At 40.6% G+C, this 51,955-nt stretch overlaps 3 protein-coding genes across 8 annotated transcripts; 1 reads left to right on the top strand and 2 right to left on the bottom strand.

Moving 5' to 3' along the window:
- The first annotated feature begins 4,903 nt into the window (after positions 1–4,903).
- fn1b (fibronectin 1b) lies at positions 4,904–28,989 on the top strand. 6 transcript variants are annotated; one of them, XM_044192843.1, is made up of 46 exons: positions 4,904–5,226; positions 5,514–5,639; positions 5,966–6,103; positions 6,464–6,595; positions 7,018–7,155; positions 7,242–7,388; positions 7,514–7,702; positions 8,031–8,213; positions 8,353–8,529; positions 9,973–10,128; positions 10,277–10,405; positions 10,510–10,653; positions 12,230–12,351; positions 13,334–13,502; positions 13,590–13,766; positions 14,291–14,419; positions 14,532–14,621; positions 14,731–14,925; positions 16,003–16,281; positions 16,395–16,658; positions 16,756–16,850; positions 17,321–17,489; positions 17,712–17,798; positions 18,009–18,200; positions 19,180–19,458; positions 19,712–19,903; positions 20,043–20,132; positions 20,817–21,083; positions 21,206–21,322; positions 21,413–21,574; positions 21,660–21,815; positions 21,915–22,031; positions 22,435–22,704; positions 22,796–22,983; positions 23,067–23,154; positions 23,251–23,430; positions 23,549–23,638; positions 24,554–24,742; positions 25,017–25,106; positions 25,351–25,790; positions 25,917–26,055; positions 27,026–27,187; positions 27,288–27,413; positions 27,512–27,618; positions 27,747–27,842; positions 28,193–28,989. In XM_044192843.1, the coding sequence occupies exons 1-46, from the start codon at positions 5,085–5,087 to the stop codon at positions 28,268–28,270; spliced, it is 7,392 nt and encodes a 2,463-aa protein (XP_044048778.1). In that variant the 5' UTR covers positions 4,904–5,084; the 3' UTR covers positions 28,271–28,989. The 6 variants fall into 6 exon arrangements, with proteins under 6 accessions (XP_044048778.1, XP_044048812.1, XP_044048770.1 ...); XM_044192877.1 differs by lacking the exon at positions 5,514–5,639; XM_044192835.1 differs by having other exon boundaries at positions 27,512–27,842.
- A 534-nt stretch (positions 28,990–29,523) lies between these two features.
- On the bottom strand, positions 29,524–37,848 carry atic (5-aminoimidazole-4-carboxamide ribonucleotide formyltransferase/IMP cyclohydrolase). Its single transcript, XM_044192890.1, has 15 exons — positions 37,658–37,848; positions 37,330–37,456; positions 37,065–37,208; positions 35,170–35,258; positions 34,743–34,894; positions 33,359–33,515; positions 32,421–32,546; positions 32,226–32,333; positions 32,054–32,139; positions 31,874–31,963; positions 31,625–31,750; positions 31,391–31,483; positions 31,120–31,302; positions 30,079–30,234; positions 29,524–29,853 (listed from the first exon to the last, which is right to left on the bottom strand). Exons 1-15 carry the CDS (start codon positions 37,680–37,682, stop codon positions 29,734–29,736), a joined length of 1,782 nt encoding a protein of 593 aa, XP_044048825.1. The 5' UTR covers positions 37,683–37,848; the 3' UTR covers positions 29,524–29,733.
- A 5,876-nt stretch (positions 37,849–43,724) lies between these two features.
- Positions 43,725–48,732, bottom strand: mnx2b (motor neuron and pancreas homeobox 2b). Its single transcript, XM_044192810.1, has 3 exons — positions 47,993–48,732; positions 46,382–46,539; positions 43,725–44,953 (listed from the first exon to the last, which is right to left on the bottom strand). The coding sequence occupies exons 1-3, from the start codon at positions 48,408–48,410 to the stop codon at positions 44,534–44,536; spliced, it is 996 nt and encodes a 331-aa protein (XP_044048745.1). The 5' UTR covers positions 48,411–48,732; the 3' UTR covers positions 43,725–44,533.
- Positions 48,733–51,955: the final 3,223 nt, after the last annotated feature.

Here is a 51,955-nt window from a genome sequence, read left to right as displayed (position 1 = left end):
AAACCCTGCTGTCACTCTCCAAATGGCCCCACCCAATCTGGTTTCCACGGTAACTCTGTATTGTAGCACTGTGTTGTGGAATCTCGGGAAGTGCTTCGTCAGAATGTTCGTCTCCGCATGGGTCGCCTGCTTTCAGTGACCTCTGGCATTTGTCGTCAGCAGACAAACAGATGTTCTTCACATCCTGTGCAGAAAATTCAGACTGATTCAGACTTGAGCGATGACGAGGAGCAGTGAGAATGCTGACAACCGCAAATTATGTTGCTCAACTGTTTTCTATTCACCCCATAGCTGTTTGGGGTATGAACTTCTGCATAACTGCATGTCATGTTTTTAGGCCTTCAAATGCACGGTGCACTCTTCTGTTCATCTTTTAACTGCAAAGCTTCAAATTCAAAAATCCTACCACTTTCACTCCTCCAGGCAGGGAGCTGGAGGCAAACAGCAGGAGAACTGCCAGACATGGGTGTGACAGATGGGCAGTTATGGTCCCATTGCTGCTCATCTCACCCTCCACCTTTCTAGTACATAAACCAGCCACCTTACCCTCCAGCCTCTCATCTTAACCCTCTCAAATTTCTTTCCACCTAACTATCTTCACACATCCCCCAATCCTCCACTCCACCCCCCTAATTATTTCATCTAGATGTGGCCATCTGGCTTTCACGCTCTAAACTGCCCGTCCAAAGTTTGGTGAAGCCAGGGTGGAGAACCACACATTAAAAACAAGTACTCCCAAGACTCTACATGTGTTAAAGCTTGGCACACATCACAAAACCTTTTTTAGATTTGGAAATCATTGGAGACTCCACACAGAACAGCTGTTTTCACCAGTTTCATTTCTTTTTGTCACTGAAGTACAAACACACGACTCAAGTACTGGCAGCACAGAAACTAAACAGATTTTACTCATGGCAATGAGAAACCCTGAAGATCATACCAGTTTATTGTTTGCTTAAAGGAATAGTTCAACAGTAAAAGGTCCAATGTGTCGGATTTAGTGGCATCTAGCGGTGAAATTGCAGTTTGCAACTATTTGAATTAAAATTAGCTGGTTAACTTAGCAAGAACTAGTTCCGCATAACATCCTGTGAAACCACAACTTGTCGTTATTGCACTTGTTGTATAAAGCATTTTGAGGCTCCAGTGGGAGCTGCACGAAATCTGATAAATGTGCTCAAGTGAGTCAGCGTCGTTTGGGGCTGAAGACTACAAGTTTGAAAATAAAAATAATCTGGAGCTGTGTAGTTAGAAAGAAGTGAGCTCACCAGACCCCTGTAGGTCACTCCTCATCTCTGCTTGAGGCTACTACTAATATAACACACCTGAATCTCTGACGCAACTGTCGGCGATCAAGTTGCATTGTGGGTAATTTAGGCACCAGGTTTTGACAAGGAAAAAAGAATGCGTGGAATAAAAAAATTATATCTCAGCCTCTGCTGCATTGAGTTTTTTAAAAACGTTTATGTGAGTCCAACAATGTTTTGAGAATGCAATGCTAAATTGGTGTACTCTTTTAATTAGTGAGCTTTAGAAGTGCTGGTAGGTAACTGTTTCCCCCTGTTTTCAGTTTTCATGCTAAGCTAACCAGCTGCTAGCTGGCTGTTTACCGCACAGTCATGAGAGTGGTATCAATCTTCTCATCTAACTGTTGGCAGTTTACAAGTGTATTTCCCAACTAACATTGTCTTTTAAAAATACAAATGCTTTATATCACAGCTCACCATTTAATGCATACCATAGTTTTTTAGGGTTTTCCATTAAGTACTTGACAGTGTGAAAATCATGTTTAGGTGATCTATGCCGGTGAACATCATTTTTGTTGCTTGGTAATGCACTGCAGACCTTTCAAATAAATCTAACTTACAACTTCATTCACATGCAAATGTGATGCAACTTATACAGATGCCGTGTTTACTGCAGTGGATTGTCTAACTCGGTGTTGTTTTGAAATTAATGGAAAATCATCGACTGAAAAGTAGGAGAACAACATTTCATCATGCTTTAGAAAACCCTCTGCAGTAATGCCAGTTCCAGTTCTCATGGATTATCACATAAGGTTTTCACTCCACTAAACTCACAAATACAAATCACTTACACTGAGGGTCAACAAAAATCTCTGTGAAAACAACCAGAGTAGAGATAAAGCTTTGTTGAAATATGGACGAGAGAGAAGAAGAGATGAGGTTGTTCACTTTGATATAAGCCAGGCAGCCTTCCAGAGGCTTCGACAGAGACAGCTCATAAATCTGATAGTGAGACCTAACAGCCCAGGAAATCATACCCCAAATACATCGTTCTAGTAGGAACTGAATGTTTCTTTTGTTCACAAATATTTATATGTTCTTTTACACTGGTTCCTCCCCTATACTGCATAAGTGCACATTTCAGGAAAAATGTGTTGTATAACATCAGTGAATTTTAAAGTTACACTTTTTAAAGTAATACTTAAGATTCTGCAACTTGAACTGTCCTGTGTTTTGAACCTCCACGGTTTGGCGCTGTTTCACAAATGGAAAGTATGTGGAGGCTTTTTCCACACGGGAGAGATTTGTGACTCAGTTGCACTCACTTTAAAAACAAGGACAGTGTTTTTGCTGTTTTAGTCCTCTGTTTCCCCAAAACCATCTGTTTCATTCTTCAGCCCTGAGTTACGACTCGTTCCACAAGCCCTGTAACAGGAATCATTACATCGCAGCCTTACAAACAGTATCTGTTCCCCAGACCAGACCCATGAGTAAGTTTAGTGGAACCCGCAGCTCCTGCACCGACGCAGCGTACTGTGATCAGTTTTATTACTTTCCCCCCCTTTTGCACATTGCACATTGTTTTTGAAAACATTTAATTTCTTGGCAGAGAAATTTACCCACAAATTAACCCCACAGACCCTTGGTGGTTACATTACCATGACCAACCAGTTAAACCACTGATTATTTTTTTAATTCTATAAGATCCCAAATTAAAAAAACAAACAAAAAACAAACCAAACAAAATACAATTGAATCGAATTATCCATTAAATGCAAATGTGCAGCCATGAAAATAGCATCTTGAATGTGAACATTTCACCTATTTTAAGTGTTATAAAGCTTCACCTGTGAAGCACTGGAATAAATGTACCTTTAAATGTGATGTGTGATCAGTGTTAAAAATGCATTGTCTAATTTGACGTCACTTAAGCATAGATTTAGAGTAATATTGGGAACATCTTAATTCAAGTTATTTTGGTGTCAGAATGTGACAGCATATCATTAAACTGTAATGTAACATAACACTGTATATTGATGATGAAGGAATATTTATTATGTAAAATTCTTCAAAATACATTTGATTATGTCTTCAAAAGCAGAAATATTATCCCTGATACTTAAGTTACTCACAATGTAATTTATAACAACTTTTGTTTTTAGTCAATTTATGAGCAGAAGTATATTATTTTCAGAATGGTGGATATGCAGCTTTAAAATGAAAACACGAAAACCAGAAGGTTATTTTTCTTGCCTGGAGAGCTCATGAAGACTGAATGTGAATTATGGACGTAAGAGAAAGCACTTAGTCATTTTTCTCTGTAACACTTACACACACAAGGAAAAACACTGTGATGGATGTAGAGCAGGTGGAGGGGAAAGAGAGAGACTGTGTGTGTGTGTGTTTGAGTGTGTATATACAGTATATGTGGTGGGAGGTGAATAGGATTGAGGTAAGACTGGCTGAGGTGTTAAGTAATGCTCAGTGTGCACTGATTTTTGCACAAAACCTTAAAGGCATTTAACGACATTACCAGCCAATGCTGTGTCCAAAAAATTGTAGCTAATTTTAACAGCAGTAATGATGGAAAACTGTTACTGTAAGCAATGAGTCAACAGACAGTCTGAAGAAGAATAATGATTGTGTTTGATTTCTCAACATGAACAGAAATACATATTGGTAAATGCCTGTCTGACCAGCAGCAGAACAGACAGTCTGGAGTTATATGCTTCCTCATTCATCAACAAGCTGCGGTGTTCAGCCCCTGGAAGTTTTTGCTAATTTTAGGATGCAGCAAAGTACACATAATGTAATTGCCCCAAATGATTTAAACATGAAACACACAATTTATAGATATACTGCCTGATATTGTTTTAATATCTCAATATGATCTACTTAATAGTAGCACAAATCCCAATCCCAGAGCTGTGGAGGATATTTTTGGATTTTGGGAGCTTTAAATCAGAGCACCATGCCAAATATTTGGGATTGTGACTAATTTTTTGGGTGCAGTACCATATTTTGGGACTTGAAAGTGCTATAACAATCTTATCCATATAAATGATGTGTCTTTGTCCTTTTTATTTGTTTGAGTTAAATTTTACAATGGTTTTATAGTAATTTTAATATTCATAAAGTGCATTTAATTATTGCTTTGAACATTTGCACATTGCAAAGGTAATTAACTTGAAAATGACTCTCAAAGAGCCCCAGAAAAAACTTGGGTTTGCCCTCATAACACATCACTATTTCTTAGGGACTAAGATCTGTAGTGTGGCTATACTTAATTGGGGCTGGAGTGTACTTTATGGTGGTTTGTCATTATCAGATTTTTATATTAACATCTATTTTTCCAATGACTTTTTAAAAAAACGCTTTTCTCTGCGTAACATTTCTCCATCACAGCAGGTATCAAGGATCCTGGTGCCATCTCATCTGAACTGATCACTGATTTCATCTCTGAAACTTTCAGACTTCAGATGCTCATTCATCTTTATGACTCGATGTTTTTTCTTGTCCTGTGGCTGCTTTCATCACTTGAAAGTGAAGTGTCGAGTGTCAGTATTTGCCCGCACTCGGGCGGGTCATCTAAGCTCCAGTTAAAGCCCTCCCCTTCAATAGGCTGCAGCGGTGTGTCCGGGTATAAAACCAGTGCGCTCCCTTCTCCTCAGTCTGGTGCACCGGCTGCGAGGCAGCACAAGGGAGTTATATTAATAAGGGACAGAAATTAGATTTCTCCAAGCTAAACTGTAGATCTGCACTCACGCATTTTTTCAAACCTTACTTTGTTCACTAGCATTTTTCTACTTTACCTTTTAATTCTTATTTTTCCACAAAATGAGTGGTAGCCCACTGACAGGGTTACTGGTTGCGCTGTGCGTAAGCAGCGCAGTCCACGGATTGCCAAAGAAGAGCAAAAGACAAACTGGCCAGTATCAGATATATCCTCAGCTCCATGATGCAGCAGCAGTTAGTCCAGGTTGGTACATGGACTTATTTTTTTCTTCAAGTATTCTTGAGTTTAAATCTCCTTAATGGGAGAAATCAAATTTGATTTTCTTTCTGCGTTAGAAAGTAATTTCTGTTGTACCTATATATGTAGTGAGTCATACCTAATGATTTTATTTTACATTAATTTGGCTTAATATTTCTGTAACACCAATATTTCTTTTGAGATGAGACAAATCAACCAACACTTTAATGGCCATTTTACGGGCCAAATGTTTAATAATCTTTATGTAAATATTCTTATTACATGATTTCTAGTCGGCTGTGAGGAAAACGGTCGCTCAAACAGACCGAACGAGCAGTGGGAGAAACACTGCATTGGTAGTACACTGGTGTGCACCTCCAATGGAGCAGCAGGCATCAAATGTAAAACTAAACCTGAAGGTCAGTAAGAGACCAACCGGTTTAATACAGAAATGTCTTAGCAGCCATTTCTTCTCACTTTGCACATCTGGAAACGAGTGAAAACTGACTTTGGTTTGGGGTAGTTACCTTTCCCCAGTGCAGAATCACTTGTTTCAGAACTTTTGTGTCAGTATCAACAAGTAAAGAAAAAATGGTAAATCACACCATATAAAGTGACCTGAGTTACTAAAAACAGGTTGAGATATCCACTCAGATATCATCAGTGCGTCTTTACGCAGAAAGAGAAATATCCACAACAGGTTCACTATAACAACTTTTTTTTGTTTCCTCTGTTTTTCTCTTAGTGGAGGAGTCCTGTTATGATAAGTACAATGACCGGACATACCGGGTCGGTGAAACCTACGAGAGACCAAAGGACGGGATGATGTGGGACTGCACCTGTATTGGTTCCGGTCGAAGCAAGATCAGCTGTACCATTGCAAGTGAGTAACCAGAATACTAATTTCCCTGCAGTTCAAAAATCAGTACTAAGCATGGTAAAATAATCCTAAATCAATTTGAGTTATTTTAAATTCAAATTAAGATTTGTCTAGATTGTCACTTGTCACGTGTCATTTTCTTGACAAAAGAAGAGTGTTTTGTCTTTGCATGATTTTTTTTTTTGTTGTGTTCCCTGCTTCTTTCATGCATTGGAAACACATAGTATTACCTCAGCGTGTTTTAATAAAATGTTCTACTTATATTTTAATGAGTGAATACAAAATTTGAATGATGGATACTCATAGTGCATGTTAAGGACATTTTTTGAAACAAATGGAACATCTACATTTTGTCATTCACAGATCGTTGCCATGAAGGTGGGAGGTCTTATAAAATCGGGGACACTTGGCAGAGGCCTCATGACACTGCTGACTACATGCTGGAGTGTGTGTGTCTTGGAAATGGCAAAGGAGAGTGGACCTGCAAACCTGTGGGTGAGTACTTTTACCATGTAAATTTAAACCTGCAGGGCAACCAGGATGTCCCCACTTTCCAACTCTGGAATGCAGATAATGTTAAATATTGCAACTTAAACATGCAAGCTTGTATATCCAGCTGCCACCACACATACACAAACGTACAGACAGGGTAATTTCTCAGAAGCATGATTGTGTTTGATGATACCATTGTAAATATTTGACAACAGCCCAGAAAAAACAAGGTAAGTGTGTGTGAGAGCACGCCTCTTCTCTTTGCCCATCTTACGCCACCGTTATTGATTTTCACTTGGTTTATTTCTCCTGGAAATGTCTGGGTTGATTTAGACACTGTGATTTCAAGTCGTATATTACAGCATCTTGTGTCAAACTGCAGGTAGCCTACAATAAATTAAGGTTCTCTTATGTTTTCTGTGCAGCTGAGCGTTGCTATGACAACAACGCTGCATCATCGTACGTCGTGGGGGAGACCTGGGAGAAACCGTACCAAGGCTGGATGATGCTGGACTGTACCTGTCTGGGAGAGGGAAATGGACGTATCACATGCACCTCAAGGAGTAAGAAGAATATAAACACGCACACATGAACACACACTTTTACATACTTGAGTGGTGGCTGTTGATCACTGTTGTTCTCCAACCAGACCGCTGCAATGACCAGGATACCAGGAGGTCTCACCATATCGGAGACACATGGACAAAGAGGGACACAAGTGGACACATCCTGCAGTGTCAGTGCTTAGGAAATGGCCGTGGAGAGTGGAAGTGTGAGAGACACAACGCAGGCCGAAGTGAGACTCAAACTCTAAACTCTTGCTCGAGTTCAGTTTAGCTAAACATGGCAAAAGCTTTAATCTTCCTCAGCGTTCACAGCCCTGACATTCATCATTCTCTCAATCTGTTTGCTGGTATACAGCCACAGGTGCTGTCGTGGTGACCCCCACCCATACCCAGTCTCTGCCGCACCCCGACCCCCGCACCGAGGGGACATGCAGCACAGACGCTGGAGCCACCTACTACGACGGACAGCGCTGGTTCCGAAGCCAGGGCAGCAAGCAGATGCTCTGTACCTGTCTGGGCAATGGAGTCAGCTGTCAGGAGTGGGGTGAGTACAGGAGGGAGGGATGAAAGCAGGGGTCTCAGTGAAGAAACGAGGAATTATGATGATTTATACTCTGATTTTATTTTAATAAACTCATCAAACTTCAACCACTTTTGTTGTTTTTCAAAACAAAAAAACTTTTAGAGGAGATTTTTAAAGACAAAATCCTTTCAGATGTGACTCTCTGATCTCTTATGTTTCTAACTGGTTTTCCTTGACATTAAATACGTTTAATGTCACAACACTCAGATAATCATTATCATTAGATGCACATTGCTTTGTCTTCGCAATAATGACCATTTTCTTGCTCTTCCCTCTCCTGTCTGTGTAGAGGCCAGGAACCAGGCATATGGTGGCAACTCTAATGGCCAGCCGTGTGTGTTCCCGTTCGTTTTTATGGGAAAGACCTACTACTCCTGCACCTCAGATGGACGCACAGATGGGCAGCTTTGGTGCTCTACAACCTCAGACTATGAAAGAGAACAGCAGTACTCTTTCTGTACTGAGAAGAATGGTGAGGATTTTAGAAGGAAATTGTCATATTTAAAAATACAGAATATTGGTGCAAGTATTGGCAAATCTTTCGGAAGTCACAGTCCCCAAACTCTAAAGAAGACATGAGATAGGTAACTGTTGTGTTCTCCCTATTCCAGCCATTGTGGCAACACGAGGTGGAAACTCCAATGGCGCCTTGTGCCACTTACCCTTCCTCTACAGTGGCCGCAACTACACCGACTGCACCACTGACGGGCGCCGTGATGGCATGAGATGGTGTGGTACCACCTACGACTACGACACAGAGCAGCGCTTTGGATTCTGCCCCATGGCTGGTGTGTGTGTGTGTGTGTGTGTGTGTGTGCTGCTTTGTTTGTTCCACGTCATGCATGCATTTACTTTGAAACTTGTCAGTTAAATGTCTAATAATATAGAGCAGTTTTAGAACAATTGTTTTGAAAGGTTTCCAATTTACATTCACAATGTAAAATACAAAATCATAATGTTTAAAGGATTTGTTTGATATTTTGGGAAATATGCTTATTCACTTTCTTGCCAAGAATTAGATGAGAAGATTGATACCACTCTCATATCTACAGCTATAGCCGAGTGACAGTTAGCTTAGCTTAGCATAAAGACTGGAAACAGGGGGAAACAGCTAGCCTGTCCCTGTCCAAAGTAAAAAAAATCTGCCTACCAGCTCCTCTAAGGCTGTGTCCGAAAACACACCCTATTTACTATATAGTGCACTATATTTATCTTCCATCATTTAATTTGAGAGTCCAAATTCAGAGTGTGAAATGTATGCACTATATAATGCCCTCAAAGATCCCCACGATGGAATGAAAAAAGTAGTGTCCGCTACTTTCTGCTAACAATTCCACAATGCAATGCGTCACATTTTATAGATGCAAAAATTACAGTTGTGATGACACAAAATGAAGGTGTCTGAATCTCAATTTACCGCTCACTATAGAGTAAACTACTGAGTGTCTATTATTTAGGGAGTAGTGAATGACTAAATGAGGGAGTGATCTCAAATTGTTCGTTTTACACTTCTGTTTTTGTACGGATTAAACAAACAAGATATAACGTGTTAATTAGTTAGCTTTAGAGGTGCTGGTAGGTGTTTTGTTACCTTTGGACAGAGCCAGGCTCACTGTTTCCCCCTCTGTCCAGACTTTATGCTAAGCTAAGTTAGCCGGCTGCTGGCTGCAGCTCCATATTTAACTTATAAACATGAAAGTTGTATCAATCTTCTCATCTAAATCTCAGAAAAAAAGCGAAAGATGAAAGTTGGTGCACTTTATGAGTTGCTTTCAATCAATTTATCCTCACTGATCCTGGGTCTTATGGCCAAAGTCAGAAATGTTAAAATGCTAAACTAACATGCTATATCTATATATGTTGTAATTGGGATGTGGGATGTAATTACACTAAATGCTTTGGTCTTTATCTCATCTAGTTGTCAGATGCTAATGACTGTTTGGTTGCGTGGGTCACTGCAACTTTCGACAACTGGGGACTTAATAACTGGCATTTAAAGGAGAGAGGGTTTATGGTCATGGGAGAGTAATGGCTCCATCAGAGCTTATACATAACAACATTCGATTGTATACATAGTCTTGAAACTGGGCTAACTGGACCAAGGAAAATTCCCTGTCCGACCACACACAGCAGCATGTGAAAGCACAGATGCATCAAAAACACACACTGCAAGCACACAGAGCAAAATACAGTTTGTTCCAATTTCTTTTTTCCTGTCTTTCTTTATGTAGCCCATGAGGAGTCATGTACCACCAACGATGGAATGATGCACCGTGTAGGCGACAAGTGGGACAAACGCCATGATGTCATGGGTCACATGATGGAGTGCACATGCCTGGGCAACGGCCGTGGGGAGTGGAGCTGTGTTGCTCACTCACGTCTGCGAGGTCAGAGATCTAACTCCATCTGGATTTGAAACAAAACTGTTTAAGTCTTGAAGTAGTTACAGTGGTCATATAATATAATCTGACAATAGAGCAGTGTTTTAGTATTTAGTTTTATGTTGACTTTACTCCTTTTTTTTTACTTGTCCAGATCAGTGCATTGTTGATGGCTTGACCTACGAAGTAAACCAGGAATTCTCCAAGCGTCACGATGACGGCTATATGATGAACTGCACCTGCTATGGACAGGGACGCGGACGCTGGAAGTGTGACGCTATCGGTGAGTTCATGGCTCATTAGCTCAGCTGTTGGGGAATTAAGCTGAGAATTACAACCCCACCCTTCTCTATCCTGTCCAATCATCTCTTTTGTTTTCTACAATAGATCAGTGCCAGGAGCCACAAACCAGGGCATTCCATCAGATTGGAGAGACATGGGACAAAGTCATTCATAACATCCACTACCGCTGTTATTGCTATGGCAACGGGATTGGAGAGTTAAGATGTGAACCTCAACAGACCTACCAAGGTAGGACAAGTCTACATGGTCCATATTTGAATATGTAAACTCTGTCGCATGGCCCTTAGTGGACTGATCGTTGGTTTAAGTGTTTATATACATCACACAACAATAAAAGTGATGCAGAAATTCACCAGAAGACTTTAATTAGTGCCCTATTGATGCAATTTGCGCACTCCTCTCCATCATAATTTTGTCATTGTGAACACAAACATGATACACATATATTTAGATTTAGTATGACTTACACTTTCACTTTTACATCATTCAGATCTTCCTCATAAACATTGCGTTTGGAAGTTTAATCCAGTTATCCAGTGATGAACAGGAAGTTGTGAGTGAAGTGAGTGCAAACAGGAACTGTGACAAATTAATATGGCTTTTCATGGTGCAAATTTGCTAAAATGTAAATAAATAAAGGCAAGCTGCATTCAGATTTCAACCTCAGCATCATTTTCTAATTTGTGGAGGATCCAATTGTAAAAATCACTCAAACAATTGTGATAACTTTGGCTGGTCTGAGGCTCAATCAGGGGGTGAGAGATTCAAATCCCAAACCCCTGCACGCTACAAGGTAACATGTGTCGACTGTCTGTGGTGACCTGCCCCGTTCTGCAAAAAGCAGTTAAGATAATTGTGAAAATAAGTAATTGAAGCAAAATAAGAAGTAATATTTAATCTGGAAGTATAATCTATCTTTTTAGTTAATTCCTTCAGTGCCTCTCAGTCTCAGCCTCTCAAAAGCTCAGTTTCTTGCAGCTTTACCACTGAGTCAGACAGCTGTTAGTGCTTAATTTGTGTTTGCTGTACTTATTCAACTCCCCTATGTTACTGACCTCCTTCCTCTCACCTAGCCCTAACCTCACATCACACGTCACTGAAATGAAAAGTTCACTTGCTAGGTTACTGGAGGGGGATGCGGGGGTTTGGGATTTTTCTCGACTTTGAAGTCTGGCAAATGGAGTGTGTCGGCCAATCATGACCCCTGTCTTTCCCTTGGTCTTTGTAGTTGGAGAGGTTTTTCCTCCCCCGCCCTGTGTTGAGTGTTGTTGTGCTGACCTGCTGAGGGGAAAGGGATGCTGGGCTGGGCAGAGAGGTGGGGGGTAAAAGTTGCTTAATGTGATACTTTGTACTGCAGCACATTGTTTGTCCTGAATCAAACATTGACCTAAAAAGTTGCAGTTGCAACATTTATCTCACCATGATCAGTGGCAGAGGAAAGTGTGCTGGTGTGTGTGAGCAGGGAGTTTGAAGCTATCTGTGTGTTGAGGCTAGATAAACTGTGATGAATATAATACTCCGGTGTTATGTCAGACTGTAAGATGTCAGTGGGTGTTTCAACTGGTTTAGCACCGTCTGGTGGTTTGGTTCTGTCCCAAAACGATGAATCCGTCTGACAGAGCCTCACCAAAAAGTAGCTAACTTTCACCCACACTCTCTACAGGTAACACTATGCCATTATATGTCTTTGACATTGTGTGAGTCTTTTTCTCATTGCTAATAGCAGCTTTGTTCATGTCTCTTCTACTCTCTCCTGATGTTTTCCCCTAAATCTTTCCCTACACCTGCTGCTCTAACTTCTCAGACGGCCACAGACCTGTCCAGGTGATCATCACAGAGGCAGGAAAACAGCCAGACTCCCACCCCATTCAATGGAACCCCCCTTCATCTGTTCACATTACCCAGTACATCCTAAAATGGAGAATTGTGAGTCACTCTTTTGGTTCGTAATGCTGGTTAGAAATTGCCTTTGTAAATGCAAGTGAGCTCTCATTTTTTTCTCAAAAGGGTGTTTTAAATTTGCTGACCGGTAGCATTAGTAAAGGTGAGCAAAGAGTCTGAATGAGGTCAAGTGATTTTGGTAATGTTGACTGACGTTTCAGCATGGACAAACAAGTTGAATAGAGGGTACATGAACTCCCCTACAGTCTTCATACACAAACACAGAGTTTTATAGCTGATTCCAAGGAAAATATCCTACTCCCTGTGATTTTTTTCTCACACATCTTTTTCTCTTTGAAGGCCTCAAAGACTGACAAGTTGGTTGAAATGTTTATGAGACTTAATTGAAGTCAAAAAGATTTCCTCTGAAGGCGGTTGTATATTTTGGACAGCAGAGTCACGCTAACCCTCCTGCTGAGAATGTTTGGAGTTTTCCGACAGAGTGCCAAGCCAGTCTAAATACTCCTAAAGCAGGATGTGGCAGTAAATGGGTCTGAGCCAGTGTCCAGTCCAAAATATACAGACTACCATATAAAGTCTGAATTTTCTGAATTAATTAATGACTCCAGTAAATCCTCTCCAATTTTCACATAATATTTTTATTCAACTTTATAATATATGTGCTGTCAAAAATGTTCAGGACTTTAAAGATTTATGCTTGGCATCAAGAGTTTAGAAATCAGATTAATCCATTTGCGAAAACAATCTCAACACAAGGTTCATTTAGTAGCTGTTCTGGAGCTTTCAAGCTGATGGAGTTTGCCTAGTTATAATGTAATTGTAGATGTTAAAATTTCCCTTTAAAGCACTTTAAAGTATTCTTGTCTGTGTTTGCTTAAAAGCTGAGTTCACTTTTGATCTTGGATTCAGCAGCTGAGAAAAAACGTAAGCTTTCGATCATATCACATTATCCACTACATGCTTTATGTCATTAAAACTTGATTTGACTCTTTACCCCTTCTGGTAGAAAAATACGCGTGCACCCTGGAAAGAGGTCAATATCCCCGGCCACCTCAACTCCTACACCATCAGCGGGCTGCGTCCAGGCATCACCTACGAGGGTCAGCTGATCAGCATCCTGCAATACGGACGCCGCGATGTCACACGCTTTGATTTCACCACTACCCATGGTTCTTGTGAGTAGACTTGAACAGTAACATTCCCTTAACGCCACAAATCTAAACAAATATTCACAGGAACATTATATCCCTTTATCTCTCAAGTGGAAACATCGGAGGGAGAGACGACCCAGCCTCTTTCAGTGGTGGACACTTCCGAGTCGGTGACAGAAATCACCTCAAACAGCTTCATTGTGTCCTGGACATCAGCCTCTGATACCATCTCTGGCTTCAGGGTGGAGTATGAGCTCAGTGAGGATGGGGCCAAGCCGAAAGTCCTGGGTGAGATCCTTTGACCATCACTGAAACCTCCACAATGCCTCTGTAATGTCAAATAATTGAATGGATTGATTAATTGGGTAGATTTTCTGTTGAGGTTCTGACTGATGTATCTCAGGTTAAATGTGATCAACAGATCTGTTGCATTACACACTGTGACACCAATTCCATTGCGAGAGGGCAATATGAATAAAATCCTCTATCATGGTATATGTAATTTTATCGAGGTATTGATAAATATATGTTTTTATGTCAAATAGTAGATTTTCTGGAAAATAATGAGACAAGTCTGTCTATATTTAGCTAACCCAGCCAATTAAATACCTGGCGAGTCAAGGTACTTGACATCAATATTGCCACTGAGCAGCCCTCCTCATTGATTTGCAACACTGCCCAAAATGGTCTCAGTCACCCATAAATACTAAAGGCATAGCTATCGTGGTACAAACGGTATGGCAAAATCATACTATACATAAAACGGATTTATACTGGTATGTGTATTAACAAATTTGTGTCTGCTTCTCCAGATGTTCCTCACACAGCCACCTCTGTCGCCATCACTGACCTCCTGCCAGGACGCAGATACAACGTCAATGTCTATGAGATCCCAAATCAGGGAAAGCCCAACCTCATTCTGACTACCTCCCAGACTACAGGTGGGATAATCCCTCTCCTCCTCTTTGTCATGACAATGAGCTCAGGATTAGGCAAATGTTGTTTTTACACAAAATACGACGTGAATGATTTCCATTCTTTACCTTTCCCCAGCTCCTGACACCCCTGCTCAGCATGCAGTCGATGAGGTGGGAGAGACCTCCATCCGAATCAGCTGGTCCAGGCCTCAGGCTCCAATTACTGGTAAGGAACTTGTATCTGTATGTGAGTTTATATATGATTTAAATTAGTAGTTTGACATAGAGATCCATTTTACTGTGGCTGTGTGTAACTGTATGTTTGTGCCTGCCAGGTTACCGTGTGGTGTACACGCCGTCAGTGGAAGGCAGCAGTACTGAGCTGAACCTGCCAGACTCAGAGACCTCAGTAAACCTGGTTGATCTTCGCCCTGGTCTTCTTTACAACATCAGCATCTACGCTGTGGAGGAGGACCAGGAGAGTGAGCCTGTTTTTGTACAGGTCAACACCGCCGGATCTCCTCTGCCAGGTACACATGTTTAAACAGATACCATATCTTTCAGTTAATAAAAAAGCTGAAATTAATGAATGATGTAATTTAGTGCATCATAACTTAAACAATGGCAGGTTTTTTGTTTTATTAAAACATTCACAGTGTGTTATTCTATTCTTTAGATGGTAAATTATTCTTTTTAGATCATTCTTTCTTTTGGCTGTCAGTGAAAGCTGAGCAGATTACGTTTATACTTGCAGCTAAAGATTCCTTATAGGTTTCAGGGAGCTTTAGGAAAGGCTTTCCAGTGTTTGGGAAAGACTGAACTTGTCAGAACATTGCTTCGTCAAAATATGCTTTTACAGCTATAGCTATACCTTCGTAGTATCTTTTCAGAAGCTTCTTATCTTCATCTTAGTCTATCGTCCCTGAATGAACTCTCTTTAAGTCAAGGTGGGCTCAGAAACAGACACCTGTTCAGACGTAATTAAAACAAAGCAAGCATGCATGTACAGCACACACCCACACAGAGGTACACACACATAAAAAAATCCTCAGTATATCTTAAATTGGATTTCCATTTCTGACTCTTTCCTTGTGTCTGGTACGGCAAAATGTAATGTTTTATTATTCTCGAAAAACAAAAGCAGATGCTGTAGAGAATCACTCTTTTTACCCATGTCTAGTTTGTCTAATTTTCTGCTTTATCTGGGCCATTATTGTCTATAAATATCTCAGCCTGGAAGTTGTTAAAGTCTTATTTTTGCAAAGCTACCACAATAAAGACAAACATCTTTAGATAGTTTTACCGTAAATTTTTAAGTTATCCTTGTACAATACAGCCTTACACAGGTAAGTTAAAGGTGCCCTGTGGAGTTTTTTTTGTAAAGAAAGTTATGTTTACATGCAGTGTTTCTCCCCAGAACACATTGCGTGTATCCTTGAGGCCTAATAAACATGTTAAATGCATGTTGTTCCTCCAAACAAAATGGGGATCCACTCATAAAAACACTGCTCCATAGCGTTACTAGTGGTCAAAAACTCCAAAGGGTACTTCTAAGTCTGATTGTGACAATACCCCTTGTCAATCAATCTGCCACTTCCTGTCCACAGAGGAGGTCCCAGCACCCACAGACCTGCAGTTCTACGAGGTTTCAGATGTGAAAATCACCATCACCTGGACAGGTCCACCAAGCGAGGTGACCGGTTACAGGGTGACCTTCTCCCCTGTTGGTCCTGACGGCACTGAAACGAGGCCCCTGCCGCTGCCCATCTCACCCAACGCATATGCTGATATCACCCACTTGCAGCCGGGCACACTGTACCGCTTCTACATCTATGCCATCAATGGTAGAGTGGAGAGCGAGCCACTTGTGGGAGAAAAGTCTACCAGTAAGTATCACCATAGACAAAGGAGCCCAAATTAAACACAGAGGGATTACTACAAAATATAAAACATGAGAGATTTTCTGCCTTACATGTGTTTTATTTTCTAACCCCTCCAGAACCTGATTCACCCACCAATGTGCATTTCACTGACATTGGCCCCAGCAGTGCACTTGTCATCTGGGAGGCTCCCCGTGCCATCGTCAGTGGCTACCGTCTGTTCCTGAGCATCGGGGACTCTAGCCCCATCGAGAAGAGGATCCCAGGCAGGGTCACCCAGTACCCTTTGAGGAATTTACGTCCAGACACCCAGTACACTGCCACCCTGCACTCTGAGCTGAACAATGAGCTCAGCGAGGGCGTCACTACATATTTTACCACCGGTCAGTATTAAGAGAAACAGAACATCAGTAGAGAGTAGAGTAACTTGTTGCAATAAATTAATTAATATGATTTTCCCCCATTCGGTCCTCCTCCCAGCTCCCCAGATGGGAAATGCTCCTGCTTTTAGCACTGAGGTCACTGATACCTCTATCATCATCACCTGGGTACCTGTCCGCAGGTTCAGCTACAAGGTAGACACCTGCATCATCTCACTACATCAAAAAAAAAAAAAAAAAAAAAAATCAGTTCATCATCTAGAGATACAATTATACTATCACTGGGTCAAATCACTGTGTAATGCAAAAGGGATTACTCGTAGTGACAAACCCACAGAGAATTATCACCCAGCCCTACACCTCCCTTCAGCTCTATGGAGCTTTTTAGCATCTTTTAGCTCAATGTTTTGGTTTCACATGACCCTAAATGAATGCTAATGTTGCTCTGTGTCTGCTAGATGTGTAAATAGGCAACAGTTTGACTAACATGTTTGCCATATCAACTTTATAAGGTGAAAATATGTTAATGTTGTGTTTACAGCTGGTTGTGCTGCCCCCAGGTGGCCAAAAAATCAATTATTGCAGATTTAATGTCTTTGCTGCGGTATGTTTTAAGTGTATTTTCTAGGTTTCTGATCTCTGCATGTCTGCCTCCTTCTCCCCAGCTGACTGTGCTTCCCAGCCAGGAAGGCGAGTCTCCCAGAGAAGAGACCTCTGACACTGGACGTATTTATATTCCTGGTCTGATTCCTGGAACTCAGTACACCTACAGTGTTCAGCCCATCTTCAACAGACGCAACCATGGAAACCCCATCACCCGCAACGTTGTCACTTGTGCGTATCTAATTCACTTTAACTGAGAAAAAGACAGCCATGGTGAAGACTGCTAAAAAAACACTATAAAAGAAGTTGCATAATTGATCACCAGATTGATTTAATACTGCTGTGGGCCCACATAGCACTGTTGAAACCATTTGGCATGAGTTTGTGTAAGAAGTTATTGCTGCATCGAAGTTTCTCATGCTTGTGTCATGGTCTACTTTCCTCTCCTTGCAGCCCTGTCTCCTCCCACTGACCTCAGATTGGAGTCCAACCCCAACACAGGAGCTCTCACTGTCCACTGGGTAGCATCCAAAACACCAGGTAAATATTGACTGTGCTCCCCACGCTCTGCCAGCTCATTGGATCACGCCAAGTCTAGACCTTGGCCTTCGAATGATGTTTTCTTTCACCAGGACAAATGTCTCTTCCCGGTATTTCCTTTTCATTTCTCAGTGACTCGTACATTTCAAAAACCTCTTGACGTTATGTTCTATCTCCTCCATATTTGTCATGTTCCCTCACCCTCTGCAGGCATCACAGGCTACAGAGTGACAAGCACACCAACCAAAGGCCAGCGAGGAAACTCCCTGGAAGAGTTTGTCCGACCTGATCAAACATCATGCTTGCTAGAGAGCCTGAATCCTGGGGCAGAGTACAACATCAGTGTCTTCACTACCAAGGGTCATTTGGAAAGTGTGCCTGTGTCCACTATTGTCACACCAGGTAGGAGCCACAAGAAAAACATTCACACTTGCTGTTAATAGTCATTAAACACACAACTGTGTCCACAGAAAAGACTGGTGTGTCTGTGTGTGAGAGAGAGGAGAGAGAGAGAAAGAGATGAATTTGCCATTAAAGGTTAAGTCAAACTGCAGCCAACTCCAATATTTCACCACCTGCCATTGTGATAATATTTTCATTATTCCCACTGTTACATGCTGGAACTTTTCCCATACAAATGCATCATTTTTGAAATTGGTGTAGTTTCAAAAGGCTGGAATGCCTCAAAAATATTTTCTTTTCTTAAAGCTGCATTAATAGATTGTTGGCCACTAGGGGGCAGAATGAAATTACCTGAAAGACACACAGCTCTGACATTATCACCTTTTAAAGTTGTTATGGTCAATGGGTTAGCAGAAAATTGTCTACTTGACTACTGACCTCACGTTAACTTTGTTAACTTTGTCAATCAGCTGCGTGGTGCTGGGCAGATAGCGTGCAGCTGGTTTATCGCAGCTTGTTTGCTGAAAAAAGCTGCCTACTGCTGTTGGACACAAGGTTAATGAAAGCATTGAGATCTAACCCAAAATGTTTGTTACTATGAGAAATCCCTTTGTAAAAAATAAAAATACATTGTTTAATGCAGCTTTAATTATCTTAACCTACTACTAGCATGATCATTGGCTAACCTACCATGCATGGAGATCATGTTTATTAATTGGGATGGTGAATTAATTGGGTTTTTTTTGTAGCATGCCCAGAAGAAGTATTAATCACTTCTTTAATTATAAAGTCAATTGTGAATGTGTATTGACTTAAGTAATGTATAATTATCTTTTTACAGCATGGCTATTGTTACACTGACTGCTTTATTGGGAATGAAATGAATGTTTTTGATATAACCAATGTAATTATTATGGCTTTTGGGTCTTTCTGTCTCTCTAATTTTGCCTGCGCTTTGCAACTGACCTAACCCTTTCAGACATCCCCACACCAAGTCACATTGACTTTGTCGACATTACTGACACCACCATTGGCCTGCGCTGGATCCCTCTGAACTATACTACCATTACTGGTTACCGGATAACGGTAGTAGTGTCAGGCGAGAGCTTGCCAATTCTTCAAGATATGGTGGAAACATCTGCTGGTTATTACACAATTCACGGTTTGGAGCCGGGCGTGGACTATGACATCAGTATCTTGACTGTTACAGAAGAGGGGGAAAGCGAGCCGACCACATACACAAAGCAAACACAAGCTGGTGATTTAACTCTTTCACTCCATCAGTGGGAAGGGCTTGGTTTTTGATCTGAGAGAATTAATGAAGGCACATTAACAGCCTTTTTATTAACGTACATGATAAACTCAAAAACTACAGTAAATTTCATAAATTTGTCACATCAATGATATTTTTTGATATCTTTATGCTACTGTAAACTTAACTTTTATTTAGTTAAGCTCTCCTCTTTGTTTTTCCTGTGTTAGCTATAACTTTTAACCCCTCATTCCTCCAGCCATTCCAGCTCCCACCAATTTGCAGTTTGGAGGGGTGGGTCCTGACCACATTAGGGTGACATGGACAGTCCCACATGTTGCCACACCAAGCGACATCTCTCGGTTTGTCATCCGTTACCACCCTGTAGCCACAGATGATGACATCAAGGAGGTTAATGTTGGCGGAGCAACCAACACCTTCCTGCTGCAGAGTAAGATGACATAAAGATGTGTTTGTTTAAAAGTGTCTGACGGACTACTGACTTTAAAGTCCTAAATGAGTTGTTTTTCTTTGCAATGCTTCATGTCAAGCTATTCTAACTGTATACTTATCTCTACATTTTCATGTAGACCTGCTGCCCAACACTGAGTATCGTATCAGTATTGTGTGTGTGTACGGTGAACAAGAAAGTCAACCAGCCACAGGGACTCAGAGGACAAGTGAGTATGGCAGTGGTTTCCAAAGTGGATGCCTTAAGGGAGGGCCAAGGGTGCCGCAAAACTTGTTCATGTCCGTTTTTTACCGTACATATCTAATAATTTTTCATCACATGAAAACAAGGCAATATTTATAACTTTTGTGTTTTCAAGCATATCAAAACAGAAGGCAAAAGCAATAAACATCACAATCAGCAAATCATCGTATTAAAAACTCTGTTAAATATGCAATAATTCTGCAGCAAAGACTGGTGACATGACTGCTCTGCTTTTGAACAGAATAAAATAAAAAATACATTTAACGATTAGCAAAGTTTTGTTTCTTGTTTATTTTAATAAACAATATTTATTTTTCAAAAGTAGGCCTATATATTAGCCCATATATTCAACTTATATTAGAGTTAGTTCATACATGTCACATACTTTCCATTAATGTTAATTGTTTTGTTAGCCCATTAAAAAAAGTCTTATAATAAGTAGTCATGGTGTCAGTTTTTTAGCTATGCATAGTGTATGCATGTTTTGTGGTGAGAAGGGGGGGATGACATGAAATCAAAAACACTTTTAAAAGATTTGGGAGCTGCTTGATTATGGCACCGGTACAAAAAAGTCAACATCACAAATTGTTAAAATTAATAATTTGTGTTGCAATTTTGTAATTCCCATTATCATTACCTTTCTTTCCAGCTCTGGACTCCCCCACTGGCTTGGACTTCTCCGACATTCGCACCAACTCCTTCACCGTTCACTGGCTAGCTCCAACTTCTGCTGTCACTGGCTATCGCATCCGCTACCAGAAGACGAGCGGGGGGCGGGCTAAGGACGAGAGGCTGCCCCCAACCAGGAACTACTACACTTTGACTGGACTCACACCAGAGACAGAGTATCTCATATATGTGTATGCTGTCAGCAACAATCAGGAGAGTCAGCCTCTGACTGGCACACAGGCCACCAGTGAGTTTCTATACTGGTTTCTTCTATCCTCCGCCTCTCCTTTTCTTTTCCATTTATAGCAATTTTTTTTTATTATAATGCACCTTTCCTTTCCTCTGCTCTCCTCTTCTAATCCTCTCCAGTCTCTGATGCTCCCACTGACCTGGAGGTAACATCGTCCACCCCCACCAGCATCACCATTCGCTGGGACGCCCCCTCTGTCACAGTGAAGAACTACAGGATCACCTATAGAGGAACAAGTCTGTACATGTGTTTTAATTCATAGTTTTCATCTAAACCTCAACCATCTTCTGAGTTTAATACTTGGCCGTTCTTCACTCTCTTTCTAGGTGGCGAGACTCCTCAAGAGTTCACAATCCCAGGCACTCAGACCACCGCCACCATCACCGGTCTGAATCCTGGTACTGACTACACCATCACGGTCTATGCTGTTACCGGAAGAGGGGACAGTCCCGCCTCCAACACTCCGGTCTACATCACGCACAAGACTGGTACAGAAACGTGAAAAAGATAGTTCCTGATTGTTGAGGGGTTAAACAAAATCTAAAGCTCCTTGTGTGTCCGTCTCTCCTTTAGATACCGAGCCCCCAACTAACATGCAATTGACTGATGTGAGTGACAACGCCATCACTGTGCGCTGGTCTCCTGCTCAGGGACCAATCAGAGGCTACAGAATCACCAGTGTCCCCAAGAATGGCCTGGGACCCTCCTACTCTGAGGTGGTGGCCCCTGGTAAGACTATAACCAGGCTGTCATCTTTATTTTATTTATATGTTATTTCATATTCATTATTTTCTTCTCATTGGCTCCTTTGCTGCTCCTCTGTTACAGATCAGACAGAGATGACGTTCACAGGTCTGATGCCCACTGTTGAGTATGTTGTGAGTGTCTATGCTCTGGGCAATGATGGACAACCCTCTTCCCCCGTGGTGGAGAATGCTATCACTGGTTAGTTTGACTCAGTTCAGTGAAAAGTCATCCAAGAAAGACGTCAACTAGGGATAGTTTTGGCATAAGTAATGTAACGTTATCGAGTGCGTTTATATAGTACCTATTAATTCAAATTTAATTCAAAGTGCTTTACAGCAAACATTCTTCTCTGACCATATTTGCTGCTGTTCATATTCACAAACTGTCTGCTAATTGGCAGATGTCTGACCAAGAGTCCTGTCATCCAAGCCAATGTTCGTGGCTCAATATCACTGCCAGAGTAACCCACAACAAATGAGACAAAATAAATCTGAAGTGTCACTTTAAGATATATTTATAGCCTTAGAAGTGTACGTTCTTTAATTAAAAATAACTGCTCAGAGCTGAAATGAAAAAGCCCCGTCTTCCTCCTTTCTTGCAGCTATGGACCATCCCAAGGATCTGACCTTCTCCGACATTGACTCCACCTCCATGCGCATCACTTGGGACAGTCCAGAAGGCAAGGTGACATCATACCGTGTCCTGTACTCCAGCTCAGAGGAGGGAGAGAGAGAGCTGCGTGCAGCACCCAGAGGTGACCAGGACAGTGTGGTGCTGAGAGGCCTTCGCCCCGGGACAGAGTACACTGTTAAAGTCATCGCCCTCCATGACAGCACACCCAGCACACCGTTGGTGGGAACCCAGGCCACAGGTAGAAATACACAGAAAACATCAACACATTCATGACTTAATGACTTAATGTTCCCTGACCCCAATTCTAAATGTGTTTTTTGCTGTTTCAGTAATCCCTGCTCCGACCAACCTGGTGATCTCAGAGATTGGTTCCTCCTCCTTCACTGTGTCATGGCGAGCCCCCACAGCACGCCTGACAGGCTACCGTGTGGTCGTCAGCCCCAAGAACATCAACAGTCCCAGCAAAGAGATGAACGTTGCTCCGGACACCACACGTGTCGTCATACCAGGGCTCATGGTAAACAGAGTTCTTGTCTCAGTATTTACATGGATTCATAGTCAGTCAGTGAGTAAATATCAACTGTATGTCTTGTATCGTAGGTGGCAACCACATACCAGATACATGTCTATGCTCTGAAGAACTCTGTCAGCAGTAGACCGCTTGAGGGAGAGACGACCACACTGGAGGGTAACTGGCTGCACCATAAATGGACACATTTCCAGTCATCACCAATTATTATCCACGGCTCTGTTTTATGTCTCTTTTCTTTCCTCATCGATACAGATCTAAGTCCTCCTCGGCGTGTGCGTATCTCTGATGTGAAGGATACTTCTTTCACACTTACCTGGCGCACCAAGATGGAAACCATCACTGGTTTCCTCATTGATGCCACGCCCAGCGGTGGCTCGCGCCCCACCATTAGCAGGACCATCGCAGGAGATACAAACACCTACACTCTCACAGGTACGTCACACCTTCCTGCTAAACAGACCTTTAAAAAGGTTGAAATGGTTTACAGATGTAAGTTTTGGAAGTGTGATTTTGGTGTTTCAGTCTTGCTTCTACTTTTTGTTTTTCTAAGGTCTGCAGCCAGGCACCACATACTCTGTTAGCCTGTATACTCTGAATGGCAACACAAGGAGCGCCCCATTTACTCTCACAATTAAAACAGGTACAATGCAAATCTGTGTCTGATCTCTGTTTCATTGTGAATACATTTCAGGCTTCATAATGTGAACATAAGTTTAGATCTGATTTTTCCATATCCAGAAATGTTGATCTGAATGTGGTTGCTGGTGTTTTATCTCTATCATTACATACAGTACATAATGTACTGTATATACAGTACAGTGTGAATACAAACAATTTCAAGAGACAAAGAGATGGAAAATATGGCACACAACGCTTTAGATAAATGCAGCCACAGTAGAAGCACCCAAATATGGACATTGTGTAGAACAATGTGCTATGGTCTTAAAAGGGAACTCCACCAATTTTACAAATCAAAGTCTGTTTACAGGTTTTCAGAAGTATATGTGAAAAAAGTTGTATAAAGCGTTTTGTGGCTCCAGAGGGAGCTGTGTGAAGTCTGATAATTGCCTCAAATGATGTCACATAGTCCGAAGACTACAAGTTTGAAAATGAAAAAATCTGAGCGTGTGGCGTTAGAAAGAAGTGAGCTTACCAGACCTCTGTAGCCCACTCCTTATCTCTGATTGAGGCTGGCAGCTCGAGGCAACATTAGCTTCTACTAGCATAACACACCCAAATATCTGACCTGTCAGCTGTCTAGTTTCATTGTGAGTAATGTAGGTGCCAGGTTTTGCAAGGAGGAAGAAGTCATGGAATAAAAAAGACGATATCTCTGGTTCTGCTGCATTGATTTAGATTTTTTAACTGTCCAGTCTGACAGTGTTACAGGATTGTCAAGCTAATTCGATGGAGTACTCTTTGAGGACTCATCTTAAAAAACTAACTGAAATGACAAATGCAGCTGTAGTCTTTGACACAAATCACAACTGTAATCCTACAGTGCACACACGGACACAACAAGCAATCAGATGATTTAACATATTTTTCTTCACAGCTGAACCAGTGGTCCAGGCTCCCACCAATCTCCAATTCACATCTTTTACCCCCACCTCCATCTCATTCACCTGGCAGCCACCTGCCACACACATCACAGGATACTACATCACCTATGAAGAGTCAGGACGAGGAGCACAAGAGCTCATCCCACGACCCCACCCTGGCCAAAACTACGCCACCATATCTGGTATGCGCTTGTCAACCGGTCCATTTTCACTACAAACAATATTGCCACTGAAGATATTGTATGGGGCATATTTGTCACTAAAATAACACATTTGTCTGCTTATTTAATTTGGCTTCAGTGCATTTTATTTTTCATTTCCATTTTGATTGATAAGAACGTTTTAGATTTATGAAAAAGTCAAAGCTTCACTCGGGCTCCACCACTCTTTTACATGTAATCACAAGTCAGGTGCAACCTACTCATTTCACTATATAATAATTATTCCACTCCTCAGGCCTGAGACCAGCCACAGAGTACATCATCAAGATCATCGCCATCCAGAACTCACAGAGGAGCACACCTCTGGTGGGCAAAATCAGGACTCGTGAGTATTTTGAGACATTCTGTACAGTGACAAATGTGATGGTAAAGGTGATGCATTCAAATGATGTAATAAAGTGCCAAAAGTCAAATTAGTTATGGGTAAACACCCTATAAAAAACACCCTATAAAATGTTCTAAGGTCCTATCTGTTGCCTCCTGTTGGCTGACATGTGTTACTGTAACGCTGCTTTACCTCCCCCCTCATCTAACCTGCTTGCTTCCCTAACCCCATCTCTCCCGCCCAGAACCAGACTCCTTGCTTCCCCTGCCTCTGCCCCACCGCCCTGGAGGTGTTGATGACAGGCTGGATGTGCCTGAAACGGATTTGGACAACAAAGTCCAGGTAGTGGGCAACAATGGCGAGGATGGGCTTGGTGGTCAAAGCCAGCATGTGGAGTACAACAGTGGAGGCAGCAACAGATATAATGGGAACAGTGGCAACCCATTGTCTCCCTATGGGCAAGTTCGTGAGCCCCTGGTCTTTGTGCCCCTTCCTGATGCAGAGGGCCGCAGACTGCCCATTGTGAAGCTGAACGTGCCCATTGGCTCCACGTTTGATAACGAGACGGGAGTGCCACAGGAGGCCCAAACTCAGACCTTTATCACCTGGAACCCTTACAAGCAGAGCGACGCCTACTTGGTGTCCTGCCATCCTCTCACACATGCAAATGAGAAGATGTTCCAGGTAAGAGACGAGACGGCTGTGGTTTCCAGCCCAGCTCATTGTGCTTTCTGAACGTTATTTATCAGTCACATTAGATAAAGTCTCTTATTTCATGTGAACAAACCTCGTCTCTCTCTACCTGTCCAGGTCCGCCTGCCAGGCACAGCCACCACTGCTACCCTGATAGGACTCACCCCTGAAGCGAACTATAATGTGATCGTGGAGGCTCTGATAGGAGCGCTCAAACACAAGATTCTGGAGAAGGTCGTCACTGCTGGCAACACAAGTAAGCATCCTACAGCACCTGTTATGTCTAAACTGGGTTGAACTAAGCCCTAATTCAGTGTAAAGCAACTCCTGTTAATTCACTTTTGTTTTGCAGTTGGTAGTAGACAGTAGGTAAAAGGAAGCAGCTGGTGATTCAGTGTCTCAAACCAGACCCTATAGTTCAGTAAATACCATAAATTCTCAAATAGTGGACAGGGACTTTATTAACCTCTGTGGCCTTTTTATATTAGAGACAGGCTTTTATTCCTAATTTTCCCAGTTCCCAGGTTAATACCTCAGAGCGTCCTCCATGTTTACATGTAACAGAGTCATGTCATATTCACCACTCAGCTGCTCTGAGTTTCTCTTCTCTATCAGAAGTACTGTTTTTATTCACTAAATAATTCCAATTGTGCTGGCCACACCTCAGACTATCATTTGAAATTCACATTGTACTGTAAAGAGCAGCACGCATCATTGCTGACTATGCTCATTGACTGGAAGTGACCACACTACACTTCTGCTCCTCTACACTTGGACTAGAGCCTTTTCACAGGATAGACACTTGCTACAGCTAATAAAATGTATAATGGGCAAATTTGATGTAGGATTTTTCTGTTAGCTAGCAGCAAAAATAGTACTGACTATTGACAATGCTTGCTTATTAGCTTACCCTAAATCGAATTTAGTAATAAGCTAATAAGTAATTATTTTATTAGCTGCGGCTGGGTTTTCATGCAGAGAAACGTCAGAAAAAAAGGATCCCTTGAGAAGCACGGATGATTAAAACTACAATATTACTACGCTTTATTTTGTTGTTTTTAATTTGTTTTTACATTTTAGTATATCCTCTTAGACATATGATAGAGATGAAAAACATCATTGCCCTAAAGAAGTTTAATCAAAAGGGGCCAGCTGTTACTCTGGCAACCAATCTTCAAGTAACTCAAGGCTTATACACATTTTTTTCCTCACCCATCTTCCTTCAGTCCCAGAGGGAGTGCCCTCCACTAAGGACTCATGTTATGATGCCTTTACTGCAACCTACCATGATGTTGGTGCTGAATGGGAGCGGATGTCTGAGACAGGCTTTAAGCTGTGGTGCAGGTGCATGGGCCTGGGCAGTGGTCACTTCAGATGTGATTCATCCAGTATGTTTTTTGGATTTCTTTTTCCTGGAGTACATAATCATATTTCAAATTTGAGTATATTTCACTTGTTTTCTCTAACTATCACTTTGTCCATCATTAGAGTGGTGCCATGACAATGGCAACAACTATCTCATTGGAGATAAGTGGGACCGCCGTGCAGAAAATGGTCACTTGATGAGCTGCACTTGTTTGGGAAATGGCAAAGGAGAGTTCAAGTGTGAACCACGTAAGGCCACTTAAGACCCCAAAAAATGTTCTATGTCCGTCTCAAAAAGGTGTGAAGGAGTTGCATGTGAATTTTAATGTGAATGTATGCCCACGCAGATGAGTCAGTGTGCTATGATGACGGCAAAGCATACCAGGTGGGAAACCAGTGGCAGAAGGAGTACCTGGGTACTATCTGCACCTGCACATGCTTTGGAGGACAGCAGGTACGACACGACAGCCTTCCTGGCTTTGGGTCTGATGTTCAGTGTGATACATATATTGACTTGTGGTCATTCTGTGAGTTAAATGAAGCATTTTTAAATGTACGCTTGTGTATATTTGGTCTCATCAGGGCTGGCGATGTGAGAACTGCCACAGACCAGGTGCTGATGTCGATGCCACTCTGCTGCAGCCTGTTAGATATGGAGACAACTCACTACGCAAATTGGTGAGCGGAATTAATATAAAATAATTTAAATATTATATATATTTGTTTCGATTAAGATGTAGCACAGAGTTTCTGAGCATTTTCTGGCCCTTGACTCCATTTTTGGTTCCAACATTGTCAAGTTGTCATACTAAATTTTAGCATATATTCTTTTATTTTCAAGAGCATCAACTGGATTATATAGAAATCATTTTTCAAACCTATTTGTTTATTTAATAATTTTTAATTTAATAGTTTTTTAAATGATTTTATTTAATAGCAATAAAATTAGCGTGTGATCAAATCTAATGAAAATGCAGGGTAGGCATTTGATCTCACCTCTTCAAATCTTCCCACAACTCTTCCTCCAGAATATTCATTGCCCCATTGAATGCCTCCGACCCGACCTTCTGGCAGATGCACACGTTCCTCAAAGTCCTCGCGAGTAAAGGATCGGTCATCTGACATCTGCTTTGCTCTCTCACCGTCCAATTGCTGCACTATCTCACCCTGTAGAAGCCATGCTGTCTGCGGCTGAACTGAAACTAACTGCCTTATCACTTTCTGACACGTTTATCTAATTATATTTAAGCATAAGATGCCCTGCTGACTGATCAAAGTGATCCTCTTCTAAAAGCCAGTCTTTTCACTGTGGACTGTCAAGTCTCTAAATTCATGCTCTATTGGAAAATGCAGACTCCTGCCATTACCATTTCCTTTTTTGTATAACATTCCCTCCACATACTTGTGTGTACCTCAATGGAAGTTATTTAGAACTTGTCACCAGTCAGATTCATATACTTGTCAAATAGGCATTTAATTTCCATTGAAATATTTGGAAACATTTCCTAATCAAACCGCAGAAACAGTCAGAAAGTAAGTACTGTGTTAAAGAATGTTAATGTAGTTATTAACAATGTTGTTTAAATTGTCCATGAAAATGTGCTTTTTTCTGTAACCCTTCTTCTGTTACTGAGGGGTCGCACTGCGTGTGATTGACTTTTTACTAATTTATCCCTTTAATCTCAACGTGTGAATGTGTGAACTGGGATGTGAGAATTTGAACTGTTCTATTTTTGTACTTTGTTGTCCGTGCCAAAGTTGTTTTCTACCTTTGACAAAAAGAAGTCCCTTATTTTAATAAAGCTGGAGAGATCCTGAAACCTAATCACAATGTGACGTTTGTTAATTTTTTGTAAATAAGAGGTTTAAGTACGTGCTCTGGTTTTGCATTTTTTATGGAAGTGCTTGCAGAAGACTTAACAGATGCACGGAGGGGCTCTCCCTTCATTTCCATCTCTCTACTGTCCACTCTCAAATAAAAAGGCACAGAATGCTCGAAAAGAAAACTTAAAAAAACAAAAGACAAACTGGATGAGATAAAGGGTCTTAAACATCACCAAAGTGATTAAAACTTGAATAACTGTACTAAATTCCATGGCAATTCATCAAAGAAAAGTATTTTTCACTAAATTCTGAAAATGTCAACCTGCTGGTGGCGCTACAGAAAAAGTCAGGGGCTCACCAAAGTTAGTAAGCTTCATCCTCTGGGGACCATGAATGTCTGCATAAATTTCACAGCAATCCATCAAATAGTTGTTGAGATGTTTCAGTCTGGACCAAACTGGTGGACTGACAGACCAACATTATCCCTGGAACCACGCCGCTAGCATGGCTAAAAACAGACAAAATAGTCATGAACTGTCTTTAACAGTTTATTTCACATTGAAATGTGACTGACCTAGAATGAACATGAACAGTTACTGTATCTCTCTCTACTGTTAGAATCACATTTTTGTAACAATTAATGTGTTACAAAACATTTGTGACACTTCAGCATGATGAGGGTAGAAATCTCAGTAGTTTTAGAGAAACTGGGATTAAAGACCACCCAGAAAACTGTTGGAGGTGCTCAGTGGTGGAAGAGTCGCAGGTTGGTGTGCACCAGAGTTATGCCTTGCTCATTACAGGCATTAATCACAACCTCATCAGCAGCAGAGCCCGCTGGAGCTGCGATGTACTCAACGCCACTCTACAGATGGACACACAGAGGGAAGGAACGTTAGTAAAGATGGTTGGAAAGCTTGTCAGTACACTACTGTTTTTAGAGTCAATAGTTTTCAAACTAGTAGTGACATTTTTGTATGCAAAAGGATTGTCTGCAGGCCATTCCCATGCAATGTCTGAAAGTGCATACAGTATGAACTTGTGCTTTTGTGAAAGGTTATAAGTTATATAAATTAAAGGCTATATTTACGCGTTTGGCACGATCTATGTTATCTCTGAAGGGGAAGAAGGCGTCAGAGCTGACAGCCACGGCTTGCAGGGAGCTGATCCAGTTCTTCTTTTCAGTCTCTGACAGAAGCTCAGGCACCTCTTCATACATTGACTTCCAAACTGCCAAGTCTGGGCCCTGTCAACACAAAACACACACAATAACAGGACTTCGCATTTGTTTTCAATGGGTCAAACTTGGCATATTTTGTGATAAGACATTGGACATCAGACATCACAGAGCAGACAGGTGGGCTGTGTGTACTTGACGGCCACTGAAGAAATCAAATGTAGCCATAGCCAACTTACTGTAGCTCTGTTTGGAGTGGTAGCTAACATGATAAGAATGACCAGCCACTGAAATGAATAACATTACACTACATGATTATCCACTTAATAAAATACTGTCTGCTGCTAGCCATGCAGCGCTAAGCCTGCACTGTGGCTATGTGGCATTGTATTTGTGTCTCAAACCAAAGTACGCAATGGGAGAGAAGAGATGTTTGCTTGCTCAAATTACATTATTCTTTGTGTGATAATTCCTCTACAAGATACAATTTATGTGCTTAAAAAAATAAAATTATGCGCTCAAAATGGCCCATCGCACGTTTCTGCAAAATGTTCACGACTGTGGATGCTGCTTATCAAAATAGAAAGAATCTACAGTCAAGTATTTGTCATGTTCTGTGACAACAGACTATGATTCACTGTCATCAAGATAGCCACCGATTTCTCTCTCTTGTTTTATTCCTCGTTTAGATGCCAAGTGCGATGTGTGCATATATTTTCCAAGACTTCCTGTGTGTGTCTATGTATATTTAAATGTGCCAGCGACCAGTAATGGAAAATAGTAAATACAGAAGTGCAAACAGAATGCATATACATTGGATGACTGTTCTTCCAAAAATGCCAGTGAGAAAAAGTATAATTGTAAACAAGGTATTTTTACGATCAAAATCCTACGACTACAACTTAACTACTGCTTTATCTTTAAAGTGCCTGTTGCCCATTGTTACCACCTTACCTCTCCAATGGTGTTGCTGACATACTGGTCAATTGCGTTGGCCATCTCTGCCCGCTTCACACCAGTCCGAAACTTCATGTTCAGGACACGAGGGTTGTGTCTCAGCCACCAGTTATCAGCTTTGTCACCTGCCAGCCGTGTGCAGTGGATACGAGACTGCTGACCCGCGCCAATGCCAATAACCTGTAAAACACAGAAAAGAGAAAATATTAGCGAAAAACTTATGGCTCATCCAGATTCCTTTCTCCTACTTCTACCTGCCTGTTCTTACCTGTCCATCTTTAGCATAGCAGACAGAGTTGGACTGAGTGTACTTGACAGCGATGGTGGCCACAGTGAGGTCACGCACAGCTTCCTCTGAGAGCTTGTGGACACAGAAACAACCAAAAGGGTGAACACGTGTCATTTAGATAGGATTGCGTCAATAATGAAATTATTATTTTTAATGACAAAGCAGGATGAGCCCAAAATACAATATGAAAGTAAATACACTACAGTGACTCACTGAGCCCTTGGAAACAACATTCTTGAAGAATTCCTTATCGATGAGCCCTCCGTTCCTCTTTTGTTTGAGATAGAGACCAAACAACACTCTCACCTCAGCCTCATCAGGTTCATAGTCTGGATCCATCTGGGACAAAGACACACATTGTAAAATCAAACAACAAATCAGAAGGTAACTAAACGCTGATTCTAATCATCCTTATTTAAATACAAAAATTATGATTGATAAAATAAAATAAAAATCTCACACCTGAAGCACACAGTAGTTGCCATTCTTCTTTTTGGAGAGGATCTTGAGTGCCTCTTCATTGTAACCAGGAGCAATGATACCATCTGAAACCTGAGAGCAATCAAATTGAATCAATGTTAAGGAAAACAATGTTGCAGCATAAAAAACTAATTCTGTATTTGTTCTTTGACATAGTTTTACCTCTCTTGAGATAATCTTGGCGGTGGGAACGTCACACACATCTGACACGGCAATGAAGTCTCCAAAAGACGACATTCTGTCTGACCCTGAGGATGTAGAAGGAGTTAATACAATTCCATATAAAGAGACAGTAGATAACCTGGAGTATTTTCTATCTAATTAATTGTTTGACCTCTTGCCCTGGCATAGGCCGTGGCCAGTGGGGTGAGATCCTTCAGCATGTCGTGCACCATGCACACTTTGGCTTCCTCCTCAGTCAGAGGAACTCCTACTGCAGCTCCTTCAGAACAAAAGGTGAATAAATACTTAATTCCAAGTCCACATTTATACTGTTAAGAGTGCGTCTGCGTGTCTCTTTTGGTCTTACCAGCAGGGCTGACATGTTTGAAGGAGGTTGCAGCAGCCATGCCGAGGGCGCTCTTTAACTCTCTGACCAGCTGCCAGGCGTTCAGAGCATCACACAGGTTGATAAATCCAGGTGAACCGTTGACCACTGAGAGGGGGCAGCGACAGGAATAGAAGCAAGAATCAAATTGAATGACGTTTAAGGATAAATTATTAGTAGTTTTCTGCATTTCTATGGAAGTTAGCAACATCTTTAAAAAAATAATAATAATTCACGTCACTGAATTATCTCCTGTCAAAAGAAGTTACCTTCTATCTTGTTCAGAATTTTATTTCTTTTATTAGCAGTAGGGTTGGACCCGAATATTCGACTATTTAGATGACATCCGTTTGTTGGGTAGGTATTCGATTTTTAATTTGGATATTCGCACACAGCTATACCGCTGTCTCTTACTACACACCGCTGCACGCGCGCACACACACACACACACACACACACACACAGAGGCTTGCCCCGCCTCTTTCTGTTTCTCTCTTGCTGTATCATACAGGGACAGACACATGCAGGCCACGATTCAGTTTTCACAGCAGCAGATAAGCCGCGTGTGGAGGAGACAATCCGGTCTTTGTACAAATTAAACCAACTAGATTTAATGTGTTAATGAGTTTGCTTAAGAAGTGCTGGTAGACAGACTTTGTTACCTTTACAGATCCAGGCTAGCCGTTTCCCCGTTTCCAGTCTTTGTGCAAAGCTAAGCTAACCAGCTGCTGGCTGTAGCTTCATATTTAACAGACAGATGTGAAAGTGATATCAATAATTCTCATCTAACTCTCTGCCAGGAAGCAAATAAGCGCATTTCCCAAAGTGTCAAACTATTCCGTTAAAGACAAATCACTAAACAATGCTCACACTGACACATTTAGGTCAGATGAGACAGTTGTGATGCGATGTGGGTCTACCTTTGAGGGGGAGGACTGGGCGCAGGGTGTAGATTTGGGCGGGTGCTTGGTGAGGGTTCATGCCATAGCGCAGAGGCAGCTGGGAAACACCACGGCTGTACTGTCCACGAAAGTAGTCTGATATGGCCTCATCATACTGTGCTGTGTGTGTGAAGGCCTGAAGAGAAAAGAACATGAAATACACTTGGATGAGAAAAAATATATATAAATACATCAACTACTACTGTGTACCAAAGGCAGAGTTATAAACCTCAAAGCATTTACATCTTATCACTCGACAATCAAGAATTTAATACAAGGAGGCGACTATTTTATGATGACTATATCTGCAGTAATTATGTAGGTATCATCCCTAAGCAAAGCAATGATCAATCCAGACTACAAGTTCACAAGTCGTCAATGTTAAGACTCTGTAACCTAAAACACACATTTCAACACTGGACTTTGTTTTTCACTGCACCTTTTCTTATGTTGCGTAAGAATCTAGCATCAAGTCGTTACCATTATGCAACCATCACTATAAGATGGAGGCCTGCTCATACCTTAAAAAAGCCAAAAACATGATTTATTATCTCAATTAATCATTTGGCCTATAAGATGTCAGAAAAGCTAAAATATTCAAACAGCTTGTTTTGACAGACCAACAGTCCAAAACCCAAAAATACTATAACAGAAAACAAGCAAAAATTCTCATTTGAGAAGCACGGAACCAGTGCTTTTTTGATTTAAAAAAACAAAAAACACACACAAAACTTAAACAATTATCAAAATTGTTGCCGTTTAATTGTCTGTCTATCAACTAATCCTTTCAGCTCTAATGGTAAATGGACTTGTTTCACGCCTTTCTAGTCTTCTGAGCACTCAAAGTGCTTCACACTACATATCCCATTCATCCCATTCACACACTGATGGCAGGTGCCAACTGCTCATCAGTCTAATGTAATGCTTTCTGGTTCTGAATTCAAAAACCATATACATTTTTTTTTTAAAGCTGCTGCCAAAAAACACCTATTACTTGAGATTAAACAGAGTAATGAAAGGCCTGAAATTATACGCAAGCATTGTAAAGCATTACAAAGACTTTTTTTAAACTTATTTTTAAAAAAAGAGGGATTTTAGAACATTGACATACTTTGAGCTCTTAAATCTAGAATTCTAAAGCCTTAAAAAGACCCCCACATATGCAAAAGTTAAATTGCATTGGGGAAAAAGAAATTTAATAAGTCATTCTTGTACGTGAATGTGCCCCAGAAAGTGTGCAGTCCTTTTAGCACTCTAGTGTCTCCGTTTCAGAAAAGTCACCCTAAATGTGTTAGTCTTGTACAAATTCAGTTTATATACTTGCAAGTTAAAATGGTGGGGAAAAGAAAAAAAGTCATGTTACTTTGAGGGCCAGGGTCCTCCGTGTTTCCAGGGTTGTATCTTTGTCTCCTGAACTCGCTATCTCCTTGGCAACCAGCGAATAGTCAGCAGGATCACACACTATGGTGACCCGAGCATGATTCTTGGCCGCTGCTCTCAACAGAGTCACACCACCTGGGAAGAAAGAAAAAAAAACAACAAAAAAACCCCCACATTTTTTTAATAGACATGTTAATAATAACAACAATGATAATAATAATAATAACAATGATAATAATAATAGCATTAATATTAGTGAGGTGGAAAAGAAGAACAATTAAAGTTTTTAATGCGATGTGACTCATTAATCTTGGGGTACTCTGCATTACAAGCATTATTTTACACAATTATTAATCAAATTTAGCTTAATATTCTGAAACTACATGCACAATCTCATCTGCACGACTCACCAATATCTATCTGCTCCACAGCATCTTCCACTGTAACATTCGGGTTAGAGACAGTCTTCACAAATGGGTAGAGGTTGCACACCACCACTCTTAAAAAGAGCAAACACAGAACAAATGTCACAGTCTTCATCAAGATCATCATCATCTGTTTGAAAACAATAACTTGTAATTAATCAATAACTTGTAAATTAACTTCTTGCAATTCTAGCTATCACAGTGTGTTCATGCCCTCTCAGAATGAACCACTTCAGAGAGTTGTTTTGCCTTAAAATTAAGTAAAGATTGGTAAATATGACATCATTTGGGCCATTACAAAGATTAGAAAGAACATGTGAGGCATCGTGCTCATGGATCCTCATGTGCTCAAATTTACGTAATTAAATCTAGTCACAGTTCATTTCTGAAGGTTGAGTGAAAAACAACACACGCTACTTTATAGAGTTTTGTTAGAGGAACTACTCTCTGTCTCCCTCCCAAACTGAAGTTAGGGCAAGCTTGGGACCGGAAGGTTGTCTGTACAATCCCCCGGAACGGCAAGATAAATCTGGGTGGAGAAAGTGAAAGGCAGCCCCTCTCTCATTACCGCCACTGAGGTGCCCTTGAGCAAGGCCCTTAACCCCAACCTCTCCAGTGGAGAAGCTCAGTGGCCAGCAGATCAGACTGTGGTTGTACATCTTCCAGGTGTGAATGTGTAACGGTGTGAATGTGATCAGGGCGTTCAGTGAAGACAAAAAAAAAAAAGTCTCCTGACATTGATTCTACTAAAATTCATCACAGTTTGCTTTCATCTACTTTGAGCCTTTTAGGTGGAATAAACTACAGGATTCTCTGTCCCATAATGTAGCTGCTAGGGCAACAACGATTTCATTAATCAATCTGTTGATTATTTTTCTCAATTAATCATTCCTGATTAATTCTTCTGATGCTTCTTTTGTCCGACCAACAGTCCAAAACCCAAAGAAAAAAGCAAATCCTCATATTTGAGCAACTGAAACTAACGTAGGTTTGGCATTTTTTTCTTTTAATAAATGACTTGAATTATGAATCGACTATCAGAGCTCAGAGCTGATAATTTTCTGTTGATTAACTAACTGATTAATCCACTAATCATTTCAGCATAACTAGTTACATTTGCCTTTGATAATGCAGCATTACAACAGACTCTGTGCCTGCTTTTTATGCCTTTAACTAACATTTTCAACATTGCTGTCTACGCCACATATTAATTTTTAAAAAAAATATTCTTATATTACTGCTGTTTAAGTAACCCTATAAACAAGCATCTCCTGAACTACTTGCTCTCAGTGTGATTTCCTGCACAAACATCAACTGTCCTACAGTGTGAGCATCATACTTCTTCCATCCTAATCAGATGATCCATTCAACCTCTGTCAACCTCTTTATCACATGCACACAAAGATTAAAAGACTCCTGTTTAACTTGAGAGTCAAGGAAACACAAAGAAATTTATATTTCTATCAAATGTGTGTGCAATCAGTGTCTAATCAGCCAAGTTCTGTTGACTTTTAATCAAGTGTGTAGTTTAATTCTCCAATGACAATCTAATCACATTCTTCTGGTCCTAAACAAATGAGAGTCACAAGACCAGCTTATAACAGGAGCAACAGTTTTCCAATTGACCAGCAACTAAATCAACTACACATGCTTCCTAATTGCACAACACAAGCCTATACTGTAACCATATTAGCCTGTGATCATGCATGTTTTTTGAATCAACTGGGCTTTGTATAAAGTATTTCTAACTCAGCTTTTTCTCCTCTATTGCAAATAAATATAAATACCAACCATGCTATCATACAGCTGATTTTAAAATGTGAATTTCTGTGTGTTTAAATGTTTTAGATTTTTCCAGTAATTTGCAGTGCTTCTCTCACCTGACCAGGCTGTAGCCCAGCTTCTCCATGTCTGCTGTGTCAGTGGGGGTTTTCCTGGCCAGGATGCCTCCATGGACAGCAGGATGCAGGGTCTTCACTCTGCCCCCCAGCATCTCCGGGTGTCCAGTCAGCTCAGCCACATCCCTGACACACAGCGACACGGACAGGTTAGAGAAGGCCACCCATTGGTAGCTACTAGATTTAATGAATTTGGGGAAAACAAAACACAGCTGCATTGAAGTTCAAGGACCACCTCAGCACCCACCTGACAGCCAGTCCAGCATCACGCAGGGCTTTGGCTGTGCCACCCGAGGCCACCAGAGACAGCCCCACATCCACCAGCCTTTTGGCAAAGTCCAGCAGTCCAGTTTTGTCTGAGACACTCAAAAGTGCTGCGAGGACAAATAAAAAGGAGGCTTAAGAAACCTTTTCACCAATTTGTATAGACATAAAAGAGAAGTAAAGGCGTATTTCAGCGAGGTGAAGCTGACCACGTTGGCTAATGTTAGCAGGAGCTAGCATCCTGCATGTCGCAGAACGAAACTTTATAGTGACGACAGCGAATCAATTAAATCTGAAGAATAAACTCTTACCGAGCTCTGAGGAGGCCATGTTCATAGTCACGGTGTTAGTCTGCAGTTTGTCTGGATGTCCAGCAGGTTTCTGCTCGGTCTTCACTCAGTTAAACAAGCAAACACTAAAGAGAAAGACTGTGGAGGCTCAGGCTGAGACAAACCTACAAGCTTGTCATTGCTTCATCATGTGCTTCAAAACCAGAAAGACCCGCCCTACTGAAGACGGGCCGCCCCACCTGACACACAAGCGCACCCCAAAGAGCCATACGGCACAGGAAATGCGCATTTTCATCCACAAACACGATCGGAAATATTCAGAAAATAGGTGTAGGTCGCCCATTAAGATCGTAGCTTACAACAACAACAGTTTTGCAGCAGCTATAGGCTACTCATTTACATATTAGATTACAAACAAATGCAATATGTTTATTTATATTTGAGGAAGCGTCATAAAAGTACAGAAGCGACTAAAAGCTGCAGAAACAGACTGTTAAGAGGAAACGTATGTACATATCACCAGCTTGTTACCTTTACTGCAGTAGGCTATAACTTGCACAAGCATCCAATATGTCCGTCTTTTTGTTTATATGTATCCAATATCTGCTAGAAAATGTCAAGTCAGGCCACGTGTCTTCTTGTAGTTTCACCACAAGAGGGCAGACATGGACCATGTTGACATCAGAAATACTTCCCGAGGGGAAACTCTTTGAGACGGAGCTACAGCAACAGGCAGCATGCACGTTGGCGCATGCGCACTACTCCATGGACGCATGAACGCATGAACGTTTCTTCTCCTTATAATGTTTCTGGTGACATTTGTGCAAATAACAGTTTAATATTTTAGATCCATATTGTTTATTCACAAAACGTTAATGACAATAGCTTACTGAAATGTATGTGTTACTTGCCGTGCCAGTATAGCTGAAATTCCCTATTCAGGTCACAGACAACAAGTCCTCCAAATTAAACGACAAATTTAAAATTAATTTGTGATTGGGGCTACACAAACAAAAGTGACTTGACGTTTACATCTGTTGAATTGCTTTTGCATTAAACTGCTCATGAACTGCATAATATTGATTACATGGAAAAAAAAATAAGACAGAAATCCGAATAAATGATGATTTTGCATATAACGTCATGTTAAAATTAAATCACTGTATTTGACTAAACCTTCAGATAACAGAGCCATGAAACTACTAAACCACTAATCCAGTAAAGGCCTCTGACTTTCATACCATAACAGTTTTTAAAAAGTGTATTGACTTATTACTCTTGGTTTGGTGGCCATTTAGTGTATTCTTGTATTTTCACCACAAGAGGGCAGACATGGACCTTGTTGATACACATGAACGTTTCTTCTCCCTATAATGTTTCTGGTGACATTTGTGCAAACAGTTTAATATTTTAGATCCATATTGTTTATTCACATATTCACAGCTTAACATGGTAAACATCAATGATAATAACTTACTGAAATGTATCTGTCATGTGTATGTGTAACTTTTGAGTCACTGCTTCTATTTTTGATACTGAGACTGAGCAGCAATGCTTTACTCCTAATTACTAGGCTATGTTTTGTGCATATTTTATTTTTAAAATGATTATCTGAAAAGCTGGTGCTCTTTGGTGCTCTTATTTATTACTCTGAAAAAAGCTCATGATAAATAAACCTTTTTTTTTTTAATCAGAAGGCTTCTGGAGTCACCGGCTATGTTTTTGGTGCAGAATTTCAGATCAAATTGATTTAACCTACAATAAAATGACCCGGACTACAGTGTTAGTGTTTTATTTAGTTGATGCATGTTCAGTCTTCTTGCTGATCAGCAGAACTGAAGGTTACACTGACACCAAGAAGGGCCACGAACATCATCTGTGTCCACTATTAATGGCTGAAACACATACATTTCCTGCAACAATAAATGACGCTCATGAATACATTCCCCTTCGGACCACGCCTTTTCAATAAACTTTATTGGCAAAAACGGTGGCTTTTTCATGCTTTAGAACAGCGTTTTAAGTCGGACAGATGTGAATTTATTGGGCCCCGTCACTCACACCCATACTCGCCCATTAGTTAAGTGACAGGACAGGGCCCGCTGAAACCTGCACCAATACGTGTGATTACGTTAAAAGATCGCACAATCTGTTCATATTTACGTAATGAGCCCGACATTTTGCTGATTGATTAAACTACAGGGTGTAAATATTTTAAGGGCTCCCTGATTTATAATCCAACAAAGCAAAAAGAGGCCGATTTATTTGTCTAACTATGAAAATGGGAGTTTCTGGTAACAGGCTCTGTGTTTGAGGGCCGAGCTGACATCTCAGGGGTGACTTGAGTGATTCAATGGACAGTGAAACATTTTTATAGAAAGACACAGCATTCACTATGCATTATTGGTAAAAAAATAAATAAAAATAAGACAGAGGTAGGAAGGCCGTCAGCACTTTTGTTGAGGCTGGCTGTTGTGAAAACTGACAGCATTATCAGCAGTAACTGTAATTTACGCAGGGATTTTTTAATCAGCATGGCTGGTGTATTCAGATTAAATTAGAAGAGAAACGGAATCAATGACCTCCATATATTGCTCCACTGCCTTATCAATTAGCTATGATTTTTGTACTGTGTCAGAGGAGCCTGTGTCATAAAACAGGCCAAATGGCATTTGTCATACAGCTGACAAGTCACACAACTAAATGAGCTCCTATTGATTCACATGATTTTTTCATCAGCCAAATTAAAAGCTGCAGTTTGATAGAGGCTCAGTCTGCAGGCTTGTTGTGTATTGTGTTGTCCCCTATTAAATCAAGTCTAAAAAGTTAAACGAATGACTCGTTTGAAGTCCTTTAAGTTAAACATGTAACTGGTATAATTTAGTGAATTGAACAGGTTCTTTGATGCTGCTGCTGTATGGGTTTGCAGCTTCAGATTAATGATCAATTAGTGATAGGCCTCAACCAGGTTGGCAAGCTGTGCTGTCACATAAACGACTGCTAGTTTAGCTCTTAAACTGCAAACAAAGTTACTCCAGAGCATTTCTTATTGTGTGGATCTTCATTTTCCCATCCCTCTGTTGCTCTGAGGTTTCTTCCTGTTTTTTTTTTTAAATAGAACGTGTCTTATGTTAACACAGATTGTAAAGCCCTTTGAGGTGTTACACCATGTTACGTGACCCATCAGATTCCTTGACCTGAATAGGAATTTCAGCTGTTGCCAAACATGGTCCCCCCGACCCTATATATTCAGATAACAGATATGATAACAGTGTTTTTCATTCAGTTAATCCTCTAGTGTCACAGAAACTGACGGGTCACACATTTAGACACCAAAATCACAGCTATCAAAATTTGTGGTAACACTTTATTTGGATAGTCCACCTACAGATAGTTTAGAGAGTAGTTGTAACACGTCAACTGTTTCACTCTGTCTGTAGATGTTTAACAGATTATCATTATGTGACAATTCATGAACACATTCTAATTAAGATGTTTTTTGTGCCTAAACCGAAACCAAACCTAGAAAACAGTTTTATTTGTGAAACAGCTGAATTGTTGAAACTCAACTAATAAGCTGTTGAAATGTTACAAATACCCAATAAACTATCTGTAGGTGGACTATCCAAATAAAGTGTAACCAAACTGGGGGCAATGACCATATCTAAATAAATACTATGGTGGAATCGTGTTTGGTAACAGCTTTCAAAATAAAGCAGGCAAATTTGATAAAAACACTTGCCGTGCCAGTATAGCTGAAATTCCCTATTCAGGTCACAGACAACAAGTCCTCCAAATTAAACGACAAAATAATTTGTGATTGGGGCTACACAAACAAAAGTGACTTGACGATGTGTTGAATTGCTTTTGCATTAAACTGCTAATGAACTGCATAATATTGATTACATAGAAAAAAATAAGACAGAAATCCGAATAAATGATGATTTTGCATATAACGTCATGTTAAAATCAAATCATTGTATTTGCCCAAACCTTCAGATAACAGAGCCATGAAACTACTAAACCACTAATCCAGTAAAGGCCTCTGACAGGTCTCTTTCATACCATAACAGTTTTTAAAAAGGGTATTGACTTATTACTCTTGGTTTGGTGGCCATTTAGCTGCAATTAATGTCTTTGGAACAATCAAGACCTAATAAAGAAACCTAAATCTGATAGCTGCATTCACAATAAGCCTGTGAAATGTGATTGATGTGTGACTTTTAATCTGCTTTCTCACTGGAGTTTTTAACGCTTAAGTGGAAGTCATGTATCCTGAATAAAATGACATTAGGGCAACTTCTGTTGTAGAGACTCAGTTAATTTCTCCTTCATAGATATTTGATGACATAGTGAATAATTTCAGATGATTGCTGCTATTTTTTTGAAAGGCATTTCTGAAAAAAACCTTTTGTTTTATGTATCATAACTCTTCAGTTTCTATAGCCCCTGCCTGTAACCACAGCAAAGTCTCTGCTAAAAGTCCCATCAGTGTTTAAAGGTACTTCCAATCATTGCACAGCCCTGCTTTGTTTGTGTCTGTCCAGCCAGTTAAGAATGCATTTAATCACTATATAAACATGTGACTGTGGTCTGAGAAGGGGCTAAATGACACTATACGGCGTGTCCTCCAATCTGCTCTTTAATCACAACCCTTACATGGCTGCCCAATAAAACGCCCCGCCGCAGTTACACACACTCATCATGCTGTTGCTCTTGGAAATTAAAGTGGGCCTGTGTGACATCACCATCAGGCTTTTGATTGCTTTACTTCCTCTTCATTAACTTAATCATTTGGCTATCAGTAAACCCCACCGAGTAATTAATATCTGAGAGCCTTTGTAATAAATTAAAACTGTGAACCGAGAATGATTTGGTTTGCTAGCAGGCGCAGCGCGGTGGCTGTGGACAAACAGGAAGGAGCTGAAGGAGATGGTCCATGATTGTTTACGAAAACATGGTCCATTTTCCCCTGTGAGTGAGATTTACGTGAACCTTTGTGGTATTTCTATCTCATAAGGTTGTTTTAACGTGATGTTTGATGGCAATGTCAGTCTGTTGAAAGGTCGGGCCACCACTTTGGTCCAGACTGATGTTTCCCAACAACTATTGGATGGATTATCACGAAATTTAGTTCAGACATTCATGATCCTCAGAGGACGAATCCCTGATGTTTCTTTAAGCACCACCAGCAGGTTGACATTGGTGGTTCTGAGAGAAATTTCTCTACAACTATTCGACATCTTCTCCCTCCCGTAGTTTTGTGCTTTCTCGTCTCTCTCCTCTCTCCTTCTGTCGCTTTCAGCAGGTATTTCTACCTCCGGATCTGCAGAGTCTGGATCTATGATTGTGGGCCATCTGCTGGTCCCGTGTTCCTGCTCGACAACTGCTACTACAGTTGTTATTATTAGTCTTATTACTATTATTATCATGATTATTCCTATCACTATCATTCCTATTATTATTACTTTGTTAATATTAATATTACCACTACCATTACATTATTACTATTCTAAAATTCTAGGTGGAATATGCATTGTGGTGGGATTTATTGGGTCTCTGTAAATAATATTCTAAAAAGTACGGTCTAGACCTGCTCCATAGGAAAAGTGTAATGAGCTAACTTCTGTTATGAATTGGCACTATACAAATGAAATTGAATTGAATTGAATACACACATTCATGACATTCCCATTAGTTTCAGCTGCACTTTGTGTTTACTGCTAATTAGCGAATGTTAGCATGTGACACACTAAGATGGTGAACATGGTATATACCTGCTAGACATCAGCATGTCAGCATGCTGACGTTAGCATTTAGCTCAAAGCAGTGTATAGACTCTTAGTCTTGTTTGTTCTTGTTCTTCATCTTACATTATAGAAGCATTTTAAGAGGAGCATGACAACCTCACTCAACAAAAAAAGGGTCATTTTGACCTTGAGGACAGATGGCATTAATCTAAAGTACTGGCCTTCCTTTTCATGCTGTTCCCATAATAATGGTTTGTTATCACAGATTTTTAAATGTACTTATTTACATTTGATGGGAGATACTAGTCAGGAACTTTGATCAAAAATTAATTCATTTTTCAGTTATTTTATTTAATTTCTTTTTTACTGTCATTTCTTTATTTCACAGTTACACCACAAACAAGTTTCAGATAAATACAAGTATGATTCATCTTTGCAATCATTCAAATAAATTAAGTTCATTTACATGTAAGTGACAAAGAACAAATTCATAAACATCATCAAGAACAAAAAACATCAATATTCACATTAAAGTAAATGGATGGAATTCATGGGATGTTCTGCAAAGTATTTGCCCAAAAACATCCAGAGCAGCAGATGTTTCTAAGCTTGTATTACACCACACAGCTTGTTTTACTTTTTTGTCTTCATGATGCCGTGGAGTCTGCACCTACTGTACATTCACACGCTGTCTGAACGCACGACAGTTCACTTGTCTTACTTCACATCCTTCATTCATGTAGTCATGTGTGTTCACTGGGTGGAGCTCCAGCTGTCAGTGGATGGAGCAAAGACAAGGTGACCAGAAGGTGATTGGCAGATACCCATAAAAACAGCTACATTTGGGGAGGAAATGAGCACCTTTTTTCAGCATGCTACAAAATGTACAGTACTTAGAGATGATTTTATTTACAGACAGTGTATACAGTATATTTGTGTCATAATCCTGTGTGTGTTTGGTAGCTGTGTGAATAATTAGTGATTCCAACAAACGTCCTGATTGGAACATAAACTCTCACAGAGCAGACCAGACAAAGATCTTTAGGTTTGGAAAACGTCTTCTCTAGTGACCACAAACACAGACATGTCCCAGTGTAATGTCTCTGTAACACTCAGGAAATCAAACCCGTGTTTCCTGGGTGTCTTTTCACAGTCCTGCCCCAATCTTCCTGTCACTTCCTCCTACTTGCACCCCCTCCAGCTCCTCATCAGAGAAAGGGCTGTGGGGATTGTAGCCAACGTCGGTGGTGCGCTGCAAGAAGTCCGTGGATCGTGGCATCCCAATGCCGTTACCCATAGCAACAGGAAAACCATGCTGGGCTTCCTCTTCTTCTTCCTCCTCCTCCTCATCTTCCTCCTCTTCCTCCTCTTCTCCATCCTCCAGATCTAGATCCATCCCTCTGTCGTCTGGATTCACAGCTCGTCTACTCTCATCAGATTTATCGGTGGCTGTTTTTCCTCCACTGCGTAGTTGCTGTGTCTCAGACTGGGCCGAGGCGATGGCCTGCTCCTTCGCCTTCCGGCTGCGTTTCCACTTCATCCTCCGATTCTGGAACCAGATCTTGACCTGCAGAGAGGTGACAGAGCAAAGAAAAGGTGTTCAAAAGATGCTCACATTTAAGATAATATAGCCCAGAGTTTGTCTGAACAGATTTAAATACATATTTTTGTTAGTACATCTATCATTTGCAGCTCTAGAACAGAAGTCATTCTAAAAGCTGCCAGTATGTTTTAATTGCTCTCGCTGAGGTTTCTACCTTTTTTGCAGTTTTGTACACTGTTCTGATTGTAACCTCTCTGAGATAAATCAGTGATAATGATGCCTTTAATGCCTTTGATAATGCTGAATAAAAATCTGTAGACCTTAATATTCACTTTTTGTTTCCCATTGACACTAAAGAACAAATAACTCATTTTCTTGAGTCAAATCCGATTCAAGAAAAAGTACAGAACCTCCAACACGACTAAAAAATAATAAAAGTCTTTGTTCTTTCTTCCGTGTCTGTTTGGGACATCCAACAATAACAGCACACTACCTTTCAACAACTTACACATTAAAAAAAGATTAATTCTCTGGTTTGTGTTGTCGGTTTGAAAGAACTTGAAATATATCACAATTTATAATCAAATATACTGTAATTGTAATTAATCAACTCTACCAGAATTATGAAAGAATACACAATGAAAACAGACACACAAAACATAATTTAAATCTTGTACATAAAATGCAGAGAAAGCGAAATGCCTTAAGTCCTTGTTCAGTTCTTTGGGAGATAAACTCACCAGTTCAGACTCTTGAAACAGTCACAGATGGTCGATATATGTATATATACAGTAATGTGTCTGTTACACAACGTGCACATCTACATGACTGGTTTGCCCTTTATTTCAAATAATATATTGACTCCTCTTTGTTAAATCTGCACATAAGGTGACTTTTTAGCACATGACAGTCACAATTAACCATTAATCAGTTTTTCAACCAGATACAATGTACAGTGACGCTATACACTTGCAATGGCTACTATGCTAATGGCTTGTTTTTACTTATTTTTTTATGGTTTTAGACAGCTCATGGGTTGGTTAAAGGTGCCATTTATGTTGTTTTTTAGGATGAAATCTTTCACATGGTTGTATTAGAAATGTTATTCATGATTTTATTATCACATGTCTGTTTAAGTCTGGTATTGTGGCATATTTGTTTTTTTTGTCTTGTGTTGTTTGTCTGTAACTAATATTTATTGCTGCATATCTCAGCCAGGACACCGCTGAAAAAGAGATTTCTGATTTCAGTTAGGCTTTCCTGGTAAAATATAAAATAAATAATTTAAAATAAAACTAAATAAATGAAAAGTCTGTCTGTGTCTGGTCTGCAGTATTGAGTATTCATTATGATGGGTTCTCACCTCATTCTTGTTTCTGTTAATGACTTTTTTCCCCTTTTACCTTGAAATAAACCTGTTTGCTTGTGAAGTGGAGGACTGGTCTCTCTTACCTGTGTTTCAGTCAGCATGAGTGAGGTAGCCACTTCGAAGCGTTTGGGTCTGGACAGGTACTTGTTGAGTTTAAACTGGTTCTCCAGCTCCAGCAGCTGCTGACTGGTGAAGGCAGTGCGGGGCCTCCGGCACTTCCCCAACAGACCAGACTGAGGGGCTGGAGGAAGAAGAGCAAAGTTATCAGTCAATAAGTAAGTGGATTAGTTACATTTACAGTTTCCAGCTATTTTATGACGACTGTTTTCTTATCTGATATCAGCCAAGTGGAGTTGGCTGATATCAAGTGGAGTTTTTATGTTTAACACACCATGTCTGAATATTTTTGTTTTGAGAATTCATTTTATTTTGAAATATTTGGCCTTTAGAGAAGATTCAAGTCTTAAATGTGTCTGAAATATTTGGCCAGTAACTGCCACTAGTCTTATTTATATATAAATACCAAGGACATAGGAAGTTCAATGTAATTTTGTGGGTGGGAAAAGGCACACATATGCCCGCACTCTCTGGCCATCATTAACTGTAATAGCTTTACTCCAGTTTATTGTTGACGGGGGACAAGGCAGAAGCGGGCGCAGAGGCCATAAAAACACAGGCATGCCATTAACTTAATGAAAATTCAATGAAGGCTTTTGGGATTTTATTGATGAACTACAGAACGTTTTAGGTGTTTGTTTATAGTTCCTTCATCACACAAAGACAATTTTCATCGGGTTGGCGTTTATAGAGAAATAAATGAGCCAAAATGAAAATATGACACACAGATAAGCAGTAAACCGAAACCAGTGTAGCCTACTGTACGGGACAATGTGTGGCTACACAACATATATGAAGATCTCCGGCATTACCTTGAATACAATATTATACAAAGCATGACTGGGAAAACTTGCTTTCAAAAATAGGTTGTAAATTATAATTATACTGACCGTGAAACTAATTTAGGACAGAGTGCTTTTTCAGCTTGAATAAAGAAATCCAAACGCTTACACACACGCCTGTTTCTGTGTCTGATCTTAAACTACATCATCGAAATGATTTAGCCTATACATTTTTTATTTAAAAACTCTGAAGCATTGAAGGACAAGTCATAGCAGTCTTGCTAATCAGTGATAGATTTTAAATAGGCCTATAAATCACTGGCATGACTTTGGCTATTCCGAAAATGAAAACAAGAAGCAATCAATAAGATCAAATAAGCAAAAACAAAGAACGAACTACTAACATATAATGATTAATTATGCCTATTATATTATCTATTAATTGCATATAATATGGTAACATAATAATAGGCTAATAATAATAATAATATTCGATACAGAACACAAGTCGAGTTTAGTCAAAAATTAACAAAGTTTCATTTGACAGTCAGCGTTTGTGTTCAACGAGTTTACAGGCTCAGCGGTTCAGTTCTTCAGAAGTCAAACCACCTGATTAAATCCTCCCTCTTCCTGTAAAAACTGATAACGGAAAACGGTTCAGAAGCGACGCAGACTTGAGTCTGTCTTTGAAGAGTTTACAAACAATATTTTTGCACCTGTCAATTCACTCTGTTCATTTGGCCTTTGAGTTTTAAAGTTTGGACCTATAAAATAATCTTATCTGATCACACTTACAGCTGTAATCTGGCAGTCGTGGCATCATGATCCCAGCGCGGATCCAGTGCTCCAGGGGCAGAGATCCCGCCATGGCAGCCGCCTTCAGGTGCTCTGGGTAGGTCTGCGTTAGTTGTGTGAAACCGGTATATGCGAACGCGGGGTGCTGGCCACCCAACGCCGATAATGGGTACATGGGTGCAGGATACATGCCAGGAATTGAAGCGAGTCCTGGATGTGGGAGGTTTAGGATACCCGGTTTGGGGATTATTCCGGTCTGAAGTTGTGCCGCCCGCGGAGACGGGGTGTCCGCGCGGCGGCAGGAGACCGGGCTGCCTGCGGGGCTGTCGCTGCTCAGTCCGGGAGAGAGGTCTCGGCTCCCCCGGTTGGTCTCATCAGCGAGCAGGGCGTCGATTCTGAAGTTTCTCGATTTCTCCATGACGGCTTCACTCAGGAGGAATGCAGAGTCTTACAAAAACAAACGAGTCAAGCTTGGCGGGTGCGCACCTGTGCCGTGCGTCTGCGCACAGACAGCGGAGCCTCTTCCAGTCACAAAGTCAAGCTCATATGTTCTCCTGTCACAGCACAAGTTACTGCTATTCAGAAATGAGCATTAATACATTATCACCTTGTATCTTAACTTCTAATGTCCTTAGAAAAAACTTTTTGACAGAAAGATACTAAATTACTGACGTTTGCATGCGCATCCCTCCATCTGTTTCTTTGAATTGTACACTCCGCCCTGGTGTTTAACACTAACTTCACAGAGGTATGTGTCTCACTCCGTCAGCCTTCCTTCTCCACCCCTGCATGTCGGTGTGAGCTGGGATTGGCTGGAGGCTGAGCTGCTCTGACGGGCCTCTAATCAGCTAATTACTCGCTCGTTTCTCCCCCCAGAAAGCATTCAGAGTGAGGTAATGTCCAACCCCTGTCCCGCCTGCAAACACCTTCAACTGCATCAAAGAGCGGAGGTACATTAGAAGATTAGGCAGTTGTATTTTCAGTATCTATCTTACTGCCAGCTCCTCATACTCACCACAGATTGCAGCCACCTTGCCATAAACAAAGAATTACATACAACACTTTGATTGTCCAAACTAATGATTAGTGCTGCAAACATCCTCCACACCGTCGCACCAAATATTGGCTGTTTTTCAGCAGTCTTAAGGTTACTGGCTTGCTCTGATTGGGTGACGTTAAGAAAAAAAAACATTGTGTCCAATATTTAAATCATTAATATTAACGGCTTGCTCATTCTCATACTAAGGCCATACCAATGCCATTAAAGTTTACGATCAAGAACTGCACACAAACCGTATAAAAGTGTAATGACTTGGCAGAAGAGGCTATAAGTTAATTGGCCTTCTGCTTAAGGTGAACTGATGCCATTTTAAGACCTGAAAAAGCGGAAGCTGAAGTAAGGTCTGACTTGGTCTTTTCAGCATGGCTGAATACAATACAAGTGGTCTAACTTACTGCCTGTTATTTCACTGACAAATAAACCCTTGAAAAATAGGCTACACCATAATACGGTCTAAAAACTGTGCTGCAGACACAATCAGTTTGTAAAAATGAGAATTTGAACGTATCTGAGACTTTTGATCGAACAATTTTAAATTGAGAATGTGCATGTTGATGCAACGCAAACAAATGTAGGGCACCACCACTGATGCGCAACATTTAGAATTACATTTTATGTAAAAGAAGATAGTGAATGTTTTTGAAAATGCAATGTTTCGGGCTTAGATCTCTAGACCTAAAGGAAACGTCGTTTTTTTAGATAAACAACAACCACCCTCAAATAAAAGCCTCAATTTCTAATTAGACAGATTTTTAAAATGTCGATTATTTAGTAAAACGTTAGGCCTATATTTTCTGTCAATTTTATTTGCCCGCACGAATGTCTAAATGCTGTTTCAGAGATTTCTTCTGGTGGGGAAATACTGAATCTTTAATTTTTTCATCATTAATTAACTTATTTGCTGGTCTGAAAGTAATCAAATGTGAATATGCCGAGTATAAAAATACTGTTATCCTGGAAGGCTACACGCTGAGAGACCTTTTAGTTGTAGGATGTAAAAAAAGGTTTCAGTCATAGTCATCTGGACACTGTTTTCAGAATCAAGACGTTTCGGGTCCCATCCGGAAGTCATTCTCAATTGTGAATTGAGGATGGGAGCCGAAACGTCTTGATTCTGAAAACAGTGTCCAGATGACTACGACTGAAACCTTTTCTACGATAGAACACTCCTGGACGAATGAGGGACTACACCGTCTTATTTTGAATATGTAAAAAAAAATAAAAATAAAGGACTTGACCTCAGTGTCCTCAGGCCCTGCACGTGCCGGACATCTGTTTTTGCAATATTCCCTCACCTACCTGTCTACCAGGTGAGCATTAGACAACAGAGCTGATCATTAATTGATCGACATAAAATTAATCAGCAACAATTTTGATAATCAATTTATCGCAAAAATGGCACAAATTCACCGGTTCAGGTTCCTCAAATGTGAATATGTGCTGGTTTTCTTTGTCTTCTATGACATTAAACGGAATATCTTTGAGTTTTGGACTGTATAAAACATTTTAAGATGCCACCTTGAGCTCTGGACACTTAAAATGGGCATTTTTGACTATTTACTGAGATTTTAGGGACCAAATGATTAATCGAGAAAATAATCAAATGAATTGATAATGGAAATAATCGTTAGTTGCAGCTCTAACAGTCAATATTCACTATGACGATTAAATCTTCCTTCTAGAAATGAACGCCTGTGCAGAGATACATGGAGCTGGTGTTCAAGGAGTTTCATCGGTTTTTAAGCGGCTTCATCGGTTCTTCATCACAGCAGCCAAACACCTTCAGTAACAGATGTCTTTGTTTTAGATGTCACAGTGTTACGTCTAATCCGAACTGCTGCTCCGGCCTCCACCCAAAAAGCTCTAAATCGTGTATCTCAGGAAATTGAAATCCATTCTGCAGATATGAATAAAACAGAATATTTTCAAGACCCCCACTCATGTAGCCTAATTGGCTGGTGCGTGTGTGTGCGCGCGCGTGTAGTTGACCTCCAGAAAATTGGAGCGGTCTTGCAGGTCCGCCCACCGCTCGCTCTCTCTCTCCTTCAGCAGTGTGGCTCTATGTCTCTCAACCTCAGCTCTCTATCAGGCAGATTACCACCTGTCTCTGGCGCTGATATAGAGGTAATTTGCTCCAGGGAAATCAGCGCTGCTTTCTGCCTGTTTCTCTCAACCTCTTCCCCCTGCAAAGTCTCGTTTCTCTCGCTTTTATGATTTGAAAGTAATTTAAATAGCCAGACCATGGGTAAATCCGTCACCCGGGCCTGTTGACAGAGGCTCACAAATTAAATTGAATCGGTCAGCTGCCTTCGTTCTCCTTGAAGAGATCAAATGGTGCTGCATGTGTGCATATAAGCCATGATGATCCAATATTAGTCGTACCGTAAATTCTTTGAAAAGGTTATTTAGGTCAGACACCCAACAAAACGTTCAGAAAATTGGCTGTTTGCAGGATAGTGACCGACTTTAAATAATTCAAACTGGCAAAGAAAGCAAGCAAACAAGTTAGTAAGCAGGGAAGTCAGTAAATTCATAAATAGGCTAACAAATAAATAAAAGCTGATTTGTGGACGTTTTGTGACAAACAACACTAGATGCAGGGCCTCATGGCTGGATTAACACATTTGGGGTCTCAGGGGCAAAAAATTCTTGTTGGGCCCCTATGAAGAAATTGGACTAAAACACAACTTTATTTAGGAAAATACTAAATATAAGCGCAAAAACTACTAAAATAATTGAGTTCTTGAAATTAGATTTTGAAACGGGGCCCCTCTTTAACACAGAGCCAAGCAGTTAGGTAATAGGCTTAATGAAAAACCTGTCTTAGTTGATGCTGAACTTCAGTGTTGCAAATCCCTAAACAAATTTTCAATTAATCAATGCAACTGAACTGACATGCAGTT

The sequence above is a fragment of the Siniperca chuatsi genome, linkage group LG1 (assembly GCF_020085105.1).
Source record: "Siniperca chuatsi isolate FFG_IHB_CAS linkage group LG1, ASM2008510v1, whole genome shotgun sequence".
In the NCBI taxonomy this organism is placed as follows: Eukaryota; Metazoa; Chordata; class Actinopteri; order Centrarchiformes; family Sinipercidae; genus Siniperca; species Siniperca chuatsi.
This window is presented reverse-complemented; position numbering and strand designations above follow the sequence as displayed.

Bases quoted from the DNA above. Each gene is read 5' to 3' on its own strand.
- fn1b (XM_044192835.1), top strand. From the start codon at position 5,085: ATGAGTGGTAGCCCACTGACAGGGTTACTGGTTGCGCTGTGCGTAAGC. The intron at 18,201-19,179 runs GTAGGAGCCACA...TAACCCTTTCAG, and splicing joins GTCCACTATTGTCACACCAG to ACATCCCCACACCAAGTCAC. The intron at 22,032-22,434 runs GTTAGTTTGACT...CCTTTCTTGCAG, and splicing joins GGTGGAGAATGCTATCACTG to CTATGGACCATCCCAAGGAT.
- atic (XM_044192890.1), bottom strand. From the start codon at position 37,682: ATGAACATGGCCTCCTCAGAGCTCG. The intron at 32,334-32,420 runs GTAAGACCAAAA...TTTGTTCTGAAG, and splicing joins CAAACATGTCAGCCCTGCTG to GAGCTGCAGTAGGAGTTCCT. The intron at 31,964-32,053 runs GTAAAACTATGT...GATTGCTCTCAG, and splicing joins CCAAGATTATCTCAAGAGAG to GTTTCAGATGGTATCATTGC.
- mnx2b (XM_044192810.1), bottom strand. From the start codon at position 48,410: ATGGAGAAATCGAGAAACTTCAGAATCGACGCCCTGCTCGCTGATGAG. The intron at 46,540-47,992 runs GTAAGTGTGATC...TTCTTCCTCCAG, and splicing joins ACGACTGCCAGATTACAGCT to CCCCTCAGTCTGGTCTGTTG. The intron at 44,954-46,381 runs GTAAGAGAGACC...ACCTCTCTGCAG, and splicing joins TCATGCTGACTGAAACACAG to GTCAAGATCTGGTTCCAGAA.